We start from the raw sequence: 71,190 nt of genomic DNA, 5'->3' as shown, positions 1-71,190 counted from the left end.
AATGGACAGTAAAAGACCAAGTACATATATAGAATTAGCAGATTGTAGTTGAGCAATACATTGTGTGTGAATCTATAATATATTTGTGACGTAGCATTTTCTATTCCCTTATATCAACCCCTCAAAAAAGGTCACAAAAAATAAAAGTTACTACATCGGAATTTAGTTAATTAAAAGTAGCCTTTTAGTTTGGAGGTTCTATCTGGTTTCTTGGATTTGGATTTTACTCTTTTATTGCAGCCTATATTTCCCACGTTAAAGATTTCTTCTGACTTTGGTACGTCAATTCTATATCGTGTCTCTCTCTCTCTCACTCTATATATATGCACACGCATATAATAGAGGTAGAGATTATCTCTTTTTGAGAAAAAAAATCGAATTATTTTTACTGATCATCAGTATTTCATTATCATTATATTGGGCAAGAAATGGGGCTACGAGACATTGGCGAGACGCTACCACCGGGTTTCAAGTTTTATCCGAGCGACGAGGAGCTCGTTTGTCATTATCTCCACAAAAAGATCACTAATGAGCAAGTTCTAAGAGGCACTTTGGTAGAAATCGATCTCCATGTTTGCGAGCCATGGCAGCTTCCCGGTAGGTTTTCTTTATCGTTCTTTATTTACATTAACAAACCTTAATTCAAAAAAAAAGTTACGTCAACAAAAGTTTGTTGTCTTGTTTCATCATCTAAGAGACAACTGAATTTTTTAATAGACTAACTTCATTGTTGCATATGTGTCTTTTGTTTTAGCTAACCATGCATATTTGTATATATACATTTATTTCTTTTTCTCTTGCAATTCTATTTATAATATTATGTAGAAATCCGATAAGATTTTATCTACAAAATTCACAACCTTATAAAGGGATTTCTCAGGTGCATTCTTTTAGCAAAAGGGAATTGAATTGAATTGAATTGAATACAAGTTTTTCTTTAAGTAGTGTCTAGCTTTAACTACACGTAATACTATATAGATTGTTTTTATAGATTTTTTTTTTCATACTTACTTAGGATTAAATTTTAGTATATCGAAATATATAAAAGTGTGTGTGTGTGTGTGTTTGTGTAGGTGAGGACAAATGTGTGACATAGACTTCTCACCATAGAAGTAACACTCTCATCTATGTAGAAAAGGGTGACACACATTTTCCCATTGCTACACATTAATTCCTAAATCCACAAACATGCCTTGTGAATCTTTGGTGACTTGTAACCAACTTTTTGTCACATAAGCAATATAATGTAAATGATGAGATCCTAATAATCCATTTCATTTTAATTAGTACAATCCCATTAATTTCTTTCGTGGCATATATGTCAAGAACGCGTTAAGAAAGACGTGTAATTATTCCAATATTTATTTCTATTTAACAAGCTATTAATTCCACTTAAATTAACATGACATTATTTTGCAGATGTGGCCAAGTTGAACTCCAAGGAGTGGTACTTCTTTAGCTTCCGGGATCGGAAATATGCGACCGGCTTTAGAACCAACCGTGCCACCACCTCCGGCTATTGGAAGGCTACGGGGAAAGATCGGACAGTGCTCGATCCCCGGACAAAGGGCGTCATCGGGATGAGGAAAACTTTGGTGTTTCACAAAAATAGAGCTCCTAATGGGACCAAAACCGGATGGATTATGCACGAATTTCGCCTTGAAAACCCACATGTCCCACCTAAGGTTGGTTCCTTAATTCGTGTTTACTTGTCCCTTTATTGTGTTAATTTAGTAACTAAAGGGAATAAATATTATGTGTGAAGCTATGTAAAAAAAGGAAATTTCCAGTCACTTCGACTTAAGGTGCCAATCATGTTGTATGAAACTTGAACGAAACTCCTTTGAAATTATTAATTACCTCAAAGATTCTCTCATCATACATATACTACGAACTCTTTTATGCCTTCTCATCATACAAACACACACACACTCATACATTATTTCTAAAAATTTCATCATTTTATTTAGTAAAATATCTTACTGGAAAAAAAAACCATATTCATTAAATATTCTCCCTGGTTGTTGTTCTCTCTCTACGACTCATGAATATGTACTCCCTCACTCCCACTGTGAGTCACATTTTGCAATTTAGGTCCGTCTCATAATAAGAGTCCCATAATAAAAGTCACATTTATTTTTTTTTACCATAAATGGTAAGTAGGTCCACATTCCACTAACTCACTTCACTCATATTTTATTATAAAACCGATATAAAAAAAAGTGGGTCTCATATTCCACTAACTTTTTCAACCTAGTATTCCTTACGTTTCTTAAAACTCGTGTCCACATCAAATGTGACTTATATTGTGGGATGGATGGAGTATAACTTAAACAATAACTATAAAATGTAATGTATTTATCAATATTTTTATATGCTAAGCATTTCAATAGAAGTGGTTGAATATCATATTCCCCATGCACTTAGACACGAGCTTGGTACATGTACACACATAGTATTTGTTAAAAGATGATACGTGATTGATACTAGATTTTGTAAAACCAATATTATATAGTCCAAATTGTCGGAAAAATTACGAAATTAAATTCTGGTCAATCCCACAACTTTAAAAAATAGCTAAATGGAGTATATCACAACTTTTGCATTTTTCTCAATTGCCACAATGATTTAGATTCGGGGGCTCGTATAACATCACTCACGAAAGCCATGGATTTCAATATGAAAAATAAAAGAAATATAAGATTAGGTTAAAGTATTTTGACTTCCAAATTGTACATGATTTTCCTCCAAGTATAAACAAATGAGAAATTTGAGAATATTATCAAGTTATGATATAGCAACCGACTATTTACAAGTTACTGTTATTTTATAAGTTATGAGATTGACCGAAAGTTGACCAAATTTTATGGTTAGTTGCTATGATGATTAAAGAATTGATTTATTTAACTAACCTATGGCCGCCTTTGACAGGAAGATTGGGTACTATGCAGAGTGTTCTACAAATCAAGAAGTGAAAATAACAAGAATCTCATGAGCCAACATAATTTCGAAGACAATTTGACTATTTCCTCCACAAATAATGAGCGTGTCAACTTTACAGCTTCATTGTTCAATCACCATATAGGCAACCCTAAACCTAACCTTAACCCTAACCCTAGCACCTCTCCCGGGCTCGATTTCGACCTATCTTGTGACCATCCCATGAACCACCAGCCTCATTGCTCGAGCTCTCATGAGTCTCATGACTATATCCACAACAAATTGGGTGATCGGTCTACAAGGTGTGAGGATGACTACGGATTCTTGTTCGATTTCGATGGCTCAAACGTGGTGCCATCGAGCCTTGAAGATATGCGGTTTGTTGATGATAGTAGCTTAGTTTTCATCTAATTAGGTTTGTGGGATTTGATGCTCGATCATTAGTGGTATTTACTTATATCTATGTTTGCATATGTGATGTAGCATGTTTAGATTGGAGATTAGTCAGTATGTGTTTGTAGTTAGTGATGTGTGGTAATAATTGTGTTTAATTTGTACATTTGAAAATGAATTGGATATCATGCTTGCAATGGATCTAGGAATCATTCATATCAAATACTATCAATTTGAATAATGAGTTAAAAATTACATTAAATAGCTTGTGTTGTGATTCTTGTTCAACTTCCACTACAAGGATAAAAAGAACTTGAGGATCTTTTCACTAGAAATTTATGTATTAATCTAAGAAACTCACAATTTACAGTAGCAATTATAATTAAAAGAAGAAATTTACAGTTCACAATTACAAACCAAATAAGCAATCAAATAATCAAAGAAATTCACTAATACAATGACAATTCAACACATAACTAAAAAACAATGATGCAGAACTTTATAAATAATTACGAACGATTAACAAAAAAAATTATTTAATTATTTTAATAAACATCTTAAAATGGGATGAGTATTTGATGTACAACTGGAACTATTTTCATACTCCATTTTGGATTTTGTAGTACCATTAGAGATAACGTAAGTCTACCAAGTTGATCTTGACAGCAACATATGCGTACAAGGAAAGGGGTGCACTCTTATCTTTTGTCATAACAAATTACTAGACATTGTATGCATGAGCATCTCCAATGCCGGCTTCAAAATCGCGACGCCGATTTTTCGCCGACGTCGGTTCTGACGCCGAACCATTGGAACCGGCGTCGGCGAAATCGGCGTCAAAATCGGCGTGGCCATGCCGATTCGCGCGATGACGCCGGTTCCGACGCCGATCCTCACGGCGCCATTGTGGGTCCTGGATCGGCGTCAAACCGGAGTCAGATTTTATTTATTTATTTTTTCTTTTGAAAACAATATATATACGCGCTTTGAACGTCATTTTCATTCGCACCACTTGTTTTAACGAGTACTCTCTCTCTACCTTACTTTCTGTACAAGATCAATTTAAGAAATGAGTAATGCCGGTGGTAGTGGTGGGGATGCGGATGAGTACGAGCGTATGATGAACGAAGAGCTAGAAGTCTATACGAGCCGTGAGGTTGATCGATGGATGCAGAGTTATATGCAGCCGGCGGCACCTCGCCCACGACCAGTTGTCCACCATCGACAAGTGGTTGATCGTGATCATGAAGCTGCACATCAGCGCCTGTTCACAGATTACTTCGCAGAGGAGCCGCGTTTTAACGCCAACCATTTCAGGCGTCGTTTTAGGATGAGGCGGGACTTGTTTATGAGTATTGTTAACGCTTTGGAGCAGCGATATCTGTATTTCCGCTTCAGGCACGATGCGGCTGGCAGACCCGGCCACACCCCTATTCAAAAGTGCACTGCGGCAATCAGGCAGTTGGCCTACGGCACCGCGGAAGACATGTGGGACGAATACCTCCACATCGGTGAGACGACTGCCATCGAATGTATGAAGTATTTCTGTCAGGGCGTGATCGAAGTATTCGGTGATCAGTATCTCCGAAAGCCTACCCCCGAAGATTGCCGGAATCTGCTGCGGATGCACGAGGATCAGCATGGGTTCCCGGGAATGTTAGGCAGCATAGATTGTCACGACCACCCACCCCAGGGGTGTTACAAACGAGGCGATCGTGACTAAGGACAAACATTAAGAATAGCATTTAAGGATTTTAGTTCATAAGAAATACTCAATTAGCTTAAAAGAATAATATTTTAGTTCAAAAATATATATATAGCAGCGGAAATAAGGTTTCAAAGAGAGTCAAGGATGACGCCTATGTATGAAGACACAACGCATCCAAATTCCCTATGTCGACTCAACATCCACCGCAACATCCCGCTCAACCTGCACATAGGGAAAACACATGCAGGGCTGAGTACTTGTTGTACTCAATGGGCTCATGTCGAAAACATTTTCATAAAAACAGTTATGTCATCCATACCAGTGATCTCGAGTTTTTATGTAGTTAAGAAATATCACGAGAACACAAAAATATTTCAAAGTCTGGCCAGACAATCAATCTCCCCATTTTCTCATCAATCATTCAATCACATTCTCTTTCCATAGTGCGACGAAAGTGTGGCCACACTATTCGCCCACGAGACCGGCCGACTAGCAAGGACGGCTCACGATCCCACTTGTGTACACAGCCTGATAGGGTTTGCGGCCCTACTCAGACCCGAATTCGTTTCATTCATTCATTACAGCCATATAGCCTAACGGAGCAAGCTCAGACGAACTAGGCATCAGGCAACAATCTCATAAACAAAACATCATGGCATGACATAACACTTTAAACCACCCTTATTTCTCCATAATCATACTTTTGAAAGCGTAAAAGAGTTTAGTAAAAGAAAGCCCACCTCGTTCTCTTAGCAATTCACACCCCAACTTAGCAACTCTCGATCCTCGAGTTCACGAGTACACAACACCCTTGTCAATGACAACACAAGTCAGCCTCACACAACATCATCTTACTATGCATGTCCTATCGCTTCTCTCTCGTCGTTTTCCTCAATTTCCCAAACCCAGCATACGTCACATAGGTGTAAGACACGCGTAACACATTTCAACTGATCACAAGTGATTTCAACATTTAAACACGTTTCTTGGACATACATGCATCATATAACACTTTTAAATCTTGAAACTAGGTGTCATTTTAATAAGGCAGAAAACTGGCAGAATTGCGCGACCGTTTTGTAAAAATTACTATAAAATCACCCAACCTCAAAAGATGCTAAATTTTGGTCACAATACAGATGACACATTCAAGTTCGTCCGTGAAAATTTTCATATCGAAATCACGCCATTTAGTCAGTCATTTCACATATTGAACTCTCTGGTCATATCATATAATTTCTGACAGTATTGCGCAGTAAACTTCAAAAATTCACCAAAAATTCATCCTTTCTCATATGACGCTAAAATTTGGTCACAACACATTAGATACATTCAAGTTCACCCAGTTAAAATTTCACACTGAAATCATATCATTTGGTCAGTCAAAACATTTATGCAACTTTCTGATCGGAACATAAAATTCTAGCAGCACTGCGCAGTTCATTTGAAAAATTCACCGTAAATTCATACGATGTCCAATAAGGCTGAAATTTTTACAAGACTCAGAAGACACTTCAAATTTTCATCTAGTTCAAGAATCACATCGATCGGATGTCATATGGTCGGTCAAACAGATTTCGAAACATTCTGGCCGAGAACACACGTTACTGGCAGAATTGCGCAGTCAACTTCAAACATTTTTTAAAAATTCATTTTTCGACAAAAAGGACTGAAATTTATACGAGACACAGAAAACAACTTGAAGTTTACTCAGTAAAAATTTCATAGAAAAATTCGTTCGTTTGATGGGACAAATACAGATCATAAGTCACTGGTCGTGCATCACAGATTTCTGGTTCAAGTTCGAAAATAGGGTTTTTAAAACTTCCACAACACAAACACCGATTTTTCATGCTCGATAACATATAAACATGCTTACACATTCCTCATACACATATTTGCACATAAACTCATATTATTCACCAAATATTTCAATCCAACACACATGATTTCAATCAACAGCGCAAAATCAAACAAGTTCTTACGAAACACACTTTCCCTCCCGTTAAACTTGCGATCTATCAAACCTACACCCTCTACATGCATGTAGGACTCAAGAACATGGTCAAAACGGGTAGGATGATAGAAAGTGAACAATATACCTTCTTTGACACAAAACGAATCGGTAGAACAAACGTTGACACGATTCGTCCCTCTCCCTTCACCGCTGCCACGAATCCGCCATCGCGGATCCGCCACCATCGGCTCCTCCCTCTCTCTTCTCTCTCTCGGGTTCTCGATTCGTTCGTAGAAGTAAAAGAAATGAAAGAGGAGGGAGGTCATATTTATAGAAAAAAAAATTTCATAAAAGACAAAAATTCACGTCTTTTCGTTGTGATGTGACGAGTAATTAATGCGGCATTGAAAAACGTGCCTGATGTGACGTGGTTCTTATCCACTTGGAAAACGTGCCTGATGTGACGCGATTCTTATCCAACTTTTCGTCTCGATTTGTTGTCGAAAGTGTATTTGATACGTGGTTTATTCTTTCGTGTAGGTAACGATTTAACGGGTCGTTACATTCTACCCACCTTAACAGAAATTTCGTCCCGAAATTTGATCGTCTTACATAAACAACTCGGGGTACTTTTCTTTAATTTCATCTTCTAACTCCCACGTGGCTTCCTTGGAACCATGGTGTTTCCAACACTTTCACGAATGCTATCGACTTGTTTCGCAACTCTTGTATCTTTCGATCTAGGATTGCCTCTGGCCTTTCCTCGTAGCTCATGTCGGGGTTTAGGATCACTTTTTCTTGACGAATCACATGCTTGGGGTCAAACACGTACTTGCGCAACTGCGACACATGGAACACGTTGTGCACATTTCCAAAACTGGGAGGTAACGCCAAACGATACTCTACAGGACATACTTCATCGATAAACTCGTACGGTCCTACAAAGCGCGATTTCAACTTGCCCTTCATTCCAAACCTCACAACTTCTTTCGTAGGGGATACTTTTAAGAACACTTTGTCACCAACGTCGAATTTGATTTCCGTTCGACGCACGTCAGCATACGACTTTTGCCTATCTTGAGCTTCCTTGATCCTTGCACGGATTTGATGCACAATTTCGGTCCTTTCCTTTATAGCGTTGGGTCTTAACATCTTCCTCTCGCCAACTTCATCCCAATATAGTGGGGATTGACACTTCCTGCCATAAAAAGCTTCATACGGAGCCATATCGATCGTCGCTTGGTAGCTATTGTTGTAGGCGAATTCAACCAATGGCAGAACAGTTTCCCAACTTTCCCCTCAATCTAAGACATCGGCTCGTAGCATATCTTCAAGCTTTTGAATCGTCCTCTCTGACTGTCCATCCGATTGCGGGTGATAAGCAGTTCTGAAGTTCAATTGCGTGCCCAAATCTCGTTGCAAACTCATCCAAAACTTTGATGTGAACTTCGTATCGCGGTCGGACACAAAAGTCTTTGGCACTCCATGCAAACGTACAATCTCACTCACGTAGATCTTAGCTAATTTGTCCGATCCATAGGAAATCTTTAATCGGTAAGAAGTGCGCGCTTTTAGTCAGTCGATCGATAATCACCAAAATCGCAGTGTTGCCCTTATGTGACTTTGGCAAACTCATCACGAAGTCCATGGCTATATGCTCCCACTTCCATTCGGGAATTTCGAGTGGTTGCAACTTCCCATATGGCCGCTGGTGTAAGGCATTCACTTGTTGGCACGCTAGACATCATTCCACATGTGACGCTACGTCTCCTTTCATCCCATTCCACCAAAAATGTTGCTTCAAATCTCGATACATCTTCGTACTTCCGGGGTGAGCAGTATAAGGCGTGTCGTGCGCTTCACTTAAAATCTCATCTTTTAGCGCCTCATCGCTCGGTACACCCAATCGTCCATTGTACGTCAAAACATTATCCGCCTCCGCACGATAATGATCGAGCTTCTCGGCTCTCACCTTCACACGTAATTCTTCCAACTTCTCATCACGTCGTTGGGCTTCTATGAGCTTGGTTATCAAGTCTGGCTCGATCACTAGCGTCGTTATTCTTTCTCCTACTGTCTCGGGCTCTTTTACTATTTCCAATCTCATTCTATCGAATTCGCGAATCAACGCTTCCTCTTGCGTTAGGAAATAAGCTATTTGCGGTTGGTTCTTCCTACTCAAAGCATCGGCTACTGCGTTCGCCTTGCCCGGATGATAGTGAATACCACAGTCATAGTCTTTCACGACTTCTAACCAACGTCATTGTCGCATGTTTAGCTCCTTCTGCTCGAGTACTTGAGACTCTTATGATCCGTATAAATCTCACATCACACTCCATAGAGATGGTGTCTCCAAATTTTCAGTGTGTGCACTACTGCTGCTAGTTCCAAATCATGAGTCGGAAAATTCAGCTCATTCGGTCTCAACTGTCGGGAAGCATATGCTATCACCTTCCCATCTTGCAGTAACACGCATCCAAGTCCTACTTTTGATGTATCAGTAGAGACGGCGAAGTCCTTGTTGGCTGCCGGCACCGTTAGAACAAGTGCTGTGGTCAACTTTTATTTCAATCGTTGGAAACTCGCCTCGCATTCCGGCGTCCAAACCTCTTTGATTCCTTTCTTCAACAATTGTGTCATTGGCCTCGCGATTTTAGAGAATCCCTCGATGAAGCATCGGTAGTATCTCGCCAATCCCAAGAAACTGCGGATTTCACTCGGCGTTTTCTGCGATTTCAAATTTTGCACAGTCTAAACCTTTGCGGGGTCTACTTGAATCTCATTTGCCGTCACGATATGACCAAGAAAGTTCACTCGAGTCAACTAAAATTCATATTTACTAAACTTGGCATAAAGCTTCTCCCTTCGTAACGTTTCCAACACAGTTTGCAGATGCCCTCCATGTTCCTCCTCGTTCTTCGAGTATACTAAAACATCGTCGAAGAAGACTAACACTAACTTGTCAAGATACTCGTGGAAAACTCGGTTCATCAAGTCCATGAAGACGGCCGGGGCGTTGGTCAGCCTAAATGGCATCACTACGAATTCATAATGGCCATAACGAGTGCGAAAAGCAGTCTTAAGTACATCCTCTCGTCGGACCTTTAGTTGATGATATCCCGACCTCAAGTCCATTTTTTTTTTAAAATATGCCCGCTCCTCGAAGTTGGTCAAACAAATCATCAATCCTTGGCAGTGGGTACTTATTCTTCAGGTCATCTTGTCGAGCTCACGGTAATCGATGCACATTCTCACCGTTTCATCCTTTTTTCTTTACGAACAACACCGGCGCTCCCCACGGTGTCACACTAGGTCGGATAAAACCCAAGTCTAACAATTCTTGCAACTGAATCTTCAACTCTGCCAGCTCTTTAGGGGCCATTCGGTATGGCGCCTTCGATACTAGCGCAGGCCCTGGTTCCAAATCAATAGTGAACTCTAATTGTCTGTCGGTTGGCGGTCCAGACAAAGCTTCTGTAAAACACATCGAGAAAATCTAGTACTACTGCCACTTCTTCCACTCTCAATTCCTTCCTTTCCTCCCCGTTCAAGTACACAAGATACGCCGGACGCCCTTTCCTTATCATCATGGTTGCTTGCAATGCGGAGATTATAGAGGTTTGTCGATTAAAAGAAATCCCTTACAAAAAATAGTCGGCTCGTCGCCAGGGGTTTGAAAAGAAATTTGCCTCTAGCTGGTGCATCACTTTTACGCATGTCTGAGTATAGAAATTTATTCCCCCGTGTGCATTCGAAAAGCTCAACCCCTCCCTTTTCTCCAAGTCTAGTATCAAGAACTCGAAAATTGATCATGCAGTCTTACTTGGATATGAACTGAATTCAAAATTGTAGCAACACTGCTGAAGGTGTCTTAATCAGAAAGGTTGTAGATTAATCAAGAAAACAAGAACAACACTTCTAGTTCGACTCTTTTAGATCTCATCACCAACTTGCAGAAATTGGTTTGAAAAAATAAGGCAGGGTCTAAGTTTCATTGATCTTGATCATGTTCATTCTGGAAATTAAGGTTTCAAATAAACTCATAATGGTTGAGACTTTACTTCTGACGAGAGCTCGAAAGAATATGAGATAGGCCTTGAAAACAGGATGAAACTGAATCAGGTCTCAAATTACATAGTAGGCTGCCAAATAAGATATTTCAATTGTCAAATCAAATTTGCAAAATCAATGAATGATGGTTCACACATGTCATGACACGAGATGATCAATCGTGGGAGGATTTAGAAGCATAGACAAATGTCATGAGGTAGCACTGATCATGGTTCGACGACTTCATGTTATTGAATAATGATGTCACATCAATGGATTCACAGGGTTGCAACCAACGTGAAGTGAACTTTTTTTTAGGAAGATCGGCTAGATCAACCACGTTAAGGAAAAAGAGACACAATAGCCTTAACTTGGTGTTGCAGAAAGAAAATCATTGAACATGAAACAATATGTGTAGTGAAATTGAGCTAAAAAAAATTTCACTTCTGCAAGGAAGAACTTGCCGCATGCATAGTTACGAAATAAAAAGGTGTACAAAAGTTCCAAGAAGAATATTCCATCCTTTGAAGAAACATGTTTGGGAATGGGATCGTACTGAAAGTCTTAACTGCAAACAACTTTAGAAATGAAGCTCAAAGGCGGAAGTTCATAAAGTCAAAATATTGTCCTTACAAAAGATGAATCAAAGAAGACTACTAATCAAGATGTCCAAAGTTACAAAGACAAGCACAAATTTTCAAGAACTGAAAAATGAGTCATGACATGACATAGGAAAAAAAAATAATGAGCATTACTTGCAAGGTTTGAGTCAAACAGAGTCTTAAATTGAACAGGGCTCCCCGTTAATCGAAAGAACGTATAAAGAATTTCTTAGGATCCAAGTAAGTACTGCTGATTAAAATCATTCATTATAGCCACGAGGGTCACACTCTCTCGTTCATCTTTCTGAGGCCGAACATGGTAACATCGTTCTACGAAATTGCGGATTCCAAGTTGAGATTCATCATGTCGTTACAACTAATAACAGTAGTCGAAAGCCATATCTTCATATATTCCTTGCACGTGATAATCGTCATTTTCTTAAAACGTTGTAGTTGTACTCGCGCTCTCAACATGCTATAACAGTCGTTTTCGCCGCATCGCTACTTTTGACCGAAGATCGGATTTATCTATTAGATCGCAGGTATGATCTCTACATCCGTTGTAGGATCATTTCGCAACTCTTTATCATATGCTACGTCCTTTCGCATTCTCCTTGTTCTCGTCATTCAGGGAAAAACGATTCTGAATTTGTAATCATTCGATAAAGTTCGAGTTCACACCACATATTTCCATTTGTCCTATCACTCGGAAAAGTGATATTGCAGTTGTCAACAACTAAATTCGATATCATTTAATCTAACATACTTCTTAGGCACTCTATGTTCGCATACAAAGTTCATAGCGTCATTCCAAGAAATAGAAAAATTTCATGGTCCACTGGTCTCCATCCTCTATCTCGATACTCTAGTCTCATATCTCGATAATTTGGAAATTTCGCCCCACTTTTCATTCTCGTTCGTTTTCATTGCTCGGGAAAGCAATAGGTGAGTTTTCAAATTAGAACTACGGTCCGCGTGGTCAACTAGGTCTACATCTTCGGCACTCTAAGTTCACGACACATTTCATCATCTCGTAGATAGCAAAATATCACAACAAGTACTATAACACACGACATTTTCACATCTCAAAGCAAAACACTTTCACACTTCTCATTATCATTTAAAACTTTTGAAATAAAATTTTCTTCAGACTCTCACACTTTCATCAAAATTTTCACATCTCACTTTCAACTTTAGAGTAAAAGTTTTGACTCAAAACTCAAAACATACTTGAACATCCACTTTCATCACTCGTATAAAATACTCCATAGAATAACGCTTCATACTTCGCACCTCATAACATATATAACATCACACTTCCATAGCTAAATTTTCCAATCGAAAAGGAATTTTTTTTTTTTTTTTTTTTAAAAAATTTCAAAATTTTTTTTTTTCATTTTTTTTAACAACTTTCCACAACATAAACATTTTTTCCTCAATCAAACTCCACTAGACAACGAGTCATTAATATTACAAAACATCAACCACAAAATCCTTTTTCCATTTTTTTTTTCTACATATCAAACCATGCAAATCTTTCAAAACTCATAGCACATTTGTATTCCAAACAAAACACTCATGCACTTCACATATATGTTTGAAACAACATTCTTAGATTACTCATTTATTTTCTAAAAATTTTAACATTCTCAAAACAACTCATCAACTTTCGTCATTCATGTAAAACACTCCATCATCCTATGTTGACATGCTCACGTCGTAGTACTTTCACACATATAAAACATACTTAGTCATCATACTAGTCTTGCTCATGCTCCATATAATCACATCATAACAATATCATGATCAACATACCACACGTGCTTAGATCATCTTGTCAATCATGCGCATACTTCACATAATCATACTATCACAACATCGTGTTCACATATATAACACGTGCTTAAATTTTCATGTCAATCGTACTCATATTCCACATAATCATATCATCAAAATTCAGCTTCACGTATAACATTCATTCACATGCGTACACTTGCCAAAACATCCCCATCATATCATCATCAATTTCATACATCTATCTCACATTCTTTCAACAACTTAAAACATACCTCACTTTCTTTGGTTGAGCGTGATGCTTTGGATGTTGAGCCTTCATGACACTCCAGTTTAAGGTTTACTATTCTAGACTTAAGGTGAAAGAAGACTCTCGGACCAGAGCGAAAGAACGAAGCTCTGATACCACTTTGTCACGACCACCCACCCCAGGGGTGTTACAAACGAGGCGATCGTGACTAAGGACAAACATTAAGAATAGCATTTAAGGATTTTAGTTCATAAGAAATACTCAATTAGCTTAAAAGAATAATATTTTAGTTCAAAAATATATATATAGCAGCGGAAATAAGGTTTCAAAGAGAGTCAAGGATGACGCCTATGTATGAAGACACAACGCATCCAAATTCCCTATGTCGACTCAACATCCACCGCAACATCCCGCTCAACCTGCACATAGGGAAAACACATGCAGGGCTGAGTACTTGTTGTACTCAATGGGCTCATGTCGAAAACATTTTCATAAAAACAGTTATGTCATCCATACCAGTGATCTCGAGTTTTTATGTAGTTAAGAAATATCACGAGAACACAAATATATTTCAAAGTCTGGCCAGACAATCAATCTCCCCATTTTCTCATCAATCATTCAATCACATTCTCTTTCCATAGTGCGACGAAAGTGTGGCCACACTATTCGCCCACGAGACCGGCCGACTAGCAAGGACGGCTCACGATCCCACTTGTGTACACAGCCTGATAGGGTTTGCGGCCCTACTCAGACCCGAATTCGTTTCATTCATTCATTACAGCCATATAGCCTAACGGAGCAAGCTCAGACGAACTAGGCATCAGACAACAATCTCATAAACAAAACATCATGGCATGACATAACACTTTAAACCACCCTTATTTCTCCATAATCATACTTTTGAAAGCGTAAAAGAGTTTAGTAAAAGAAAGCCCACCTCGTTCTCTTAGCAATTCACACCCCAACTTAGCAACTCTCGATCCTCGAGTTCACGAGTACACAACACCCTTGTCAATGACAACACAAGTCAGCCTCACACAACATCATCTTACTATGCATGTCCTATCGCTTCTCTCTCGTCGTTTTCCTCAATTTCCCAAACCCAGCATACGTCACATAGGTGTAAGACACGCGTAACACATTTCAACTGATCACAAGTGATTTCAATATTTAAACACGTTTCTTGGACATACATGCATCATATAACACTTTTAAATCTTGAAACTAGGTGTCATTTTAATAAGGCAGAAAACTGGCAGAATTGCGCGACCGTTTTGTAAAAATTACTATAAAATCACCCAACCTCAAAAGATGCTAAATTTTGGTCACAATACAGATGACACATTCAAGTTCGTCCGTGAAAATTTTCATATCGAAATCACGCCATTTAGTCAGTCATTTCACATATTGAACTCTCTGGTCATATCATATAATTTCTGACAGCATTGCGCAGTAAACTTCAAAAATTCACCAAAAATTCATCCTTTCTCATATGACGCTAAAATTTGGTCACAACACATTAGACACATTCAAGTTCACCCAGTTAAAATTTCACACTGAAATCATATCATTTGGTCAGTCAAAACATTTATGCAACTTTCTGATCGGAACATAAAATTCTAGCAGCACTGCGCAGTTCATTTGAAAAATTCACCGTAAATTCATACGATGTCCAATAAGGCTGAAATTTTTACAAGACTCAGAAGACACTTCAAATTTTCATCTAGTTCAAGAATCACATCGATCGGATGTCATATGGTCGGTCAAACAGATTTCGAAACATTCTGGCCGAGAACACACGTTACTGGCAGAATTGCGCAGTCAACTTCAAACATTTTTCAAAAATTCATTTTTCGACAAAAAGGACTGAAATTTATACGAGACACAGAAAACAACTTGAAGTTTACTCAGTAAAAATTTCATAGAAAAATTCGTTCGTTTGATGGGACAAATACAGATCATAAGTCACTGGTCGTGCATCACAGATTTCTGGTTCAAGTTCGAAAATAGGGTTTTTAAAACTTCCACAACACAAACACCGATTTTTCATGCTCGATAACATATAAACATGCTTACACATTCCTCATACACATATTTGCACATAAACTCATATTATTCACCAAATATTTCAATCCAACACACATGATTTCAATCAACAGCGCAAAATCAAACAAGTTCTTACGAAACACACTTTCCCTCCCGTTAAACTTGCGATCTATCAAACCTACACCCTCTACATGCATGTAGGACTCAAGAACATGGTCAAAACGGGTAGGATGATAGAAAGTGAACAATATACCTTCTTTGACACAAAACGAATCGGTAGAACAAACGTTGACACGATTCGTCCCTCTCCCTTCACCGCTGCCACGAATCCGCCATCGCGGATCCGCCACCATCGGCTCCTCCCTCTCTCTTCTCTCTCTCGGGTTCTCGATTCGTTCGTAGAAGTAAAAGAAATGAAAGAGGAGGGAGGTCATATTTATAGAAAAAAAAATTTCATAAAAGACAAAAATTCACGTCTTTTCGTTTTGATGTGACGAGTAATTAATGCGGCGTTGAAAAACGTGCCTGATGTGACGTGGTTCTTATCCACTTGGAAAACGTGCCTGATGTGACGCGATTCTTATCCAACTTTTCGTCTCGATTTGTTGTCGAAAGTGTATTTGATACGTGGTTTATTCTTTCGTGTAGGTAACGATTTAACGGGTCGTTACATAGATTGTATGCATTGGGAGTGGAAGTACTGTCCCGCTGCCTGGAAGGAGTTTTACACGACCGGCTACAAGGGAAAAAATCCCACGATGATCCTCGAGGCCGTAGCTGATTAACGGTTGTGGATTTGGCATGCGTATTTTGGGATAGCCGGTTCGAACAACGACCTAAACGTCCTCAACTCGTCGCCCCTTTTCAACGAGCAGTGCCAGGGCGTCGGTCCGGCCATCAGTTTTGTCGCCAACGGTAACCAGCATGATATGGGCTACTACTTGGCGGATGGGATATACCCTAGGTGGCCCGTCTTTGTGAAGACGATCCGGTGCGCATCAGATGCGAAGAAAGCCTACTTTGCGACGCGGCAGGAGTCGGCGCGAAAGGACGTGGAGCGCGCATTTGGTGTGCTTCAGGCTCGATGGGCTGCAGTTAAGGGACCAGCGCATTTGTGGAATGTCGACTGCATTGCTGATATAATGTACGCTTGTATTATCATGCACAACATGATTGTCGAAGATGAAGGTGTACAACTGACTGATTGGGCCAACGACGATAATGAGGCCGGTCCAAGCCACGGCGTCACCACCGCCAACGTACTAGGTGGGGTACCTCAAGATGAAGAAGCCCTCCTCCAAGCACATGCCGACATGCGTCAGACTGAGGCTCATATTCAACTCCAAAAGGATTTAGTTGAAGAGTTGTGGGCGCAGAGGATTGCAAGGCGTTAGTTTTTATGTAAATTTATGTAATTTTTTTAAATGTAATTTTTTTAAATGTATTTTTTTTAAATTATTGTACTTTTTGAAAATTTAATAGTATTATTCAATTTAAATGTATTTGTCTCGTAAATTACATTCCGTATGTTGATACGAGTGTAAATTAAATTATATAATTGTTATTAGTGATGTGGATAGGTAGTGTGAAGGCTATGTGAGGGCTATTTGATGTCCAGTTGATGTGGCAAGTTGATGTGGCAGGAGAATTGTAGTGCTGATGATGTGGCAGTGTGAAGGCTATGTGAGGGCTATTGGACGTCTAGTCTTACTGGAGATGCTCTTATAAACATTTTGCATACAATGTTCATTATAGGAAGTATATACTCACTCTGTCCCAATAAATATGAAACATTTAGTTTTCGGCACGGAATTTTATGCAATGTGTTTTTGTGAGTTATTGAAGAAAGAGTAAAGTAAGAGAGAAGAAAAAAGTAGAGAGGGTGTTGTTTCCTTTTTAAGAAACGTTTCATTTTTAGTGGGACAATCCAAAAATGAAAACGTTTCATTTTAAATGTGACAGAGGGAGTATATAATATGTTCATTACTCCTACATACAGTGTCCATAGTTATTTGTTATGCATATACTACTGTTTTGATTATAATGCACCCCTACAGTTACATATACATATCTATTTAGAAAATAGAGTTTATGTATAGCACTACTCACTTCGTCCCACTATACTCTGAAAAGTGCAATGCGTTCGACGATAAGTGTTGGCATACTTGGAAATCACCAGGGACGGATGTAGCATTAAACTAGATGGGACAAATGCCCCTGCTCATATTCCATTCTTTAGATATATGTATAACTAATTATAGAGATTTTTGTGTAAATCTTCCACTAATTGTCCCTTCTTTAATTTTTAAAATTTCTTCATGTACTCCATTCGTCCCGCACTACTTGCACTTATTTTCTTTCTGGGCGTCCCAAGTTATTTGCACTCTTTCCATTTTTAGCAACAATTTATACATACAGCCGTAATTGTTGACTTTGTCTATCACTCATTCCCTAATCTCCGTGCCCAAAAGGAAAGGTGCGAGTAGTGCGGGACGAAGGAAGTATATTTTTACCCCTTTAGCTAAGAATTCCTAGATCTGTCCCTGCAAATCACTATCAACAAGCCACGACTGAAGGATGTTGACATGGATGCAAATCCTGGACAAATAATCAAGTCAGTGAGTGAGCATGCCTTGGATGACAAGATGCCTACACGGCGCTCCATGTCACACAAGGTGGTCCCTACGTTGAGCTGGAAGGACCGGGCAACGTGTCAACAACACGTGCAAGTGTGCCCGGATGAAGACAAGTTTGTTATAGTATTTTGTCTCTTTGTTTGAGCTGTCATATTGGTGCAGCTAAGGTTTATTAGACTAGCCTCTGTATTAATAGAGTATGATGAAATCTGACACACACTTTGAGCTAAAAAACAATCTTTCTTTATGCTCATTTATGCCTTCTTTCATGAAAGTTTCCTATTTCATAAGCAAGAATTCAGGACACCAGCCAAATGCAATATTATTACTGAATTCGACAGAACTAAAGTTTGGAATTCCACCTTTGTAAGAAGACGTTAAACAAATATGTAGATCTTGATCTCAGTCGACAAGAATCAGCAACATAATTCCACAAAATGAATTTTTTCCTCGTTTCACAAGAAATCTTGTTCCCCCTCTGGAGCTGTAGAAAAAATATTGAAGGGATGCGAAATACTCCCTCTATCACTAAAAAAATAAATAACATTTGAAACGATATACATTTTAATGTATAGTTAGTTCAATCCCTAAAAAAATAGATAACATTCGAAACGATACACGTTTTAATATATAATTAGTAAAGTAAAAGTGAAATATAAAGAAAAAGTGATTGAAATATGATTAATAGAGAATGAACACACCTCGTTCACGGTGTTTGAACCCTGCTTGATACACTAATTAACTTTTTTTTTCTATAAAAAAATAATACAGTTATCAACTTATCATCCGTCAGTTTACGCCTTTGTTGTATATTAATCCGTTACTGGAAATTAGGCATATCATAATTTCACTAGAATTTCCGAGTTAAAGAAAAAGAAAAAGAAAAAGAGAAAAGAAAAAGAGAAAGAAAAAGAGAAAGCAGGGATGTAGCGTGTGTGTCCTTCCATTTGAATGATGATGAACTGAAAAGAGGGATGTTCAGCAATTCATACTCTGATAAACAAATCAACCACTTGTCTTGTCAATGTAAGTTTCTGCATTTCATTTTCAGAAGCAATTTTACTGCGCAGTCATTTTTCCCCCTTTTCCTTGATCTGTAATTTTCAATTCACACACACACACACCACCTCTTTCCCGCGTGTGTTAGGGTAAATGGCGGATGCACGTTCTACAACGTGACCTCTAATTTGTGCTCCTTTTCCGTCTCAATCGGTCGGTGATGGAGAAGACTCTGGAAGGTCTGAGCAAGCGCGCCGCTGTAACTGAGAGAATGGTGGATTTTCTGCAAATACAATGCTCAGAGATTGAGTCGAGGAAGCGGAAATTGGACGCGGCTTGGGACTCGGTGTCGGTGAGGATGCGTGGCGCCGATTTTCGCGAAGCAGCGCTGGATAAACGGGAGCGGGAATTGGAGGAGAGAGAGAGGAGGTTCTTCATGTTCGAAGACGCGAAAATGAGGGAACTGGCCTCTCACGAACAGGAGCTGGAACATCGTCACGCTGCGGTGGTGAAGCGTGTTCGGTTCCTTGATATGGAAAGGGCTGAAGTGGGAGTAGTTAGGCGGCGGGCGGGAGAGAGGTTAGCGAAGATTGAGGCTGATAAACAGAGCTTGATGTTTGAAAGACAAACTTTAGCGGAGGAGGAGGAGAGATTTGATGCGATGATCGATGCGTTGAAGGAGAAAGAGTTGTTCATAGAGGAGAACATGAGAGGAATTGCATTGAAAAAAGAGAATTTGGAGGAGAAGTGGAAAGAGATTGGTGAGGAGCAGGCTAGATTGGCTGATGAAAAGTCTAGGGACCAAAAACTGTTTAAGCATTATTTCATGGAGAGAATTGAGGTGGCAGAAAATAAGCTTGAGCAGGTGAGGTTGAAGATGGATGACAAGTTTGGGGAGATTGAATGTAGGGACAATGCGGGTTGGGAATCATTGGCGTTGAGTATAAAAGAAGCTGATTTGGTTAGGGAATCGGTGGAGAAAAAGTTGGAGGAGTTGGAGTGGATGAGAACAGAATTCATTTCATTCCAAGAGGAGAAAGCTAGAGAGTTGGCTTCGAAAGAGCAGCTACTGGATGCAATGAGTGAAAAGCTTGTCAAGGATGCCGAGTTGATGAATCAAGAATTAATAGAACGAGAGAAGTTGGGGCACTCGCTTTTGGAAAGGCTACAGTTGGCTAAAGAAAATGTGGAGGGGCTAAAGACAAGTGTTGAGAATAGATTCTATGAAGCTGATGAGAAAATGAGGAAGCTGGCTTCAAGAAGTGAAAAGGTCTTTAGGGATGCCGAGTTAATGAATGAAGAGTTGATAGAACGAGAGAAGTTGGGGCGTCAGCTTCTTGAGAGGTTATGTTCGGTAAAGGATTCTGTGGAGGGATTGAAGGCAGCAGCTGATCAGAGATTTATAGAAGTCTCTTTGAAGGAAACTGATTTGGATTCACTTCAAAATTGGGTTGAGAAGAAAATGGATGAGGCTGACTTCAAGAAAAGAGAAGTCGAGGAGCAAGAACGCAGAATTGCAGAAAAGGAAGGGCGTCTGATCGCTAAGGAAAAGGAACTTGAAGATAGACACAAAGTTAGGTTGGAGAAGCTAGATTCAAGAGAGAATTCTCTGAAAGAATTTACGCGTAATTGCTTCAAGGAACATCGTGCTATCAAAAGGGAGTTACGAACTGAGAAAGATTTGGTTGAGAAACGTGCTAGAGATCTTGATGAAAGAGAGCAACGTCTCTACCACACACTAGAGGAGCTTGAAATCAAGGAAAAACAGATGAGGTATAGTTTCAATGTCCTTGAATATAAACACCACCACCCAACTGATGTCTTCATTGCCCCCATTGAGATCGAACCAGATGAGTCTGCAGACTTGAAGTTCATGGTGAGAATGGATGGTAAAACCTTGCAGATGTTTCTAAATGACAGGGAAAATGAGTTTGAATCAATGGTCGATGAAATCTTCAAAGTTCTTCACCTATCTTCTGATCCGGCAAAGTTGGTTCTAGATGCGATGGCGGGGTTTTACCCTCCACGTTTAAGGGAAGAAGACGTGGAGTACAATGTTAGGAGAACCTGTATAATTCTGTTGGGGCAGCTTCTGAAATTGTCTCCTACCATCAAACCTCATGTTAGGGAAGAAGCAATAGAACTTGCTACTTCATGGAAGTCTCAATTGAAAGCTGCTCCTCAAATTGCAAAGTCACAGGAGGTTTTAGGATTCTTGTGCCTGTTGTCTGCATTTGATCTAGCCTCCTATTTTGATGAAGATGATCTTTCTAGTTTCCTGATGGTAGGTCAGCATAAAGAAGCACTTGTCTTGGAGTGAAGGTAGTATTTCTAGCTTATAATCTTTCCCCTTTCTGTCACTGCTAATGTAGTTGTGCTTACTTTCTCTTGGAAGGCTTCCACCTATCATTTTCCTTTTGACAAAATGAAGCCTGTGAATATTAGTATCAAGTAAGTTTCTCTTGCTTGTAATATCTAGTTGATTTGAAGAGGCTAATTTGGATATTGCAGCAAATGAAACTCTCTCCGTCCTATAAGTGTATGCACTTTTAGTTGGACGCCAGTTTTATTCACAATTGGTAAAGTAATAGAGAGATGAAAGAAAAAATAATTAAAGTATAGTTAGGGGAGCATGCGTCCCACCTCTATATAATGAAAAGTTTTTTCAAAATTAGAAAGTGCGTACTCTAGAGGGATGAACTAAAAATGTGCATACTCTTGTATGACGGACTAAAAAGGAAAGAGTTCATATTCATATGGAATGAAGGGAGTGTAATTCAGTTATTAGATAAGGAGTTGTTTGACTAAATTTAATTTAATGAGTTTATTAGATTAAAAAATTTATAAGATGTCTCAAGGAGTTTATAAATATTAATGTCTCGAGAGTTCATGCGTCGTTCAAATATTTGAATATTGAGTATAGGGATGTCAATCGAGCCGGCCCGTCGGGTTTCGGGCCAACCCTATTCGGGTTGCGGGTCAATCGGGTGCGGGCTAATCAGGTTGTGATTTCTTTCGGGTTATAAAAGCTCAGCCCTAACCCTAAAAGCTCGGGTTTCGGGCTAGCCCAGCGAGTTAATCGAGTTGCTACCGATAATATTAACATGCGATAAATTCAATAAATAATGATTAGAATTACTAATATTCATACAAGGTAAAATATTTAATTATGATATATTTGAGATATATGCTTAAACTCAATCATAAACATGATCAAATACTAATATTTGAGATATTTCGTAGAATTTTAATGCATGTTTTCGAAATTAAAATTTTTTTGTGTTGAAGTTTTTAATTTATTTATCAATTATTATATTAATAAAGATTCAATATATAATTTGTATATTTAATATAAAATTGAAAGTTATTTTTTTAGTTAAAATTAATCAATGAAATGTCGAATTAGGAGTAAAAAATAGAATAATAGAAATTTTATCGGGTTTTCGGGCCAGCCCATCGGGTTTTCGGGTCTGGCCCTAATGGATTGCGGGTTAATCGGGCGTGGGCTAATCGGGTTTTGATTTTATCGGGCTACAAATTTCCAACCCTAACCCTATAAATTTGACGGGCTATTCGAGCCAGCCCACGGGTTACGGGCTACATTGACATCCCTAATTGAGTATATGATCTGGGGCGAGAAATGAAATGGGAATGGTATGTGTTAAAAATAATAAATCATGGTAAAATTATTTTTATAATTTGTTGTTTACAAGAATATGAAAAAAAGGGTTTGAAGTACTTCTTCGTCCCCTCTAAAATGATCAAATTTTTTCGAGATGGGATTTGAGAAATTGCTATTTGTTAAGAGATAAAAAAAAGTATGAAATGGATATATAATATCAGTAGAAAAAAAAGCTCATTTATCGCAAAACACAAAATAGCGAGCACTTATTGAGCATAAGAGCATCCACAACTGTGCTCTTGCCAGCGAGCACGATTGTGGGCCCGGCGCCACTATTCATGCATGCTCTCTGGCAAGAGCACAACACTCATAGTTGTGCTCTTCCGCAAGGACGAGCACAATTCAATTTAAAATTCAATTAAACAAAAACATTTCCATAATATTAAAATTCATTAAAAAACCACAATAAATATTACAAATTACAAATAAAATAAAATGACATAATTAAAATCTTAAAAATTAAAAATTACATAATTAAAATACTAAAAATTAAAAATTACATAATTAAACTCCTAAAAATAAAAAATTACATAATTATTGGCTAATATTACCCGAGGAAGACTACTCATCCGGAAGCACTAACCCCAATTGTTTTTGGAGACCCAATATCATGGTCTCGTGCGTTTGAAGTTGCGTGGAGGTCATAGTTGACCTATCGGCCATATTGAGTTGGCCTAAGAGCATCCACAGCGAGTTGTTCGGGGGTGGAGGTGGCGCATAGGGAGCGGGTTCGGGAGCGGAGGCAGATGGGAGAATGAAGATGAGAATTGTGTAGTTTGATGTGAATTTTTGGGTGTGAAAGTGGGGGTATTTATAGATGAAAGTGTATTTTTGGGGAAAAAAATAAAAAAAATTAAAAAGTGGTAAAAAATGGTAATAAACAGATATATTTTTTTTGGGAAGTGAATTTTTTTTTAATCGGTTTTTCAGTGCCAGCGGCGCGGACAGAGGCGGGTTGAGCCACCACCGTTGTGGATGCTAAGTACTAGTTGCTTGCACTAATTTTTCCAAGCACTTCTGGAACAGCACGGTTTGTTATTTTGTATGGATGAAACATTGCGAAAAGATCTTCTGGTGTTTCCACAAATTACTTTAATGTTCCAGAATAGTCACAGCCTATTCAGTCGTCATTTCATGCCATGCATGAATAGTCACGACCTATTCATTCGTCAATTTATTATGAGCAAAATACTATTCACTACTATTCATTACTGTGCAAAGTTTGGCGAATGTTTGAGCCTCCACAACCGTGATCTTGCCAGCGGCTCGGTTGTAGGCCCGACCCCACTTTTTCTACCTGTTCTCTGGCAAGAGCACAACACCCACAATTGTGCTCTTTCGCAAGGACGAGCACAATTAATTTAAAATTCAATTACACAAAAACATTTCCATTATACTAAAATTCATTAAAAAACCACAATAAATATTACAAATTACAAATAAAATAAAAAAAGACATAATTAAAATCCTAAAAATTAAAAATTATATAATTAAAATACTAAAAATTAAAAATTACATAATTAAACTCCTAAAAATTAAAAATTACATGATTATTAGCTAATATTACCCGAGAAAGACTACGCATCCGGCGGCACCAACCCCAATTATATTTTGAGACCCAATATCATGTCCTCGTGCGTTTGAAGTTGCGTGGGGGTCATAGTTGACCTATCGACCATATTGAGTTGGGCCAAAAGGTCCCACAACGAGTTATTCGGGGGTGGAGGTGGATCATAGGGTGCGGGTTCGGGGGCGGGGGCCGATGGAGTCGCGGAGCGCCGGCGGTCGGCCGCCGCCTTCTTCCTTCCTTGCGGTCGGCGTTGGGAACAGCTTGGTCCGGCGTCGGGGCTACCCAAGTTAGCTCCGGCGAGTTGGCTAGCCACTTCTTCGGAGCTGGAGTCGGATAGGGATACCGACCTTGACCGTTTGAAGGAGCCGCTCGAGGAGGATGTTACGCCTCCCATATACCTCGGGTGGAACCGCGTTTCCTGCCAAACGTTGAGGTACTTGAACGACTTACCGTTCAAGGATTGGTAGGTGCTCAGCGCGGCAGTGATGATGTCGACCTCGCTCCGGCCGCTCCCGGCATTCCGCGACTCCTGGAGGAAATAGCCATTGAACTTGCCAATTTCTTCGTTGGCTCGGCCGATGCAGTTGCGCACCATACTATCGTTGCGCTCGATCGTTCCCAGCGGCCGGTTTGCATTGTACCGGCGAGAGACGCACCACCAAAAGTGATCGCCGGATTGGTTCGTGACAACCGCCCATCTTCGGAGATTTCGAAGTACGCCTTGAACAATTTATCCATCTCCGCCGGAGTGTACGGTGTTCGGACACCGCTACGAGTAGGAGCCGGCGGAGTTTGGGAGGGGGCGGTCGGCCTAGGCTCCGATGTCCACCCGTATCGCCCTTCGGAGGCACCTTGGTCGTCTATTGGGTATGGCCGGTAGCCACCCGGAACGGCTGAATCTTGGGTGAGAGGATGGGCCGAATATTCCGTTTCTGGACTAGGAAACGGTTGTGCACCAAACCATTCGGGGTTCCAACCGTGAGAGTGCGGGTTGTCATCGCCTTGGCCGGACATTGTTAGGGTATGAGAGTGTCACGCCCGCATTTCCTAAGGATAGGAAGTACGGTGGACCGCGACTAGGGGAGGAATAAAGAAGCGGGGAAGAAAGGGGAGAACAAGAATACTTGACCCAAAAACGTTTAATTAGAGGAAGTTCACTTCAAAACAATGTACTGTAGCGACATTTCTAAAGTTAAAGTAAACAGAGTTTAAATGAAAACATTGTATCAGATTACAAAGCAGCGGAAAAGACCAAGAGATAGATAATGCCGGGTATGACGACACGACACCATCCAAAAGGCAAAGTAAAAACACAATTTTGACTTTAATTGCTCAACATCCGTCCTCCCCATCGTCGCTCAACCTGCACATTAAGAAAACAACATGCAGGGCTGAGTACTTATTGCACTCAGTGGACACACGCCAAAATCATAGTTTGTCATGCCATAACAGTGTAACCTTGGGGTTTTAAGTGCAAGAAAATAACCCAAGTACACTAAAACATATTTCATAAATTCGACTGCGCAGTCATTTTCCAGAGATTGCCACCCTTATTCCCCCATCATACACTATCTGATTCAACGGGTGACAAGGGGCGTGGCCACACCCCAGGTCAACTAGACCGGCCAACTTGCTCTCAGATGGCTCCCGATCTCGTGTACACTAGCCTGAGGGTTCGCAGCCCAACAGACCCGAATTCGATTAAACATATGTGGTAAACCACTTCAGATAGGTTTCAAAACAAAACAATTGGCAAGACAAACAGTTCACCTCCATAAACATTTCCGGAACAGAGTCCGTATTTGAGATAACCCACAAAATAGTAGGGTAGAAAAGCCCACCTCGATTGCTTAGCTTTTAAACAGTTTCCTTCTTCAACCACAATTTCCTCGTAAAAGATCACCCTTTTGAAAGATAAATAAGTATCATAATTAGAATCAGGAAAGACGGGGTTTAAACGACAATGCATGAATCCTACGTGGATGACTTCGACATCTAGCACGTTACACGTACGCACACTTAACAACATCTTATAAGTCAATCACACAAAAACACACGTCCGAAACACACCACGCACGCACCCGACACGCATACAACGTACTCAAGACGCGCACACGACACACACGCAACACTCATACCCCCGGCATACCCTCACTGTGCAAACGGCTCACTTGGCTCGGAAAAGGTTCGGAAAAAGGATCGGCGTCTCGGCCTGGCTCGGTGTCTCGGCAGCCTGGCTCGGCACCTCGGCCGGCTGTCTCGCCGCCTGGCTCGGTGTCTCGGCCGACCGTCTCGGCTGCCTGGCTCGGCACCTCGGCCGACCGTCTCGGCCGCCTGGCTCGGCACCTCGGCCGACCGTCTCGGCCGCCTGGCTCGGCACCTCTGCCGACCGTCTCGGCCGCCTGGCTCGGCACCTCGGCCGACCGTCTCGGCCGCCTGGCTCGGCACTGGCTCGGCGTCTGTCTCGGCATCTGGCTCGGCACCTGGCGCGGCACCTGTCTCGGCATTGGCTCGGCACCTGTCTCGGCACCTGTCTCGGCATTTACTTAATGGATGATTTTGTGTAATATATGGTGTGGAAAATCTTAATTGATTTATATTATTGTTGTGGATGTGATATTAATTACCTAAGCTTTTTGTAAAGGGGGATAATTAATTAAGTCATGGGTTAAATTACTCCTAATTAATTAATTTCTTTTCCTCTCCCTCTCCCTCTCTCTTTTTCGAAAACCCCTCCCCCTCTCCCACAAATTTCTCAACCTCCCCACTCCCACAACAACCGTTACTCTCTCTTTTCTCTCATCTCTCCCTCTCACTATCGGTTTCTCTCATCTCTCCCTCATAATCGTTTTCTCTCCTCTCTCTCTCGCTATCGTCCTCTCGCCGGTAAGTTCTCCCTCCTTCTCCCTCTCGGTTCTCTTTCCCTCTCACTCCCTCTCATTTATTTCTTGGTTTCGTCAAGGTATCTCTCTCGTACCGAATTTGGAAGCGGAGTAGGGAAAGCTTTTGATCTACGTTTGAACTATCCGGGAAAGGTAACCCAAGACCCTAACTCTTAATAATTTCGAAAAAAACATGCATGTAGGACGTTTTTGGATGGTTTAGATGCTGAATAGGTTTTGTGGCTATGTGTTTGTGTTGAACATGTTTTTGGTGATAACTGACAGTGGGTTCCGACCCCTTTTTGACTGAGCAAACGATCTCTTTTTGATAAGAATTTTTTAACTGTATAAACTTGGATGTGTCTTGGGTGTGGTGTGTAAATTTTAGCTTCTTTGGAGGTCTGGTGATTTTATAATGATTTTTGTAAGTGAACTGCGCTTTTCTGATGGATGTATGTTTTTGGGTGATGTATTTATGTGCAATGGGTGTGAATCTGAGTGTGTGGTCTTTGGGATGTATGTGGGTGTGTTTGGCCAAGAGATGGCTCGGGGAAAACAGCGTTTGGTTCGGGTGGTTTGTGTGTGTTGGCCGAGAGTTTTGGGGTTCGGCCTTGGGCAGTGTTTGTGGGGAGTTTTGAAGGTTTGATCTCATGTTTTCGGGTGTGTTTTGGGTTGTGGAATGTGTGTTGTGATTGTCGTATAAGGTTTGAGAATCGTTGGTTGGGGGAAAGTTTGTGTGCACGTGATCGAGCCAGCGGCCGAGACGCCGAGCCAGATGTCGGGCCAGGTGCCGAGCCAGTGCCGAGACAGGTGCCGCGCCAGGTGCCGAGCCAGATGCCGAGACAGGTGCCGAGCCAATGCCGAGACAGGTGCCGCGCCAGGTGCCGAGCCAGATGCCGAGACAGACGCCGAGCCAGTGCCGAGCCAGGCGGCCGAGACGGTCGGCCGAGGTGCCGAGCCAGGCGGCCGAGACGGTCGGCAGAGGTGCCGAGCCAGGCGGCCGAGACGGTCGGCCGAGGTGCCGAGCCAGGCGGCCGAGACGGTCGGCCGAGGTGCCGAGCCAGGCGGCCGAGACAGTCGGCCGAGGTGCCGAGCCAGGCAGCCGAGACGGTCGGCCGAGACACCGAGCCAGGCGGCGAGACAGCCGGCCGAGGTGCCGAGCCAGGCGGCCGAGACACCGAGCCAGGCCGAGACGCCGATCCTTTTTCCGAACCTTTTCCGAGCCAAGTGAGCCGTTTGCACAGTGAGGGTATGCCGGGGGTATGAGTGTTGCGTGTGTGTCGTGTGCGCGTCTTGAGTACGTTGTATGCGTGTCGGGTGCGTGCGTGGTGTGTTTCGGACGTGTGTTTTTGTGTGATTGACTTATAAGATGTTGTTAAGTGTGCGTACGTGTAACGTGCTAGATGTCGAAGTCATCCACGTAGGATTCATGCATTGTCGTTTAAACCCCGTCTTTCCTGATTCTAATTATGATACTTATTTATCTTTCAAAAGGGTGATCTTTTACGAGGAAATTGTGGTTGAAGAAGGAAACTGTTTAAAAGCTAAGCAATCGAGGTGGGCTTTTCTACCCTACTATTTTGTGGGTTATCTCAAATACGGACTCTGTTCCGGAAATGTTTATGGAGGTGAACTGTTTGTCTTGCCAATTGTTTTGTTTTGAAACCTATCTGAAGTGGTTTACCACATATGTTTAATCGAATTCGGGTCTGTTGGGCTGCGAACCCTCAGGCTAGTGTACACGAGATCGGGAGCCATCTGAGAGCAAGTTGGCCGGTCTAGTTGACCTGGGGTGTGGCCACGCCCCTTGTCACCCGTTGAATCAGATAGTGTATGATGGGGGAATAAGGGTGGCAATCTCTGGAAAATGACTGCGCAGTCGAATTTATGAAATATGTTTTAGTGTACTTGGGTTATTTTCTTGCACTTAAAACCCCAAGGTTACACTGTTATGGCATGACAAACTATGATTTTGGCGTGTGTCCACTGAGTGCAATAAGTACTCAGCCCTGCATGTTGTTTTCTTAATGTGCAGGTTGAGCGACGATGGGGAGGACGGATGTTGAGCAATTAAAGTCAAAATTGTGTTTTTACTTTGCCTTTTGGATGGTGTCGTGTCGTCATACCCGGCATTATCTATCTCTTGGTCTTTTCCGCTGCTTTGTAATCTGATACAATGTTTTCATTTAAACTCTGTTTACTTTAACTTTAGAAATGTCGCTACAGTACATTGTTTTGAAGTGAACTTCCTCTAATTAAACGTTTTCGAGTCAAGTATTCTTGTTCTCCCCTTTCTTCCCCGCTTCTTTATTCCTCCCCTAGTCGCGGTCCACCGTACTTCCTATCCTTAGGAAATGCGGGCGTGACAGAGAGAATGAAGATGAAAATGGATATGGGAGAATGAAGATGAGAATGGATATTGGAGAATGAAGATGAGAATTGTGTAGTTTGATGTGAATTTTTGGGTGTGAAAGTGGGGGTATTTATAGATGAAAGTGTGTCTTTTTGGGGGGGAACCATACCAATCATAACACCCTGTAAAAATGGTAATACCCAGTTATAATTTTTTTGGGAAGTGATTTTTTTTTATATTTTTATCGGTTTTTTAAATTAAAAACCGATTTTAAATTAAAAAAATATATATTTAAAGGCAACGGCTATGCCGTTGCTCAATCGCCGCGCGACACGTCAGCTGCTCGCTGGCGAAGCGGCGAGACACATCCGTTCCAGCAGCGCGGACGGCGGTGGCGACGGCTGCCACCATGGCGGATGCTCTTAAAGAATAAGAAATGGAGCTCCCTAGGGTTGGTGCGCTGGCTATTTGATACTTGTGAGTTAGCTTTGTAATAGAATAGATTCAAAATCAATCATAGCATCCACAACCTCAGTCCGAATTCAGGCCCTAAATCCCCTCCACGTCATCATTCTCCTAAATTTGAGTCTGAGGCCACAACTCCTCTAACTCTGCATGCCCCATCCCATGCCACAACTATTAAATTGCACTATTCACAATTTTAACCTATTTTACTTGTAAATATTGAAAACGTTGAATAATTATAAAATGAGAAATTCATTTGTAATTCAAAAATAATAAGTTATAAACTAAAAAAATTAAAAATTAAAACATAAAAAAATGTAAAAAAATTAAAAATTAAAAAGTCAAAGGGCGAGCTCCGTCGCCCCTCTCCCTCTTCTTCCTCTTCCAAATGCAAAAAAAATCAGAAATTGGGGTGCGGGACCGGCCAGAACCCCCTCCAACGCGGGCCGGGACGCAACGGGTCACAGCCCCAGAAGCTCCATCGCCTGGCCAGGCTGGACCCCTCTCACTTTCATTCCTCCCCACTTTCTCAACTTCTATTGAAATCAAGTGATAATGGATGGGTATTTTGGTCAGCTCATAAATGGAATTAAAAATGGATTTGAAAAGTAGTGTCATCACAACTCAATTCTTTGTCACTAAACACCATGTTTGAGATTCAATTACGTGGACTCATCACTGCCAAATCTAACCTAGAATTATTTATACTCAAGCCACCTCTAACAAATTGAACATGTTCTTAAGACCATGTTTATCGGTGTATTGTGGTCGACTGCCACATCATCCCAATTAAAATAAAAGAAAAATTGAAAGTTGAGGCCTCTCTCTATCCAAAACCAGTCTCTTCCAAGCCAACCTCCAACCACCGGTCTCCACTGCTTTTAATTCATCAGCCAATGAGATTGTGTCAACACAATCTCATTGGTTGATATATATTTTTTAAAATATTTATATATATTTAACATATTATATTAAAAAAATTATATCAAAATTCATATACTTTCATCCTCTATAAATAGTGACCACATTTACTATAATTTTGCATACAAAAAAAATCATCATTTCTCCTCCTATAATCCTTCTGGTTTTATAAATTTTATTGTGCAATAATAAATATTTTATATAATAATAATATTATTAAAAAATAATATAAAAATAAATCATTGATGATATGGAAGATGATGTGGAGGAGATATAAATTTCTCCTCCTATAATCCTTCTGGTTTTATAAACTTCTGGTTAGATGATCATTGATAAATCATAAAAAATGTCGTGGTTGGGTTGGATTAATATTGATGATATGGAAGATGATGTGGAGATATAAATTAATTAAATATTAAAAAAATGGATAATTGTGTTAGATTGAGTAGTTGCCGATAAACATGATCTAAGGTATTTACCATTTATAGAAAAATAACTCTAGTTGCTCTAAATGTACATTTCATATCCATTCAAAGTATAATTATTTCGGGACAATTATTCATAAATTCTTTTATTTTCTTGAACGTCAAAACTTTTTGAGCAAATCAGGGTTTAGGGTATTTGACTATTGATATAAACCCATTATATTGATTGAGATTTACATATATGACAATAGTAAATATACCCATAACACTAATACATTGCAAGTTATGGAAGTTGTATTTTATGAGAGAACAAAATGCAGCTTACTTAGCATGAATTTCTCATCAACGAGCAAGTTTGAGGTTTGAGTCACTTATATGGTTCTTCGTCACATTAGTCATAATACTTTTAAAAATATTATGAATAAATTGTTAAAAATATTAATTGTATTAAACTTTGAAAATGATTTACTAGTACTTTTAGTTTTGTTAAAGAAACGGCATACTTCATCTTTCCTATTAAAAATGAAACATTTTTCTTTTTAAGTTATCCTATTAAAATTGAAATATTTCCTAAAATAGAAAAATACCAGCTTTATTTTTTTCTCTCTCTTACTTTGTTCTCTCTTCATCAAGCCACAAAAACTATTGAGATGGAGGGTGTACTTTTGTATTGTTGATTTAATTTTTTAAATAATATGCAAACATGCAATACAAATATTCATATTGATAATTAGATATTGTTAGCTAGAAAATTTCAACCATATTGACAAATTTTAATGTATAACTATAGATCAAATTTCAATCACTTAAAGAATGAAATTAAAAATATGGAGGTTATTTTTAGCTATTAATTTGATCACTTAAGATCGTTGTAGTTCATACTAGGGGTATGAGTTTGTATGAACTAAACTTTGAATATGCAAAATACTCCTTTTTACTTAATCATCGTTAATACATTCTAATATATTTCTATTTGTCTTTATTATTACTTCAATTATATTATTTTGTCAGCATTATATTATTCAGCTATGGTTTTCTCTATATTTAACATACTATTCCTTATCATCAATCTAATGTGACATTTTCTTAAGGACAAAGTAAGTACTAATGATTGTCCAGAGCCTTTGTCCTAGCGGCAAGGAGCATAGACATTATTGCATGAGGTGCCGAGTTCGAGTCCTCTTGACGTCAGCTGTAATTTCCTCCTATCTATAGTATAAGAGTTTATTTGTAATTTCCTCCCTTATATAAGAGTTAATTTTAGGAAAAAGAGTAAGTACTAATGATTATTTAGGTAATTTTATATTTGTCCATTATTTTATTAAAATTTAAATGATAAATTATGATACTGTAAAATCTATTATCTTATTGGATCAGTAATTTATTTTTATTTTTTAGTTTCTTAGCCTAAAAAAGGCGTTGTTTATTCATTCACATCTTCACATTAATATAAGCTTGAGCCAATATTCAATCGCATAACCAAAAAATTATATATGGGCGCCAACTTCCCTTCTATGCTAAAATAATCATCATGATACAATTGTGAATCTTTAAAACTTCGCAATTAATCATTCAAATTTTGAAAAACATGACACATACTAGAACTATACTAGTACTAAATTTCACAATTTAAAAGTAAATTAACACCATATACCAATATTACTTTTACCCTGATTTTTTTTAAAAGTGAAAGATGCTAATTTTAATATAAAATTCATGAAGTATAGAGATTGTGTGGTTGATATATATATTTTTAAATATTTATATATCTTTAATATATTATAGACTAAAGGCCAATTTTGGTCCTTAACATATTGCGATTTTTTTATTTTGGTCCAAAAAATTATCTTTTGAATTATTCGGTCCCTCACAAATAAAAACGGGTCACATTTGGTCCATTTTGGACGGTTTCGTCAAAAATTTGACGGAAACCCTAAGGTGGAAACCAAATCTCGCAATATGTTGACGTGGTAGACGCCGATGTAGGTGGAATCGACGAGATTCCCCAAATAAACAGCTAGGGTTTGGTTTGTGGAGAGCAGAGAGGAGTACCTCGTGACGTCCTTCTTCACCGTTCAGATAATGCCGGCGGCGGTGCACCTGCAGAGGCCTTCGGCGCCGCCGATTCAGACGCCGAAGATGCGGTCGAATTGCCTGCCCTTGCACGTCGCCGTCCACTCGAGGACGATTTTGGCGGAGCTTGGGGAGGGGCAGTGCGGCGGCGGTGTGTAGGTGGCGAGGACCGGCGGCTGGCCGTAGGTGAAGGAGAAATCGTGCTGGAGAAGGAGGTAAGAGCATGGTGCGGTGGCAGGGAGCTGGATTTGTTTGGTGAGGGAGGAGGAGGACCGAAGGTGATGGTACGGCGGAGATGCTGGAGGGGGAATTTCTGTCAAATTTTTGACGGAACCGTCCAAAATGGACCAAATGTGACCCGTTTTTATTTGTGAGGGACTGAATAATTCAAAAGATAATATTTTGGACCAAAATCAAAAAATCGCAATATGTTAAGGATCAAAATGAGCCTTTAGTCTATATTATATTAAAAAATTATATCAAAATTCATAAACTTTCATCCTCTATAAATAGTGACCACATTTGCTATAGTTTTGCATACAAAAAAATAATCATTTCTCCTCCTATAATCCTTCTGATTTTATAAACTTTATTGTGCAATAATAAATATTTTATATAATAATATTATTATTAAAAATAATATAAAAATAAATATATAATGATGTGGTTAGATGATCATTGATAAATCATAAAATATGTTTTGGCTGAGTTGGATTAATATTGATGATATGGAAGATGATGTGGAGGAGATAAAAATTAATTAAATATTAAAAAATGAATAATTGTGTTGGATTGAGTGGTTGCCAATAAACATGGTCTAAGGTATTTACCAATTTATAGAAAAATAACTCTAGTTGCTCTAAATGGACATTTCATATCCATTCAAACTATAATTATTTCGGGACAATTATTCATAAATTCTTTTATTTTCTTGAACGTCAAAACTTTTTGAGCAAATCAGGGTTTAGGGTATTTGACTATTGATATAAACCCATTATATTGATTGAGATTTACATATATGACAATAGTAAATATACCCATAACACTAATACATTGCAAGTTATGGAAGTTGTATTTTATGAGAGAACAAAATGCAGCTTACTTAGCATGAATTTCTCATCAACGAGCAAGTTTGAGGTTTGAGTCACTTATATGGTTCTTCGTCACATTAGTCATAATACTTTAAAAAATATTATGAATAAATTGTTAAAAATATTAATTGTATTAAACTTTGAAAATAATTTACTAGTACTTTTGGTTTTGTTAAAGAAACGGCATACTTCATCTTTCTTATTAAAAATGAAACATTTTTCTTTTTGGCCATGTTTGGTTGCCAGAATTCTGTCCGAAAAAGTAATCTGATTCCTTAAATTTTAAATTCCTATGTTTGTTTCCGTTTTTAATCAAACTGGGAACGTAATCAAAATCTCGAAACAAGGAAAGTTAGTACAACTTTCCAGGATTCTGAATCCTAACTTTTCTTAGGTATTCTTTTTCCCAGTTTTAGGATTCTTACATATTTAATGCAATATAGTACAGTTTATTATTATTATTATTATTATTATTATTATTATTATTATTATTATTTTCATCATCATCATTATTATTGTTATTATTTATTACAATGTTTTAAAAATAATTTAAAAGTATAAACCATACTTAATTTCAAGATAATAAATAACTATAATTCAAATTATCATAATTATAACTATATTATTAATATTTATTTTTATTTTTAGTATCATAATAATAATAATTTATTAAATAATTAAATATAATTATAATTATATAATAATGTAATAATTATTAATTTATAAATTAGTAATTCACAATAAAACTGTAGTGAAATTTTAAATTATAAAATTTATTCAATTAAAAAATAAGTAAATATAATGATAATAATAATAATCTTATTTATTATTATATTATTATATATTATGATGTATAATCCATGTTTAAAATATCCATCGTAATAATAAATAAAATAATATAATTATTATCATTTGTAATTAACAATTTATTAAATAATATGTATTATTATTTTTTTATAAATAAAAAATGATACGTATATTTTTAGTTTAGTGTTTAAATCAAATATATACTTTCAAATCTTGATATTTTCCAAACATGAGAAAGTAAAATTATTAGAAATCATATTCCCGGGATTCATTTTCCCAGGAATCATTTTCCTTACCAACTTTACTTTCCCGCAACCAAACATGGCCTAACATAGAAATAACACCATCTTTATTTTTTTTTCTCTTTTACTTTGTTCTCTCTTTATTAAGTCACAAAAACTATTGAGACGGAGGGTGTACTTTTGTATTGTTGATTTAATTTTTTAAATAATATGCAAACTTGCAATACAAATATTCATATTGATAATTAGATATTGTTAGCTAGAAAATTTCAAGTACCATATTGACAAATTTTAATGTATAATTAGAGATCAAATTTCAATCACTTAAAGAATGAAATTAAAAATATGGAGGTTATTTTTAGCTACTAATTTGATCACTTAAGATCGTTGTAGTCATACGAGGGGGTATGAGTTTTGTATGAACTAAACCTTGAATATGCAAAATACTCCTTTTTACTTAATCATCATTAATACATTCTAATATATTTCTATTTGTCTTTATTATTACTTCAATTATATTATTTTGTCAGCATTATATTATTCAGCTATGGTTTTCTCTATATTTAACATACTAAACAACATTTCAACAAATTCCATATCATCAATCTAATGACATTTTCTTAAGGACAAAGTAAGTACTAATGATTATCTAGGTAATTTTATATTTGTCCAGTATTTTATTAAAATTTAAATGATAAATTATGATATTGTAAAATCTATTATCTTATTGGATCAGTAATTTATTTTTATTTTTTAGTTTCTTAGCCTAAAAAGGCATTGTTTAATCATTCGCATCTTCACATTAATATAAGTTTGAGCCAGTATTCAATCGCATAACCAAAAAATTATATGTGGGCGCCAACATCCCTTCTATGCTAAAATAATCATCATGATACAGTTGTGAATCTTTAAAAACTTCGCAATTAATCATTCAAATTTTGAAAAACACAACACATACTAGAACTATACTAGTACTAAATTTCACAATTTAAAAGTAAATTAACACCATATACCAATATTACTTTTACCTAGATTTTTTTAATAGTGAAAGATGCTAAAAATTCATGAAGTATAGAGAGAGAAAAATAATTAAACTATTAATAGCGAAAAATAAAACATGCCATATACTAAAAGAAAACCTGTTATAAATACATAATGAATAATTACGGCAGATAAATAAAATAGAAAATATGAATATATATTTTTAATACTAAAAAAACCTCAACCAACTCTATATATTTAATTAATTAACATCCGAATTGGAATCTGAAACGGCCAGCGGAAAAATAGGGTTTCCTAGTTGAAGGCAATATCAATGCTTTGGTGTAAATCTTCTTTAATGAGAGCAATTAATAATTTAATATTAGCAAATCTCGCATAAATAGGTACACAAACATACAGCTATAATTATATATTTGGACTAATTTATTTCCTTTAATTTTCCTTCAGTTTTCGTTTTCATTATATATATGTGAAGTCGGTTCCGAATTTTTCATACAACTGCCGAGTTCCGCCGCTTCAAAAACCACTCCTCCTCGCCAAGGTTTTCACTCCGAAATTGCAGGTGAAATTTTCTCCTCCTGCATATTTATGCATATCTTTGACTACTGTATGTATATGCATTGGTGTATCTGTGCATACATAATCTAAGATTTGTCTTCTTAGTTATACATAGCAATTAGAATTGTGTGTGTGTGTGTTGGCTGCATAATGGAATTCGTTCCGCCGCCTAGAGGCGTTGGGGATCCCAGCGCAATTATTGATAGGGTGCACGAGTGGAAAGTAATGGGCGATAGTGTGGTTAAGGGTTTAGTGGATTGCTTCTCGGAGATTGAATCTCGGGAGGAGAATTTGAGGTCGATTAGAGAGTCGTTTGAGATGCAGATGGCGGAGAAGAGGAGAGAATTGGATTGTTTACACGAAGGGAAAATGGAGGCGTTGAAGTTGAGGGAGGAGGAGTTGAGGTCGTTTGAGATGCAGATGGCGGAGAAGAAGAGAGAATTGGATTGTTTGCACGAAGGGAAAATGGAGGCGTTGAAGTTGAGGGAGGAGGAGTTGAGGTCGCTTAGAGAGTCGTTTGAGATGCATATGGCGGAGAAGAAGAGAGAATTGGATTGTTTGCACGAAGGAAAGGGGGAGGAGTTGAGGTTGAGGGAGGAGGAGTTGAGGTCACTTAGCGAGTCGTTTGAGATGCAGATGGTGGAGAAGAAGAGAGAATTGAATTGTTTACACGAAGGAAAAAGGGAGGCGTTGAAGTTGAGGGAGGAGGAGCTGAGGTTGAGGGAGGAGAAGTTGGATGAGCAGCTGCAGGTGGTTAATGAGCATATCCAACAATTGGAGGTGTCGCAGGCTGAGGTGGATGGTCTGCGGGTGAAGGAGTGCGGGAGGTTGAAGGAGATTGACAAGAGGGAAAGGGAATTGGAGAAACGATTAGGGGAGTTTGAGAAGAGGGAGAAGGAATTTGATGCGTTCTGTGATGGGAAATCGAGAGATCTGGCTTTGAAAGAGGAGATTTTGGGAAAGAAGAAGGCAGAGTTGGTTGAGGAGGTTAGGTTGGCAAATGAGAAACAGACGTTGGGGTATGAGCTTATCGAGAGGTTGCAGGCTGAGGTTGATGGTCAGCGAGTGAAGGAGTGCGAGAGGTTGAAGGAGATTGACAACAGGGAAATGGAACTGGAGAAGCGATTAGGGGAGTTTGAGATGAGGGAGAAGGAATTTGATGCATTTTATGATGGGAAATCAGGAGATCTGGCTTTGAAAGAGGAGATTTTGGAGAAGGAGAAGTCGGAGTTGGTTAAGGAAGTTAGGTTAGCAAATGAGAAAATTAGTGAGAAGCAGAAGTTGGGGTATGTGCTTATCGAGAGGTTGGAGTTGGGAGTGAAAATGCTAGGTGAAATGAAGATGATTATGGCTGAGAAGTTTAAGGAGCTTGAGTCAAGGGAGGAGGCGGCCCATGAATCTCTAACTGCGAGTTTGAATGAGGCTGAGCTAATTCGAGAATCAGTGGAGAAAAGGTTCAAAGAGCTTGAGAGCATTGAGAAAGAGCTTACTTTGTCTCAAGAAGATAAAACAAAAAAGTTGGAGTCGGCAAAGGGGCAACTTGGTTATGTGAGGACGAACGAGGCTGAGTTGAGAAGAGAAAAATCAAATGAGCAGCAGAAGTCGAAGCTTCAAAATAAGCCTGAAGAAAAGAAGCAAGAACATGAATTGCAGCAAGTGAATTTGGTTTCTTGTAAAAAGGAACATGACGATAAAGAGCTCGATTCTGTGGAAAAGAGTTTGAGTTGTATAAGAGAATCCACCACACAATCTTGTGCAAAGGAAAATCTTGCATTAAGTGAGCCAGATCAGCCCCATCAACAATCTGTAGGGACTGATGCTGGGCTAGTTGCAGATAAAGAGCAACATGTGTGCAAGCCGAGAGAAGTAGACGTGAAGGAAAAGCTAAATGATGTTCATTTTAAAGAACAAGGATCAAAACAACAAATGGTAACTGATGCTTGTTTAACTACTAAACAAGATGAAGCAGTAGACTCGAAACTTGCACTGCACAAGAACCATTTAGTAGCATTGATTAGGTTTCCAGAGAAAGATTTGGAATTAATGGGTCGTAACTTTTATAAAATCCTTTCAATATCTCCTGATCCAGCAAAGCTCGTTATAGAAGCACTGCACGGGTTTGAGGAAATCCGTTTGGGGACACTTGATATGGAGAGGAGAGCCACAATTCTTTTGTTAGATCAATTAGCCAAACTGTCACCTAAGATTCAGCCTTGTGTTAAACAAGCAGCAACTAAACTTGCTTGCTTATGGAAGTCGGAAACAAGTAGTGCTGAACGTCCGACAGAGGCGTTAGCATTCTTGCATCTCTTGGCAGTGTATGGTATATCCTCTTCTTTTGACAGAAGTGAGCTATTAAGTTTTCTGAAGTTGGCTGACAAACATAAACATAATCCAAACTTGTGTCGCACCTTGGGTCTCGCCGATAGAGTTCCTGGTATTTTCTCTTCTCCTTTCTTGTGCACATCTCTACATAACTATGATTAGCATATGCACTTGAAATGTTCTCTTTCTCTTGTTTATTTCCAATGTTTCTTCTTTTATTGACACCTTTTGCACCATGTGAATAACTCTGTCATGCTACATACTAAGTATAGTGACTAAAACATCATTTAGATGAATATACAAAATAAATGAACATTTTATATAGTGAAAGGTGATTATGACCTCACAAATGACACATGATATTGCACCAAGTTTTGGTGCTTTTAGTCCGAACATCTGTCATGGAGCAACAAAGTTTAGTGGCCATTGAAAAGTAGGGAAGGTCTTAATGGAAGATGTGGGAGGTGAAGAGAGAAAGAGATGGAGCAATGGTTAGTCAAGAAGTAGCAAATAGAAGATAGGTAGTAGTAAAACATACTACATAGCTAGCACAAATGGAAGGAATCACGACGATCAATTTTTAAATCGTGGATGACTGTTGTAGTGCATTGCATGGGGAGTGTGACATTGATGAAGGATTTTTGTGCAGATCAAAACGAAATGATTAAAAACACCCCTAATACGATTAAAAAAAACGTATGGTAGATAGGCACCCTCTACTTTAAGTGGCACCCTTTACTTTAAGGATCATGATTTTGGATTAAGTTAGGGCTTCGCAACTGATATGCTTATCAATTTTGTCCGGTCTATTTGATCTGGATGGCTTGCGGGGAAATTTGTGGCTAGATGGATTTTCATCGAACATGTGGGCCTAGCTTTAGGTTTGCCACATGTTTGTCGTCTACGTTTCAAAACAAGGATGGTTCGATCGGATCTCACATCGGTTTCACATGAAAATAAAATAGACATATGGATGGGAGCCTATCCTTTTACCTTTGAACATTGATGCATTTTCGACAACATTGGCAACACTGAAAACGTTTTTGTGTCGTAATGACTTGAAATTCACGCGGTGTTGCTAATCGAGCTAAAGAATTAAAGTCATTGCTATGCCATGATGGACAATGGATTTCGGCCATCCGACATCATTTAGGGTTAAATTAGGACCTCCTAAAGGGCTCATCCTAACCAACTAGCTTATTAGGTGAGAGTGTTCATTTGGTTTATATACTGCGTACTAGTTGCTTTACACTACCAATGTGGGACACTAGAGTCCTAACAATCGACCTAAAAAACAAACGAGCTCATCCTAAAATGCTATCTTATTAGGTGAGAGAGTTCATTTGGTTTTTAAACCAAATACCAGTATACAACTGTTGATGTGGGACAGAGTCCGTAACAATCGACCCCCCTTCATGTTCAACTACTGCATTGGTTACAACTGGTTCCTTTGACTATGTGGGCTACTACGTTCATGTCACTACTATGAGTCGTTGGGCCTCTCAACGAGAGCATCAATGTTATAGACCAAATAAGAGAACTCATCTCGAAAGATTAGCCTATCAGGAGAGAATGCTCATTTGGTCTATAAACACCATAGCTTTACAACTTCCAAGTAGGTTTTGCATGCATTTTAGAACATAGTAATTCTAGCCGCGTTTCATGATCTGGATTTGGACTAACCTTTGGTCCCGTTACTAATTAATTTTATTAATAGATAATTGCCCTTGCTGTATCTAGTTGAATCTCTCGGGATATTCATGAATCTCCGTATGTATTAGTAGTTTGTGTTCCTGGTATATAGTAAGATATCTTCTTGTATTAGCATATCATTTCATTAGCTGAAGAGCATTTCTTTCTTGTATCATAGGTTATATTAAGGTATTAATGAATGAGAAGCACTATCTTCTTGCAAGCACATACGTTTTTGAATATCAGCTTCAGCACATGTTTTCACAGTCAGAGATCCTCAATTATTATGCATCACATTCCAAGAAGTCAGCAAATGCCCTATGTAGAAGGGAACATAACACTTCTGCAGCACAGGTACCATACTGCTCCTTAAACCATTTCTCGTCGCTATAAATAGCTAGATGATGACTCAGATTATGATGTGTTTGATATCAGAAGGCGAATGCAGCTGAGATTGCTGCTCTGCGTCTTGGAATCGAACATATTGTCAAGTATGGGCTTGAATCTGACTACTCCCCAATCACCTTCACAGCAAGAATAAAGCAATTAGAAGCGTCTCAAGCTGGCTTGAGACGGAGGATCCCATCACCCTCGGATAGTAGTGAAAAACATGGGAGATGCAATCGATCCCAGGAGACGAGTAAGTGGGCACGACGAAAACGAAAACGTTGCCGCGAGGCCAAAAATTCTGATGCATTCTCAAATAATTGCTCTTCCCCTGACTGGAGACAGCCTCCTCAACATCAGTCAAGCCAAATGAAAACAAGTAATGCTGCTCCTGCATATCCTTGGGAATTTGTGAACTTGGCTCCGTTCCCCCAGTCAGCCGGTCCTCGCAAAAGACCTCGGACGAATACCTGGGTGAAAGAGGGTGGCGCACAGGTAGGGAAGGTTGCTAGCCAATGTTGATTCCTGATGGCAAATTACAGTTTTCTATTATTGTTGATGGGTGAGTTTACCACCTCATTCCATTAATCCTGCTTTTAACTTGAAGCTGTAAATTAGTTGGTCAAAAGCGGGTGGCGACATCTCCAATCTTACTAGGATGACTTCCCAGGCAGTTAGCACCCACCAATCGATGTGTGTTTTTGTTCCTAACTTTGTTATTTTAAGAGATATTGGCGCTTAAATACAAATTTTTGAAGTTATTATGTTTTTTTCTCACAATATCAAGGCTATTCCGGTCTTTCCATGCACTTTGACAGAAGTAAATAAATACTCCCTCCGTCCCATAGTATATGACATACTTGAGAATGACACGAGATTTTAAGAGATATTGTTTTGTGTGTTGATGATGAGAAAAAATATTATATTTACATTTACGTGAGATAACTTTTTCTAAAAAAGAAAATGTGACATCTTTTGAGGAACAAATTAAAAAAGAAAGTGTGACATCTTTTTTGGGCATGGCATATGGAGTACTAACTTTGTAATAATTTTTGCATTAATTTTCTTAAGTTCCCTCTTTGAATTGTAAATTCATTGAGGCTCCGTTCGGTACAATGAAATTGTGGCTATGGAATTGGAATTAGAGCCTTCAATTTCAAATCCGATGTTTGGTACCGCAGAATATCTGGATTGGGAATTGAATTACAACTCAAATTCCTCTCAATTCCAAAGTTTGAATTCCATATCAAAAATAAAGAATTAGAATTTCCAATAGCTATGAAAATGGACACTTATACACACTTCATAAAAAAAGCACACACAACACAGTCACACACACATACATATACAAAGTCACACGCACATTCAGTTACATAGTTTCACACGCACAAAGTTGCACCTCTCAGATAGTTACACACTCACATGCCACAGTCACGCGCGCGCACACACACAATCATACATACTCAGACAATAACATACACACACAGTGACACACACACACAGATGCACACACTCTAGTGATTGGGTGCATAATTTCTATATATTCAATTTCCTATCATTTTTACCAAACAAACTATTTGAAATTGAATTATAATTCAAATCCTTTAAATTCAATTCCGTAGAATTCTAATTCAAATTTAATTCCAATTCCGTGTACTGAATGGACACTATAAATTTAAAACTTATCAAATTAATGTTCACATTCATGTAGCATCATTCTACAAACTACGTTCTTGAATTCGTTCAAGTTGGGTGAACTTCCATCTTGTCTATCCGATCATTATCTTATTACTATCAAATCTTCTACAACACTCCGAAACATTTTTGGATCGAGATGGACGACGTGATAGTGGTCTCTCTTATCACATCTGGGAAGCACACGGCCGCCCTTTAAGGCGCATCTTGACATACATCATCCGCCTTATCCCCAAGCATCTGTAGGTGCACTTGACCTGCATTCACCGAGAAGACAATCAAGCGGCTATCTTCTAGCCAGGGACAGAGGTACCGGGCGTTCCATATAATATATTTTCCCTTTTAATGATTTCAAGGTTTGTAAATGTGTTTTCTCATGTCACTCAATACATAAAATTATAATAATGCAAAGGTTTAAATTTATTTTGAGCTGTACTAAAGCGACTAATAAATCATAATTCAGTTCACAGAAGACAATGACTCTGGTTTTGATATTTTACATATATTCTTTGAATATTAACAAGTCTGGCCCTATTAAGAATCAAATAGAGAAGACAGGCAGGTCCAACTTTAGCAAAGTACCAAGTGAACGAAGAGATCTTGCAACAAAGAAAGCACACCTAACAAGAAAAGAGAGAGCAAAAGCAAAACCTCCATCGTGTCTTTACGTGATCGGTAATCATACTGATCCACCACTCAGCAACTCAATCAGTTCACTCTTTTTCAACTTTGAGAATCCTTTCATGCCACGCGACTTGGCAAGGGCTCTCAATTCAGCCAGCTTCATTCCGTTCAAACTGATGGCCTCGTCCACGTCATCTTCTTTTGCTACATCTTCATTCTCCGTTTCAACAATCCCTGAAGTTTCATCAAAAGCATCTATTTCTGAAGTGAATGGCTCGACTTCAGATTCTGAATCATATTCAACAACCTGGATGTCGTCTTGGGCCTCTGGTTCCGCACGACTCCACTTTCTTTCAGTGTCCACAGTGTCCTCCGAGATAGAGTCTTCGGCATAAACAGGCTGGAATTTGATTTCAGGGACTGGTGATCTTTTCCGGAAGTTTGACTTTGGTCGGGTGAGACGTGGGATTGGGGATTCTTGCGCCTCATGCTTCACGCTACTAGTGGAGTTTGAGTATGAGACGCTTGTGCTTCCTTCCTCTGTCGACGGGGCAGTCTGTTCATCCTGATCCAGGATGAAGTCCCTGCAATTGGCGGTGGTGTAGCTCTTCTTCCCTTGCTGAACTGAGTGTTTCCTCAAAAGCTTGAGTAGAGAATCAACAGTTTCACTCTCTTTGCTTTTTGTCTGAGACTCCTCAATTTTCTTTCCTTCCTTCATTGCTGCTCTTTCACGTAGTTGGGCCTGCACCTTACGGAATAATTCAACAATTTCCTTTTCTCTAGGACCAGTAGTTGCAGTTGCCTGATATTTATGGTTTGATGCAGAAAGAAGTGGTCCGTTTTTGGAAGAGAGAGTTTCGAATTCTTCATGGTCATCACACTCTTCTCTTGTTTCATTTTGCCTATTCCTATTGCGGGAGTATCCATGCCTTCTTTGATTATTAGGGAAATCCGGGTTTCTCCTATAGTTGCTAGAACTTGCATTACACACAGAAGATGTGTACCTAGAAACACATCTCAAAGGAAAAAACTTGACATCTGAAACGAGCTTGTGTTCACGACAAGATCTATGTGATAAGGACAGTGCTTTCCCAGAAATTCCAGAGCAGGGTAGAGGACTGCTATCAGAGGGCCCATATCCTGCAATGAGATTAGGGAAGGATGTCAAAACATCATTAGTTCCTGACTAAGACAATGGAAACATATGATGAAGTTTCCAAAACCAACTTGGACATTGATACTAGCAAGAGTCCTGATACTAGGAGCTTATTGCAAGTAATTTGAGGCAGAATTCACAGATAAATAAGTATTATTCTGGATGGTGGAATAATTATGGCAATAAATTGGCAATGTTGAATATCCAGAATTTGGCAGTGGACGGTGATTAGGAAACATTAATAAGTCTTTTGCCAGTTTTAAACAGTGTCAACTAGAAGATAAGCTCATCAGGAATTCCTCACTCAGAATCACCAGAGCACACAAAAGTTATAACCAATTCATGCACACGAGACTAAAGTGAAAAGAAAAACTGAGAAGCTATATTTTAAACAAATAAGGCTAATAAGCCCAAGAAGCATAAAATAAAACTGTTTCCTTTTATTAACTAGTAAAACAAAACCAGTGTTTGGAATTGGCGAAACCAGTTTCCTTTTTGTGGAGAATTGAGTGTAGATGTTTGCTCAATGGAGAATGAGTGTAGATATTTGCATGATGAGAAAAACAGAGTTAAGAATCAAAGAAATTGTTCATAAACCATTGGTATGTTCACATGGAAGTTGGAAGAATATTATGAAGCCAAGGACTGTTGTGGAGAGTACATTTTGGCTATCAAAGACGGCCCATAATTGCAGGAACAAGAAACTTCCATAAGCAAATTTAGTGCAGTTGAGTTATAAACACAAATAGGTTAGCAAATAGAGCCACTGATTGGATGGCTTGAATTATTATTTCCTCATTCTCCTCTCTGTTTTAGGAGAAATATTATATTCCTGTTTTCTGCAATAGGTCATAATTCAGATATTTCATCTCAATTTTCTAAAGGTCACATTTGTTTGTATTTTAAAAAGGAAAAGAAAAGGGCAAAAGAAAGCATTGCTCTTAAAATAGAGCAAAGGCCAGATGAAAGGTTTTCCTGTCCTTTTGTTCTAGCATCTAAATCAACATACATCATCAATCAAGACCACAGACACTTGTACTGTTTCCTAATCTTCGAGTACAGTGCCAGCACTTAATCTTAATCTCAAGATATGCTTCTTATCTGCAAATTTCAACTTCAGATTAGGTCAGCTGAAAGCAAGCCACCAACCTAAAAAAATGTATCAGCTCTAAGAAACCGAACACATAATTCCACTCGACTCTGAAATTAATAAATTATGCAACCACGCATTTCAGCAAACAGATGGTAGGAGTCTTCAAAACAAGCAAAATCATCCGCAACCAATGCCAAAATTAAACGAAATACTAACTCTTCACCAAAGCCTTGGCGCATGAATGTTTAGAGCGCGCAACTATGCACACATTATGTATGCATAAAGCCATAAAACATACTTACCAGGAATGGTTTTGGAGATGAAATCAATAGAGCGCGACATTGTTGAAAAAGCTTCGATGCAAAATGTTGAATTGAATTGGGGTTTTATAGTATTTCAAATTTTCAATTATGCTTCGCCGGCAATTGGATGAAGATGAATGGATATTTGGGCATAGCAGATTTTACCTTCGAATAAACCCAACCAAGAGCCTTGTATTGTAAAACATCAAACTACTACAAATAGGAGAGTAGAAAATAGAGTCATAATTAAACTAGGTTTAAGTTTCAACACGAAATTGGTTTTATTTTTACATATATGGAGTATATTTTTTTTTCTAACGTTGCAATATTATTGTTGAAAAAACTATTCTTATAACAGTAATACTCTAAAAGGTAAGGCAAATAATGTTGATACAACATGATAATCCGACACAAACATATATGAAATTAATGGGTATGAATTAAGTCTTACTGGATTCGTGTTCTTATTGGATTGACTCGTTAGAAATCCGATTATTTTGGATTAAGTTGGGTTCAAATGATCCATTAAAAATAATATTATTATTTTAATTATTTTTTATTCTTTTTAAAATTGAAAATATTAGTTTTATTCTCTAGGTTCTTGAAAATCAAGTTTTTATCGTAATATAGTTTTAATGATGTAAATCAAGCTCGGGTCATTATCAGATCGTTAACATGTCATGCCAACTCATATTATATCGTATCATTAATGAGTTTGTGTCGTGTCGTGTCGTGTCCGAGTTGGATTTGAATGTAGCAAGTTGAATTTCGTGTTCAAATTGAGAGTTTCCTTAGATATCGGCTTCAGGATAGGTCTTACTCCATCCGCCCATGAAAAGTACTCCCTTCGTCCCATAATAGAAGTCACACTTGACGTGGGCACGAGTTTTAAGAAATGTAAAAATAGTGGGTTGGAAAAGTTAGTAGAATATGTGATCCATTTTTTATATTGTTTTTATAATAAAATGTTAGCGAAGTGAGTTAGTGAAGTGTGACTCTTATTGTGGGACGGACCGAAATGACAAACTGAGTATGAACTATTTCCTTTTTAGTCCGTTCATGAAAAGTATGAACTTTCTGATTTTGGAAACTCTTTTCTCTCTAATGAGGTAGGACACATTCTCCACTGACAATACTTTAATTACTTTTTCTTTCTATCTTATTCTTATTTTGCCAATTATGCATTAAAACTCGTGTCGAACCAAATTTTCATACTTTTCAGGGACTAGGGGAAGTATTAGATTTGATCGTAATCAAGTTGACCAATAACGACCAACCTACACAATTTGTCACCCAAAAGGTGACATTCAACTAGTGATGTAAAATCCACGACAATGTTATGTTAAAAATTCGCTAACCCCAAAATCATTGTACGCATAGGGTCACTTGATCAAATTCGATGTGAAAGATTATGTTAAATTTGGTAATCCCTCCATCCCTAAAAAATATAAACTATTTTCTTAATAGTTCGTTCATAAAAAATATGAACTTTTTACTTTTGGAATAGTTAAACGATATACTCCCTTCGACCATGAAAAATAGAGCACATTTGCATTTTTGGTTATCCACAAAAAATAGAGCACATTTAAAAAAGAAAAGTTTTCAACAACTTTTCTCTTACTTTTTCCCTTCTCTCTTACTAATAATATGACCCCCCCTATTTTTTTTCTTCTCTCTTACTAATAATATAGACCCACATTCCACTAACACTACTACTCTCTTACTTTTTTCTTTTCTCTCTTACTTTACCAATTCTACGTTAAAACTCGTGTTATTCATAATGTGTCCTATTTTTCATGGACGGAGAGAGCATCATTTAATTTACAATTTATATCAATACACTACACTACTAATGATGTAGAGACCATTGTCCGCTAACAATACTTACACATTCCTTATCTCTCTCTTTCTTACTTATGAATTATACGTTAAAGCTCGTGCTAAATCAAATGTACTATTGCAATTGAGAAGTGAGATCCGACGCTTGCGCGTCATGGATAAAACATCAAGCAAAACGGAATATCAAGCATTTACTTTTCATTCTTCTTTACTCCACTTCAATAGAATTATCATCGAGAATTTTAGATACCATTTCTAGGATGAGAATTTAGATGCATTGTCAAAAATAAATTTCACGCACATTCCAGAACCAAATAATATGATAACCTGAGCAGAAACGAGGAAATTATTGGACAAAAAGCAATCCAAATTATTGAAATATGAAGAGCAGTGGCAATGACGGAACCAAAGTTGAAAGCTGCTACAAAATCAAAACAATAATCTCATAGCAACAAATACTCAATATGTATTTGGCAAACCAACTTCCATCAGTCTATTGATTAGCAGCATTTCTTTCACAACTGAATGAAGATGCTTTCATGCTCCATACTCGTGTGCATCGCACAACAGCTTGAACGAAACAAGAGCATAGCACAACTTTTCTGCAGGGTTTCTATGCTTTATGGTTCTTAAGCATCTCATCAACATCTAGTTCCACTTCTAGAACAGGCGAATCTGTTGTCGTGCTATATTCACTGCAAAAAAGGATGGATTATCCCCATTATACGATTACAACTGGACTTTCAGTAACAGTCGTGTAGCACAACAGCCGTAAACACATTACCTATTCTTGACAGGTCCATGATCCACAGCATTCCTTAGACAATAAATGGCCCGACCAACTATGTTCGACATGGTAACCGGACCAAAAATTCGACTATCATAGGCTTCCTGTCATATGTTAACGATCATTGTATAAATTATTAATCAACCATGCTGCCTTTTTTATACATGAAAACACACAATAAATATGGATTATCCAAACAAACTAATCTACGTGAAGAAGACGAAATTGAACTTAAAAAACACTAAGGTGGAAAAAACAAAGCTAAGATAATGCTCCACTAAAAATAGGAACTTTTGAAACGACACGGATTATAATGCAAAATTGGTAAAGTAAGAGAGCGATAGAAAGAAAAGTGTGTTAGTGGAAAATGAGTCCCACCTGGTGGAGAGAGAAAGAAATTTCCTAAATCAGAAAGTTTCTATTTTTAGGGGACGGACCAAAAAGGAAAGAGTTTCTATTTTTAGAGGACGGAGGGAGTATTACTGATGTAGATATAATAGAGCATGCAAATTCACTGATCTCTGAGCTTCGTTTCTTTCACAGTTGACAAAAAAGAAAACCTTCAATCAATCAAATGCCGCAAAACCACATAACTGGTGGTGATGTATGACCATTCAAGAAAATCTCACGACGGAATTTGTAATGACGTACAAGATTTGTAATGACGTACAAGCATAGAAACTATTCGAACTACTTTTATTAAAAAGCATAACCAACCACTTTGAACTGCCAACTAGATAAGCACATTTATCTGACAAAACTTATCTAGTAAAGTATAAAATAAGGATGGGAAGAAAGTTTAACCAAAAGAATAATATTTGGCATAGATTCCATATTGAGCATGCAGCTAGAGAAATGAAATAGTTGTACTTGTCTGAAAACAAACCAATTTCTAATACTTCCTGAAAGGGACCTACTTTCATTGTAGCTTTATGTGAATAATGTTGGGCCATGTGGTAAGATTGTAAAAAGGGTGAGAAAGTGGAGATAAAAAAATGACTGTGGTGGTGTAGTGTCCAAAAGTGGAAAGTGTGCACTTTTGTTGGAGTACCAAAATGCCAAAAACTGCACTCTTTCATGGGGACAGAGGGAGTACTAAAGAAAAGAATTTTATTTAAGAAATATTCAAATATCTCACAACGGGAGTAGGGCCAAATCATGCATGGAATTTTTTGTTGTTGTTCCAAGTTCCATAACAATGGTATGATACTATTCTATCTGTAGAGCATCCCAGCTGAGAAATGTAGTTAGCAGCAAGTAATTCATACCCTCCCTTTAGGCAAGTAATTCATATTAAAGAAGATATACCGATTTAAAGCATGGAGAAGTATACCTTTGGTTTCAATTTTTCATTGTCAGCTAATACCCAACATTGATCTTTATCAAGGACAAAAGGTTCATCTTCCGCATCTTTAGATGCCATTTCATATCCTTCGACTGCAGCTAACCTCCTTATGAGATAATTGGCCGAGTCTTCAGGATCCTTCATTACTACCACATCTCCAACATGCACGCTCCTAGAACAAACAGAGAGAATAGATCAGCTTTTGAAAGACACAGGAAACAAAAGAATCAGAGATTTGATGCAACAGATAAATAGATGCTAAATTTAAATATTAAAAAAACAATCAGGTTACGATTTGGCAATGGTTCAGAACACCATACTATAATGTGCTTAGATGGAAATTTGTGATGCTTGCAAGTTGCAACAGTGTTTGCTACTTAGTTTTCAAGCTGAGTATACAATCATTATGTAAAGCTTACAGTGAATTGACTAATACAAAGTTACTTTAATGAAGGGTATCCCATATCAGAGTTTAATAAGCTTAACTGTGGGGGTAGATGGGGAACCATTATGATCCTCTTTAAAGAAAAAAGAAAGGATAGTGATCCACTTATACTGTCCAAGTTCAGAAATGAAAGCTTATCAATTCCCTAATTTCATGCAAAATTTCACAGAGGAGAAGAGAAACGAAATGCACTGAATCCAAAGGACATACAATCATCAGATCATATAATGGGTAAAGAATATCAAAAAAGACAAGATACATTAACAACAGTCAATAGATATAAATAGCATAGACCTAACTAGCATTTAAATTAGAATAAAGCTATGCGGCCACATTATGGCCAGCCATAAATTAATTAAATAATAAAAAAAATTAATTTTTTTCAAATTTTTAGTTTAATACTACTTGATTTTATTTTTATATCATATTCATTATATGTTGCTCAACATGTTAGTGTTGCTCTTTCGTAGTTTTAGCTCAACTTATTAATACTGTCATTTCTTGATTGTTGCTCAACGTATACAGTAATTCGTGATATTAATGTGTTTTACGTAATGGAATTCAAAGATAAGTATCAACTCACAAGCCCATTCACACACATATAAGTTTATATCGGTAATTCTAATTTTTTTATACATGTAAATGGACTAAATTAACTCTTTATGGCCGGCCACATTATGGCCATTTAGCATCACCCTTTAAATTAATACTATCAGATATATTTTTCTTGTGGAAACCTTACACAGGATTTGGAGCAGGAAGTTTCCGAACAAGAAGAGTTCCACCCTGAGTCCCAATTACTGGGTCCATCTCTTCTCCTTTATTCCAATGCAAGAATGTCAACCTTCCATTGGAAAAGTTCTTCCATATGGTATCAAGTATTTCCTTGTCAGCAATTTGACCTTGTAGATAGGACTGCATCAAATATAATATTCTCAGGGACTGACCATGATCCCTGTACATCCAGTACAATCGTGGACAATGTAACGAATAATGGTATCATGTAAAAAGTTTCAGAATATAACCAGGCAAGTTGACATAAACAGTAACCAAAAAAACCCTCTTACACAAAAAATCAAGTAGAACGGTAGAAACAATTCCTCAAGTCTTAAATTATTGAATTCAGAAAATGCATCTTGATACCATAGAAAAATCCTAACAAAGGTAACAGTATGTAAGACCCTTCTTATTTGATGACTGATGTGTTTCAACGAGAATGATAAATTAAACGATAGATAGAGTTCCAAAATGAGAGTTCGCAGTGTAGTCCATACGAACAACTTTACAAACAACAGACAAGACTGACTAATATAAAAGATCCTCAGGCACATTATGTGTCTAAAATAAACAGCACATTATGTGTCTAAAATAAACAGCACATCACAGAAGCAGAACAATAACTAAATAAACACAGAGATGACCTCCTAAATGCATGCTGTCACTCAATACAGAAACTTGTTACATGAAATTTCAATACTATTTACAAAAATAAAACCATCCACTGAAGTTTCTTTAGACAATCCTGATTGCAGCACAAAAGTTTTTACATCAGAGGCAAATATGCAATGTTGAAGGTATCTAACCAGTACCACCTGTAAGCATACTTCTGCTAGGTGACACACATACTAAGCTACAACACCCACAAATTTATTCTACCTCATATTATACAATCTTCCAAGCAAGCAGACAATGTAACTGGAGGATATTTGTTGCTGAAATGTGAGAATAGGAATGGAAATACGAATGATGTTGCTGTACATGAGAAGGTCAAATGGAAGTTTTGCATCTGAAAGATGTGCAACGATGAGTCGATGAAGACGATAAATCCTTATGTCATCTTTAGGTGTCAACATTAATGTAAAGAACAATCCACATTTAAATCCAACAAACCCCCAACCATTTGATTACTGTCCTTTTCGTCTCTCTATATTCACAAATCCCTTAATAAGATAAACATTTTGACTAAGAACTAAGGTGTCCAACGCAAATACTGATATAGCGCATTATATTGAAGAACACAATCCACAAACCTTATTGAAAACCACTATTCAAACGTGTGAAAAAGTGTAGTAACGAATTATATCGACCCAAAAGTATGAAAAAAAATCAATGAAAATCCACCAAGTGAATCCTAAAATGGAAAATTTCAAGTTTCAACAAGCAATTATTGTCAATAATAAACCTTTCTTCACATCTAAACTTAATAGTCTAATTTTGTGGGCAATGACGAATAAAGGTGGAATATATCTTTTAAAATAATGCACTTCCAATTTCCATCCGTAATTGTTCTTTAATAAATTCTGAGTGAACGATGTCTAGCATTCCACAGTCCTGAATAAAACAAAGAATCTAGAGCCTCCTCGAGTAAAATCGGATGTAAATAAACACCAACCAAAGCCACAAAACCTTCCCGATACAAATTAGGGGTTTTCACTCCAACCAAAAGGGAAAAAAGGAATCAATTGGAGAAATCAACAAATCCGCACACAGGAAAAAGACGCTTACCATCCGCGCGACGGAGACAGAATAATCAAATTTGGTTCCAATGTAGCGGAGCCATGTTGATACCCCAACCATTGCTAATGCTGAATTTTGTTGTAGCCTGCAATTTCCTTAAACCCTCTTATGCTATGCCTCTATTTTCTAATTTAACAATTTATAGAGTGATGATTTTCGATGTGTTATAATTTAGCTGCGTGTATCTGAGCTTGATCACACAATTTTTATTTATACAAGTACAATTGACGACATTCATCGCATTCTAACTTTTTAATTCAATTGTAACTCCTTTGTCCCATTTTAGTTACGAAATTTCTTTTTAACATATAAATTAAAAACTAAATATTTAGAAATTAATAATAAACAGAATATGAATACTAAAAGAATATAATAAAAAGGTTAAAGTAGAGGATAAAATAAAGTTTGATAAAAAAAGACTCAATTATCATAAAACGAACTTTAAAATAAGAATATAGCTCAACTATTTTGAGAGGGTAAAATGGAGAATAAATTAGATGAGGAAAGAGAGGTTAAGAATAAAGTAAAAGAAAATTTATCTTATAATTTGTAAAAAAACAAAAAAATTGATTTACTTTAAGTGGAAGGTTCCAAATAAGAGGAAATATCATCTAGAGTTTTATTTAATTTTCTATAGTATTTTACTCTAAATATCTATCCTTTTTCTATTCTCCAATCAACTAATTTTACTAATTGTTTTCTATTCCCAAACCAACCAATATTGGATTTTGCTTTATTATATATTACTTCCATTCATAATAAAAGTCATATTTTTTATATTTTAATCGTTTGGATAGAAATAAATGTGGGTGGTCCCACCTAGCCATATAAAAATGCTGTTGTTTGGTGATACCGAAATGGATTTCCCTTGACACTAGAAATCCACGCAGATAACAAAATAGGCCTCACTTTAGTTTCAAAATTCCACCCGCTATCCCCATGGTTTAGCAAAATCCAAATACAATTTCATCTTCTTCTCCCTTTTTCCATGAATTGATCAATTCAGCCAAATTCTCTGAACAAATACAATATCATCTACTTCTCCCTTTTCCCTTTTTACCATGAATTGATCAATTGAATCATAGTTACTTACAGAGAAGAGCTTAAGCAAGGGGCAAAGAAAAGACAAGAAGCTAGTTGAGGGGCCACCGCCGTCATTATCGCGAGCTCCTTTTTTCTTGAGAACTTTGGGCTTCTGCATCTTGATTGGAGGAATTTCTTACACAAAATCTATTTCTTTTGCAAGGAACGACATTTTTATGACAATTTTACGAGAAACTGCGACCTTGAATTTAACGAGGATTAAGGTGGGAATTGAGCTCTAGCAAAAGTGTGTATGCTTTTGATGTGAATTTCTCCACCGACTGGAGTTGGATTTGGGGATGAAATTGGTGAGGAATGCATTTGAAGATTGTGGTGGTTATGGTCGTTGCTGGTTCCATAAAGGGGATCTGCGGCGGCGGGGGAGAGCTCATGGCCAAGTGGAGCTCCGGCTTGGAGCCAGCTTCGAGAGTTTGAAATAGAAGACGCTAATCCGCCGACAAATGTGTGGGTAATCGCTACTTTCACCTCAAGAGCTCCGTGAAGTACAGTGTAGAGTGAGAAAGTATTTACCAAATGTACAACTCCAAATGAAGTCTGAATTTGGTAATGGGGGAAACAAAATAAGCCCTCACCAAATAGCTTCTCTCGCCTCTGCACCGCCACCATCGTCACTCTCCCACTCCCTCACTCTTCCATCTCGATCTCACTCTCTGCAAATTGGATGAAACTTGCTGCGTTTCAGCTTTCCATTTTCCTGGCAACAGAAGAGAAAATGTACAACTCCAATTGAACACGGAATGCGGAGATGGGGAAACCAAAAAATTCAGGGTCATTTCGGTAATCAATTTCTTCATCACTGTGGCGGAACATATTTCAAATATCAAGTGGCATACGTGAATCATTTCATGCAAAAGTCAAGAAGCACAGTGCGGGCCCAGGGGTTTTTTGAGGGCCGTGCCATTTATTCTATGGAACACTGAACCGGCTTTATTACACTGATTTAACCCGAATTTGGGTCAATTAATGATCACCGAACGGGTCCTAAGAGTCATTTCACTTTTACCATAAATAATAAGTATGCCCCGTACTCCACCAACTTATTCCACTCACATTTTATTATAAAACCAATATATAAGTGGGACTCTTAGTACACTAACTTATTCAACTCACTATTCTTTACTTTTCTTAAAATCTGTGCTCACACCAAAAATGACTCTTATTGTGGGACGGAGGTAGTATTTTTCTGGTTTCTAGTACATTTTGGTAGTTTAATTTATCATGCATTTTATACTGTATTCGTAGATTATATTTTGGGAACTAACACCGTTCACAATAAGACTCCAAAATCAACTGGTTGGGGCGCTATTATATAGAGATTTTGGAATATGAGTCTTAATTCACTGACCTTTCGATATTAGGCATTAAATTCGTTGACCATTCATAAAATGTGTTTCAGGCATGCGAATTTTCAGAATAAGGTTTTTTACCTTTTTATATTTTATCTCTCATTTTTCTTATTATTTTTCTCCTAAAAATTATGAATTGACTAAACTACCCTTTTGATTCAATTTCTCAAAAATTCAATATGCTCTCGGATTAGAGGGACTTCTCCAGTTAAATTGTGTGCGAGTTTAAAAAAATGTAAAGAGAAGGTGAAAAAAGATAGTGGAATGTAGTATCCATTTTAAAACTTTTATATGCGAGTGAATGGAGTTAGTGAAGTGGGGTCTATTAGCATTTGTAAAAGATTCTTATTGTGACTGCTAAACTGGGACGGAATATTATTTACAAAGTCAAATAATTTTTAAAATTCGTACCGATCAAATATGAGACGATTAACGAAAAAAGAAGGAATATATCTTTTTCTTTTAGGTTTTATATGACGATAATTTTGGTGGTGACAAAAGTAGTCTTAGGACTAAAAAGAAAATCTTCCCAATTTCATAATTCATACTAATATACTCATCTCAACACAACTCACAATTGGCGGCAAACCACCGGTAGCACCAACAGAACTCCACCATTTCACTTGTCTCTCATATGAAAAACATGAAGAGAGATAGAGAGAGAATAGAGGGACATAACATAACGTAACAAAAACGGTCTTCCTTCATCGGCTGGTGAATCATTGCCGGCCGGAGAGCTCGGAAGACAGACAAAACACCAATCCAAAACAAAAGGGCCAAAAATGATCATCGAGGGAAAGCCCATCACCATGGCCACACCCGGCCCCGAGAGCAGCGACGGCGACACGAAGCGGACGACCACTTCCTCGACGCCCGCTCCCGCAGCAAATCCCTCGCCGAGTTCCGCTTCCGCGCCGAGGAAGCCATCAAAGGAAACTACCTATTCAGCACCAACCGCAAGTCCCCGGACGACGACGACGACGGGCCCACCTGCTGTGGGGCGTGGAGGCGACCGACGCCGCCGTCCTCGGCAAGTTCCTCAAGGTCAAGCGCTACAAGGTGCACGATGCCTTCACCGCGCTGCGCAGGACGCTGCGGTGGCGCACCGACTTCCGCCCGGTCGACGAGGACCTGGCGCCGCCTCTCGACAACGCCTGGTTCGCGAGCGGCGTGGACAAGGAGGGGAGACCCCTCTGCTGCAGCGTGTTGGGGAGGGAGTATCAGAGGAATCTGATGAGCATGGGGCAGCAGGGCTGCCATAAGTATCTGAGGTGGAGGCTGCTCTGCGTCGAGAAAGGGATCCGCCGTCTCAATTTCTGGCCGGGAGGCGTCGACTCCATCGTCCAGATCGTTGACATGAGGCACGCGGGCGGGCCGACTACGAAGGAGATGAAGCTCGTTGGGAAGAAGATGATCGCGTTGCTCCACGATCACTATCCCGGCATCGTCCACAAGAATGTCAGTTCATTTAGGGTCGCGTTAAAATAAGACTAATTTCTAATCTGGAAGGCAGAACTTTCAATACAGCATATTAAAATTATCAACACAAATACATAATTATATAAGCAGGTATATAAGCAGTCGTTTGTTGATCGAGTAATGATCTAGGGAACCATTACTTAAATGCATAACTAGAGAACATGAATTAAGTTCACGATGAGAGTGATTTAGTTCACTACGCGGAGGAGTGAACCAAAACGCCATTACAGGGAACTAAATCCTTCACGGAGTAAATACTTCACTATAATGGTTGGTTCACTCCTTGATTTTAAATTCATAATGTGAACTAAAACACTCATATAGTGAATTAAATCGTTTTGATCTAATGACTGTGATTTGTTCTCTAGTTATGCACTTAATATTAGTTATACTTTGATCATTTTCCTGTGTTGATATATTTATGTCATTTTATTGATAATTTTAATATATAAAATTGAAATAGCTCAGGTTCTTAATTGAAAATTAACTAGCATCTTATTACTGCCCTATATATATAATGTGGCTGTGGATATATGCAGCTGATCATAAACGAGCCATCGTGGTATCTGACGTTGAAGGCTTTGAAGCTGCGGTTGGTGACGAAGAGGAGCAAGAACAAGTTCATATTTGTGAAGCAATCAAGAGTTACAGAGACACTTGTCAAGTAGTTAATCAAAACATTAGTAGTATTTACTAGTAATTCCCCCCTCAAAAAATATACTACAAATAGATTGGCTCTTGCTTGGTCCATCCAAAATGCAGCTACGCCAGCATAGAGAACATACTGGTTCAATACGGCGGGCTGAGGAGAGAGAACGACACGGAATTCACAACCGAAGACAAAGTTCTCGAAGCTTATATCAGAGCAAATGGCACTGAACTCATACAAATACCCGTCGAGGTAATACATATTGTTAGGGTTCAAACCATCTCATATCAGAGAATTAGAAAACGTTATTGTGAGAATATGAGCTCCAATATGTTGGCAAGGAAAGAAATCAAAATCAAAGTCGATATCAAGAAATCCTAAATCTTTTATTGTAGGGAGTTGGAAAAAGTTTGAAATTTTAAAATGTTATTAATCTCTTATTGTTGGTATCAAACATTGGCAAGTAGCACAAGCCGGTAGTACATTATTATTGCTCTGATAAGGACTGAGACTTAATTTACATTTATTTATAGAGAGAAGCATAGCATTTGATTTGATCAAGCAGAAGCAGAGAGGGGTGCGTTAAAAATGAGAGTCTCCTGGCGCGAAAACTTGATCCTCTGTGCCTCCTCCCTCGACACTTGGTATGCGTTAGCAACGACATCGACTGGCAATCCCCTGATGGCGGATGTGCGGCCGCTCAAGGTGTTGATGGCCGCATTCTCGTTGGTGCTGAATGCAACCCACTCGAATCCCTGCTCTGAAGCCTGCTTAATGACTGCGAAGTTTTGGGGCACGACGAGCACCTGTCCCTCTCTAACCTGGCCGTCGAACACTGCCTGGCCGCGGTGGTTGACTATCTGGACCCGTGAGGCGCCGTGGGTGGCGTAGATGAGGGTGTGGGCGTTGGTGTACCAGTGTGGTGAGAATATGGCATTCTATGTATAATGATAATAATACTCCATTAGTTAGTAGTAGTAAATTAGAATTAGTAGTAACCAAGTAGTAATAATAATATTGGAGTAGTAATTAATTATTACCCTGTGGAGGACTCCTCTGGAGGCGCTGAGTTGAAGGAAGCTGAGGATGGGAAGGTTGAAGCTGTTGAGGGTGGAGAATCTTCCGGCGCGTGGGTTGTAGAAGTCGGCACGTGATGCTCTGTCGAGATTCTCCTTGACTCTGGCGCTGCAGAAGGTCTCCTCGAGGCCGTTGTGTTGACGTGCTTGTTCTTGGCGGCTGCGGTCGGGCTGGATCAATTGGATGCTCTTCTCTGCCCTTATGATGTGGCCTCTTTCGTCGTTTTGGCCCCTCAGCTTTCTCGCGGTCTCTACCTCAACGTTGAATGCCTCTGCCAACAACTCGTCGTCCAAACCACTGAAGACGTTGCCTAATTCGGATTGGGCTTCTTGGCCGCGCTTGCTTCCGTGCAATCTCCTGTATTGCTCCTCCTCTTGCTCGTTGCCCGGGTTTCCAGCCAGGAAGAAGGACTACAAATTTTGAATAATTAGTTGGATGAATTTGAAATAAAGCATATATTTATAGGGATGTATTCAAGTTCAACATGTAAATATTGTCCAAACATTCAACTGAATTTCAACCCCCCCCGATTTTGTCATCTAACGGTCAGATTAATGCCACGTGTCATTTAATAATGTAGATTTTCATTCTAATAAAGTACACTGACTAATAATGTTGCATTATAGTCTAATAATGTAGATTTTCATTCTAATAATGTACACCAACTAATAATATAGATTTTTCATCAAATAATGTAGCTCGGCTATTTTGATCACAACCATCCAATCCAAGGATCCAACGGTTGTCATCTGTTTGAAGCTTAACACCAAATATCTGTGAGGACCCTAATACACCCTTTTATTTATATAAGTATGTATATTAGCATATATTACCCACGTACCCTTGGGTTTTGGTCGAGTTGGTTGGCGTAGTTGGAGTTGTGGTGGAAAACAACAACGACAAGCTCTTGATCGCCGTCGTTGTAAACCCAGTGAGCATCACCGGCCCTGATGGCGATGACGTCTCCCTTCTGGAATTCCTCAACCTTCTGATGCTTGTCGTCTCTGAATCTCTGGCTTCTTTCCTCCTGAGAAAATTGTTGTTGTTGGCCTGATTCGAATGTTTCGGCGCAGCCAGAGGTCAGAACTCCATAAGTTCCCCTTCCTGCATAATAATTGCACAATTAAATTCATAGAATAGAAATATACTCCAAAATTATTACTCAATCCGTCCCATAATAGATGACGCGCTTGGTAATGACTCGAGATTTTAGGAGATGTTATTCTGTGTGTTAAGTGAAGAGAGAAAATACTATATTTATATTATTGTGAGAGAAAAATGTGACATCTTTTATGAAACAAATTAAAAAGAAAAGTGTGACATCTATTATGGGATGAGATGGGATGGAGGGAGTAATATAAATTAACTGACCTTGGACGACGTAGACGAGAACGGGGGCGTTGTGGTAGACAGGCAGAAGGAGGCCTCTCTGCTGGATGATGTGGCGGCGGATGGAAACGCCGGCACATCGGAACTCGTTGTTGTGGTTATCCCAGAACTCGGTCTGTCCGCCCTCGGATCTGACGGTGTAGGACGGCTCCCGAGCGTCGATGTTGCTGAGCTGGCATTCTCCCTGCTGCTGCTCTCTAAAGGCGTAACCAAACCCTAGAAGCACAAGAAAGCTTAGAAGTGAGAGGGAGAGCTTGGCCATGGCTGTGCTGTGTTGTATGCTGATGATGAGAAGTGGCGAAGCGGAAGCGTTGCTATTTATACACCATTTTGCATGCAAATTGCATGGCTGCATGGCTTCCACCTATGATTTTGTGAGACTGCAATGCTACAAAATTCATATCACATGATGTCAAACTTCGCCTCTCACTTATCCATCATACTATGCATTTGGATGCAAACAAGGTCACATACGTCTACTACCCTCTTCTATTTCTATATCACTCACCTTTATGGATAATATTCATAGTACTACGTTTTTTCTACTGTTCCAACCCATATTTCATCAAATCTTCTCAAAATAAAATATACTACCAATTTGTTTATTGGGGTATATTATAATGCTAATTTTTCTTAAATTGATAACCTACTAACTCATCAACGCAGTATATTAAAAATGTCCGATCACATTAAAATGTCAACACAAATTTGTGTTGACATTTTAATATAACTATTTTAAATATTGATGTCAACACAGTGCGTTAAAATATCAACTAAGTTTATGTTGACATTTTAATGTGATCATGTTGACATTTTTAATACACTACGTTAATGAGTTATCAGAGTTAGGAACTTAAAAAAGTTAACAACGGATTACACCTCTTTGATTATGTCTTCAAATTATGTGTCCAATAATGTCTAATCATATACTAGTATATTAATTTCATTGCATTGCACTAACCAAGATGATCATAAATCGTAAAAAAAACAACTCATTTATTTATTACTACATGCATGATTGTATCATGTTAATTTCATTAATTATGTGATAAAGCGGCTGAATTTGAAATTTGATTTTTTTTTCTTCCAATTTTACTCCTATAAATACCCTACTTCCCCATCATTTTTACTCACCCCATTCTTGTGAGGATTTCCTTCTCTCAATCTCAATTTCTCTATTCTCTCTTCATTCTCTCTAATTGCTCATGTTGTTTACTAGTTACTACTTACTACTATATTTGTTGTTGTGTTCGTAATTTACCATTTATTCAATACTCCATATTCCATACTACTTTCATTTTGCACTATGTCTTCTTCTCGTGGTGGACCGGGATGTGGTGATCGGGGCAAAGGAATTGCCCAAGATCAAAGTAGTCGTCCCTCAAAATCAAGGCGACCTAGTCGTCGAGAAGTTATGGAAGAGGTTTCCCGAGTGGCGGCTGAACGCATGCAAGTAAGTTCTAAAAAAATTATTTTTACAATTCATAATTTCAGAAGATTGAGTTTTTTTAATTTTTTTTGTGTTCCTAATTAAACTTCAACTTATATAATATTTATAGATAGAAGAAGATCATAGGACCGCCATACTACTCGCTGAAATGCATCAAGGTGGGGGCGGGGGCGGTGGTTCCCAACAAGATGACGAGTACGACGTGTCTATATCGTCGGACTCGGACAACAATGATGATAGATCTCATTCTCGTATTCCGTCTAGCACCGGCGGAAATGAGGACATGCCTCCTCCCCCTCCACCCACTAACACTACAAAAGCTTTGAAATCTGATATTTTTGTTAAACACTACAAGAAGGTCCCGATGGTGATTCCAAGTCCTCATGATCCGCACTCTCAAGAAGAGACATCGACGTTTCATGCATATTGTAACTATTGTAATAAAGTCTACAAATTTGTGAGTGGTGGGGGATATGGCACCCTCCGTCGTCATTTGGTGACAAAGCATCCGGTAGAATGTGGCACTACCTCTACCCAAACCCAACTAAACTTCCAACCCGATGGCTCAGGTTCGTCAGGTACGCCTCTTTTTAAATATGATCAAAATTTTTTTGCTGACGTTATGACTAGATGGGTTGCAATGAAGCATTTTCCTTTTAATGTGTATGATGACAAAAAATTTGAGGTTACTATGCAAAGTGGTTTGAACGTAGCTATCAAAAGAGTAGGTCGAATGACCATTCAACGATCTACCGTTAGACAATGTTTAGAGAAAAAAGTTGAATTATCACGTTATTTACTAAACTTAGGACACAAAGTGAACATTTGCTCAGATGTATGGACTGATTGTTTTATTCGACAATCATACATGGGCGTTACGGTTCACTTTGTGGACAATAGTTGGAATTTGAACAAACGTTTAATTGGTTTTAGAGAATTTGATACACCACACACTGCACCTGAAATTGCTTCTTTAATTATTCAAGTTTTGAATGAATTTCAATTATGCAATAAGATATTTTCTGTTGTTTTGATAATGCAACTGCTAACACTGCAAGTATTAATGACTTGATTGCGGCTTGTGCTCCGGTTATTGGAGGTATGTATTTTCATCAAAGATGCATATGTCATATTTTGAATTTATGTGTACAAGATGCGCTTGAATGATGACAAAAGCATGTTAGTCCTATTAGAACTGCAGTTAGATTAATCCATCAAAAGCCACATATTGGCAAAGCTTGGAAGAAGTATTGCCATCAAAAGAATGTAAGATATACGAATTTTACCATGGATGTGTCTCATAGATGGAATTCGACATATGATTGTCTGAATTTTACTTTGACGCATAAAGATTCTTTGTGTGATTTTTTTAGAACCTATCCCGTTTCTGATTTATATCTTCCGCATAGTTGTTGGGATCATAGCGTGGCTTTATTTAAATTGTTCAAATATTTCAAAAATGCAACTGTTGAATTATCAGGTGTTTATTATTGCATTGTTGTTCGTGTTTTAGAGCATTGCATGTATATATCACTTGGTTTTAAAACTACGATGAAAAATGCTTACTCTTCACCTGAATTGATGTGTGTTTTATATTACTCCCTCCGTCCCACTACAAGTGAGGCGCTCCAAATCGGACATTGTTTTGCAAAAATGATAATAAACAGTTAGAGTAGAGATAAAGTAAAGTAAGTAAAATAATAATGTATGAACGACTCTCTTCTATATTATTTTCTCTCTTACTTCATTTTCTCTTCACTTTAACTATTTATTATCATCTTCGCAAAACAACGGCCAAAAAGAAATGCCTCACTTGTAGTGGGACAGAAGGAGTATATAATTGAGAAATGACTTAAGTTTTTCAGTGAGATTCCAGCGGTGTTTTTGATTGCAAAGGTCTTGGATCCAAAATGGAAATTAGCCGGCACCTCTAGGATTTTAGATTTTTATTATAACAATTTGAGTTCTATTGATCTTGGTCCACTTAATGCATTGCAATCGAATACCAGTGATGAATTCGGAGTAGACCTCTCAGAAACATTTCAAATAAACCTCCCGGACCGGTCAATTATCCAACAAACCTTTGAGTTTAACTCATGTACTCTCTACACCGAATATGAAACCAAGTAAAACAGTACCCACCAAGTCAGAAGACCTCCTCTCCTCAACAACATAACTTTGGCTTCGCATTTCAAGCCGATTATGATGACCCCGACGCGCAATCCCAATTAGCCGACCTATACAGCTATAGCAGCGGCAGAAGGTCGACCTCAGGTATGGTAAGTGAGTTAGATTTATATTTCGATTCACTCTTTTCCTCTGGTGATGAAGGTCCGACTTCTCCTACCCAAATCGACGTCCTCGATTGGTGGGGAACACACGAGAAAGATTTTCTCATACTTGCGTCAATGGCCAAGGAGATTTTTTATGTTTCGGCTTCCACTGTCGCCGTCGAGTCCGCTTTTAGTGTTGGCTCACGTGTGTTGGATGAATCAAGAAGTAAGGTCTCCACGAAAAATATGGAAGCCGTGATGTTACTTGATGATTGGGCCAAAGCTGACGTCAGAGAATAAGAAAATGATTGGGATGATCGTCAGGAGGGATCACAAGAAGAATTCACCGGGGATGAATCGTAGGCCAACCGTCAACCGCCGGCCAAGCTAAATATGTAAGTAAGGTAAGAAAACTATGTGGGCTTTGACTCCCTAATGCAAATGAGCATCGGGGATACGTAGGCACCTCAACTTAAATTTTAAATTTAAGTTAAGCTCAAGTCTTTTTTCCTTTGTTTTTTTTCCCATTTGTTTCTAGTTTAAAAATATACAAATATATAATTGTATTTGTATATACTCTAGTCGATGAAGTAGATTTCTCTATAAGGCTAAATTCGGAAAACTTTTGACAATTCTACTATAATTGTTGATTGTTAAACTAAACTCAACATTTAAGGTTGAATTGTTAACAAAAATATCAGTTTTCAAAGCTTTTGTAGTGTTAGTGGGTGAAGGGGGAGGAGGCATCTCCTCATTTCCGCCGGTGCTAGACGGAATACGAGAATGAGATCTATCATCATTGTTATCCGAGTCAGACGATATAGACACACCGCCACCGTCATTGAGGAAACCTTTAGCAATTCAACCTTAAATGTTGAGTTTAGTTTAACAATCAACAATTATAGTAGAATTGTCAAAAGTTTTCCGAATTTAGCCTTATAGAGAAATCTACTTCATCGACTAGAGTATATACAAATACAATTATATATTTGCATATTTTTAAACTAGAAACAAATGGGAAAAAAATAAAGGAAAAAAGACTTGAGCTTAACTTAAATTTAAAATTTAAGTTGAGGTGCCTACGTATCCCCGATGCTCATTTGCATTAGGGAGTCAAAGCCCACATAGTTTTCTTACCTTACTTACATATTTAGCTTGGCCGGCGGTTGACGGTTGGCCTACGATTCATCCCCGGTGAATTTTTCTTGTGATCCCTCCTGACGATCATCCCAATCATTTTCTTATTCTCTGACGTCAGCTTTGGCCCAATCATCAAGTAACATCACGGATTCCATATTTTTCGTGGAGACCTTACTTCTTGATTCATCCAACACACGTGAGCCAACACTAAAAGCGGAATCGACGGCGACAGTGGAAGCCGGAACATAAAAAATCTCCTTGGCCATTGACGTAAGTATGAGAAAATCTTTCTCGTGTGTTCCCCACCAATCGAGGACGTCGATTTGGGTAGGAGAAGTAGGACCTTCATCACCAGAGGAAAATAGTGAATCGAAATATAAATCTAACTCACTTACCATACCTAAGGTCGACCATCTGCCGCTGCTGTAGCTGTATAGGTCGGCTAATTGGGATTGCGCGTCGGGGTCATCATAATCGGCTTGAAATGCGAAGCCAAAGTTATGTTGTTGAGGAGAGGAGGTCTTCTGACTTGGTGGGTACTGTTTTACTTGGTTTCATATTCGGTGTAGAGAGTACATGAGTTAAACTCAAAGGTTTGTTGGATAATTGACCGGTCCGGGAGGTTTATTTGAAATGTTTCTGAGAGGTCTACTAAGAATTCATCACTGGTATTCGATTGCAATGCATTAAGTGGACCAAGATCAATAGAACTCAAATTGTTATAATAAAAATCTAAAATCCTAGAGGTGCCGGCTAATTTCCATTTTGGATCCAAGACCTTTGCAATCAAAAACACCGCTGGAATCTCACTGAAATACTTAAGTCATTTCTCAATTATATACTCCTTCTGTCCCACTACAAGTGAGGCATTTCTTTTTGGCCGTTGTTTTGCGAAGATGATAATAAATAGTTAAAGTGAAGAGAAAATGAAGTAAGAGAGAAAATAATATAGAAGAGAGTCGTTCATACATTATTATTTTACTTACTTTACTTTATCTCTACTGTAACTGTTTATTATCATTTTTGCAAAACAATGTCCGATTTGGAGCGCCTACTTGTAGTGGGACGGAGGGAGTAATATAAAACACACATCAATTCAGGTGAAGAGTAAGCATTTTTCATCGTAGTTTTAAAACCAAGTGATATATACATGCAATGCTCTAAAACACGAACAACAATGCAATAATAAACACCTGATAATTCAACAGTTGCATTTTTGAAATATTTGAACAATTTAAATAAAGCCACGCTATGATCCCAACAACTATGCGGAAGATATAAATCAGAAACGGGATAGGTTCTAAAAAAATCACACAAAGAATCTTTATGCGTCAAAGTAAAATTCAGACAATCATATGTCGAATTCCATCTATGAGACACATCCATGGTAAAATTCGTATATCTTACATTCTTTTGATGGCAATACTTCTTCCAAGCTTTGCCAATATGTGGCTTTTGATGGATTAATCTAACTGCAGTTCTAATAGGACTAACATGCTTTTGTCATCATTCAAGCGCATCTTGTACACATAAATTCAAAATATGACATATGCATCTTTGATGAAAATACATACCTCCAATAACCGGAGCACAAGCCGCAATCAAGTCATTAATACTTGCAGTGTTAGCAGTTGCATTATCAAAACAACAGAAAATATCTTATTGCATAATTGAAATTCATTCAAAACTTGAATAATTAAAGAAGCAATTTCAGGTGCAGTGTGTGGTGTATCAAATTCTCTAAAACCAATTAAACGTTTGTTCAAATTCCAACTATTGTCCACAAAGTGAACCGTAACGCCCATGTATGAATGTCGAATAAAACAATCAGTCCATACATCTGAGCAAATGTTCACTTTGTGTCCTAAGTTTAGTAAATAACGTGATAATTCAACTTTTTTCTCTAAACATTGTCTAACGGTAGATCGTTGAATGGTCATTCGACCTACTCTTTTGATAGCTACGTTCAAACTACTTTGCATAGTAACCTCAAATTTTTTTGTCATCATACACATTAAAAGGAAAATGCTTCATTGCAACCCATCTAGTCATAACGTCAGCAAAAAAATTTTGATCATATTTAAAAAGAGGCGTACCTGACGAACCTGAGCCATCGGGTTGGAAGTTTAGTTGGGTTTGGGTAGAGGTAGTGCCACATTCTACCGGATGCTTTGTCACCAAATGACGACGGAGGGTTCCATATCCCCCACCACTCACAAATTTGTAGACTTTATTACAATAGTTACAATATGCATGAAACGTCGATGTCTCTTCTTGAGAGTGCGGATCATGAGGACTTGGAATCACCATCGGGACCTTCTTGTAGTGTTTAACATCAGATTTCAAAGCTTTTGTAGTGTTAGTGGGTGGAGGGGGAGGAGGCATGTCCTCATTTCCGCCGGTGCTAGACGGAATACGAGAATGAGATCTATCATCATTGTTGTCCGAGTCCGACGATATAGACACGTCGTACTCGTCATCTTGTTGGGAACCACCGCCCCCGCCCCCACCTTGATGCATTTCAGCGAGTAGTATGGCGGTCCTATGATCTTCTTCTATCTATAAATATTATATAAGTTGAAGTTTAATTAGGAACACAAAAAAAATTAAAAAAACTCAATCTTCTGAAATTATGAATTGTAAAAATAATTTTTTTTAGAACTTACTTGCATGCGTTCAGCCGCCACTCGGGAAACCTCTTCCATAACTTCTCGACGACTAGGTCGCCTTGATTTTGAGGGACGACTACTTTGATCTTGGGCAATTCCTTTGCCCCGATCACCACATCCCGGTCCACCACGAGAAGAAGACATGGTGCAAAATGAAAGTAGTATGGAATATGGAGTATTGAATAAATGGTAAATTACGAACACAACAACAAATATAGTAGTAAGTAGTAACTAGTAAACAACATGAGCAATTAGAGAGAATGAAGAGAGAATAGAGAAATTGAGATTGAGAGAAGGAAATCCTTGTTAACACAAGAATGGGGTGAGTAAAAATGATGGGGAAGTAGGGTATTTATAGGAGTAAAATTGAAAGAAAAAAAAATCAAATTTCAAATTCAGCCGCTTTATCACATAATTAATGAAATTAACATGATACAATCATGCATGTAGTAATAAATAAATGAGTTGTTTTTTTTACGATTTATGATCATCTTGGTTAGTGCAATGCAATGAAATTAATATACTAGTATATGATTAGACATTATTGGACACATAATTTGAAGACATAATCAAAGAGGTGTAATCCGTTGTTAACTTTTTTAAGTTCCTAACTCTGATAACTCATTAACATGGACGGACCTAGGCATGGGCCAAGCCACCGCTCTAGCGGGGGCTTGGCCGGTGCCGGTGCTGGTCCAATACTTCCACCATGGTTGTCTGTATCTGCACGTTGCACCTTTTACATTTTTTACAGAAAGATGAAAGGATGAAGGGGAGGAGAAAGGGAAAAGAAGACGAAAGAGAGAAGGGAGAGAAATAGAAAGTAATAATGAATCCAGCTATGTGGGGTCCACAATCTATTCATATACTACTACTTCTACTGTTTTTTTATATTATAAACTCCTACAACTATAAATCCTTGTTTCTAGATATTTGAGAATAGTAGATATAATGATATAATCAAGTTTGCTTCTTTTTATTTATATGTGGAGTACAATATGCTAATCTTCTTTTTATTTATAGTATAATACTATGAGTTGTACGTAACAAATTATTTTACACATCTCCATAATGTCACAATTTATGTGTATCCATGTTAGTATATAAAATGTTAGTAAAAAATTAATCTAGTTAATTATTTAAAAGTAGAATATAAAATCATGATTTTTAAATTTTTATTAGACTATATACTTTTTCTTCTTTTTTTTGGTTTTTTTTTCTTATTTTAATAAAAGACCATCGTTTAACTTTTAAATGTTTTCAAAAGACAACATTTTATAATTGGATGATATAATGGTGGAAATTTGAAAGTTTACAATTTAATATTATAATTTTAAATATAATGAAATGACTGGCCAAAATTTACTAAAATTTTTAATTTGAATGAATATTATTTCTTATAAAAATATATATGAAATTTTGTATTTGAAATTCTCAAATTTTGTTTTCATCATTTTATAAATTTTTAAAATAAATAAAGGAGGTAAGAATAAGAAATTATATTTAAAGTATATATATACTTTATTTTTTATAATTTTAGCACCGGCTTATCGAAAAATCTGGTTCCGTCCCTGCTCATTAACGTAGTGTATTAAAAATGTCAACATGATCACATTAAAATGTCAACATAAACTTAGTTGATATTTTAACGCACTGTGTTGACATCAATATTTAAAATAGTTATATTAAAATGTCAACACAAATTTGTGTTGACATTTTAATGTGATCGGACATTTTTAATATACTGCGTTGATGAGTTAGTAGGTTATCAATTTAAGAAAAATTAGCATTATAATATACCCCAATAAACAAATTGGTAGTATATTTTATTTTGAGAAGATTTGATGAAATATGGGTTGGAACAGTAGAAAAAACGTAGTACTATGAATATTATCCATAAAGGTGAGTGATATAGAAATAGAAGAGGGTAGTAGACGTATGTGACCTTGTTTGCATCCAAATGCATAGTATGATGGATAAGTGAGAGGCGAAGTTTGACATCATGTGATATGAATTTTGTAGCATTGCAGTCTCACAAAATCATAGGTGGAAGCCATGCAGCCATGCAATTTGCATGCAAAATGGTGTATAAATAGCAACGCTTCCGCTTCGCCACTTCTCATCATCAGCATACAACACAGCACAGCCATGGCCAAGCTCTCCCTCTCACTTCTAAGCTTTCTTGTGCTTCTAGGGTTTGGTTACGCCTTTAGAGAGCAGCAGCAGGGAGAATGCCAGCTCAGCAACATCGACGCTCGGGAGCCGTCCTACACCGTCAGATCCGAGGGCGGACAGACCGAGTTCTGGGATAACCACAACAACGAGTTCCGATGTGCCGGCGTTTCCATCCGCCGCCACATCATCCAGCAGAGAGGCCTCCTTCTGCCTGTCTACCACAACGCCCCCGTTCTCGTCTACGTCGTCCAAGGTCAGTTAATTTATATTACTCCCTCCATCCCATCTCATCCCATAATAGATGTCACACTTTTCTTTTTAATTTGTTTCATAAAAGATGTCACATTTTTCTCTCACAATAATATAAATATAGTATTTTCTCTCTTCACTTAACACACAGAATAACATCTCCTAAAATCTCGAGTCATTACCAAGCGCGTCATCTATTATGGGACGGATTGAGTAATAATTTTGGAGTATATTTCTATTCTATGAATTTAATTGTGCAATTATTATGCAGGAAGGGGAACTTATGGAGTTCTGACCTCTGGCTGCGCCGAAACATTCGAATCAGGCCAACAACAACAATTTTCTCAGGAGGAAAGAAGCCAGAGATTCAGAGACGACAAGCATCAGAAGGTTGAGGAATTCCAGAAGGGAGACGTCATCGCCATCAGGGCCGGTGATGCTCACTGGGTTTACAACGACGGCGATCAAGAGCTTGTCGTTGTTGTTTTCCACCACAACTCCAACTACGCCAACCAACTCGACCAAAACCCAAGGGTA

The 71,190-nt window shown here is 38.1% G+C and overlaps 7 protein-coding genes and 1 pseudogene across 12 annotated transcripts in view; 5 read left to right on the top strand and 3 right to left on the bottom strand.

Annotated features, from left to right (window-relative positions):
• Positions 1-251: 251 nt before the first annotated feature.
• On the top strand, positions 252-3,556 carry LOC121764601 (protein CUP-SHAPED COTYLEDON 3-like). Its single transcript, XM_042160611.1, has 4 exons — positions 252-277; positions 427-597; positions 1,420-1,685; positions 2,932-3,556. The coding sequence occupies exons 2-4, from the start codon at positions 429-431 to the stop codon at positions 3,349-3,351; spliced, it is 855 nt and encodes a 284-aa protein (XP_042016545.1). The 5' UTR covers positions 252-277; positions 427-428; the 3' UTR covers positions 3,352-3,556.
• A 15,667-nt stretch (positions 3,557-19,223) lies between these two features.
• On the top strand, positions 19,224-21,890 carry LOC121763399 (myosin-7B-like). 2 transcript variants are annotated; one of them, XM_042159411.1, is made up of 2 exons: positions 19,224-19,402; positions 19,605-21,890. In XM_042159411.1, the coding sequence occupies exon 2, from the start codon at positions 19,647-19,649 to the stop codon at positions 21,693-21,695; it is 2,049 nt and encodes a 682-aa protein (XP_042015345.1). In that variant the 5' UTR covers positions 19,224-19,402; positions 19,605-19,646; the 3' UTR covers positions 21,696-21,890. The 2 variants fall into 2 exon arrangements, with proteins under 2 accessions (XP_042015345.1, XP_042015344.1); XM_042159410.1 differs by having other exon boundaries at positions 19,524-21,890.
• Positions 21,891-37,171: 15,281 nt separating this feature from the next.
• LOC121765523 (FRIGIDA-like protein 5) lies at positions 37,172-42,614 on the top strand. 2 transcript variants are annotated; one of them, XM_042161706.1, is made up of 3 exons: positions 37,172-39,883; positions 41,642-41,817; positions 41,902-42,614. In XM_042161706.1, exons 1-3 carry the CDS (start codon positions 37,597-37,599, stop codon positions 42,370-42,372), a joined length of 2,934 nt encoding a protein of 977 aa, XP_042017640.1. In that variant the 5' UTR covers positions 37,172-37,596; the 3' UTR covers positions 42,373-42,614. The 2 variants fall into 2 exon arrangements, with proteins under 2 accessions (XP_042017640.1, XP_042017639.1); XM_042161705.1 differs by having other exon boundaries at positions 41,899-42,614.
• An 860-nt stretch (positions 42,615-43,474) lies between these two features.
• On the bottom strand, positions 43,475-46,983 carry LOC121764788 (rho-N domain-containing protein 1, chloroplastic-like). Of its 3 annotated transcripts, none has more exons than XR_006042623.1 (3): positions 46,721-46,983; positions 44,166-45,309; positions 43,475-43,802 (listed from the first exon to the last, which is right to left on the bottom strand). XR_006042623.1 is itself a non-coding variant. In XM_042160813.1 (3 exons), exons 1-2 carry the CDS (start codon positions 46,758-46,760, stop codon positions 44,225-44,227), a joined length of 1,125 nt encoding a protein of 374 aa, XP_042016747.1. In that variant the 5' UTR covers positions 46,761-46,983; the 3' UTR covers positions 43,475-43,802; positions 44,197-44,224. The 3 variants fall into 3 exon arrangements, 2 of the variants coding, with proteins under 2 accessions (XP_042016747.1, XP_042016746.1); XM_042160813.1 differs by having other exon boundaries at positions 44,197-45,309; XM_042160812.1 differs by lacking the exon at positions 43,475-43,802 and having other exon boundaries at positions 43,965-45,309.
• A 1,922-nt stretch (positions 46,984-48,905) lies between these two features.
• On the bottom strand, positions 48,906-53,889 carry LOC121764930. Of its 2 annotated transcripts, none has more exons than XM_042160963.1 (5): positions 53,642-53,889; positions 51,879-52,091; positions 50,680-50,863; positions 49,344-49,450; positions 48,906-49,254 (listed from the first exon to the last, which is right to left on the bottom strand). In XM_042160963.1, the coding sequence occupies exons 2-5, from the start codon at positions 52,055-52,057 to the stop codon at positions 49,173-49,175; spliced, it is 552 nt and encodes a 183-aa protein (XP_042016897.1). In that variant the 5' UTR covers positions 52,058-52,091; positions 53,642-53,889; the 3' UTR covers positions 48,906-49,172. The 2 variants fall into 2 exon arrangements, with proteins under 2 accessions (XP_042016897.1, XP_042016895.1); XM_042160961.1 differs by having other exon boundaries at positions 51,879-52,051; positions 53,642-53,887.
• A 1,162-nt stretch (positions 53,890-55,051) lies between these two features.
• On the top strand, positions 55,052-58,612 carry LOC121764131 (annotated as a pseudogene).
• A 176-nt stretch (positions 58,613-58,788) lies between these two features.
• On the bottom strand, positions 58,789-60,959 carry LOC121764130 (11S globulin seed storage protein Jug r 4-like). Its single transcript, XM_042160196.1, has 4 exons — positions 60,680-60,959; positions 60,150-60,412; positions 59,272-59,718; positions 58,789-59,169 (listed from the first exon to the last, which is right to left on the bottom strand). Exons 1-4 carry the CDS (start codon positions 60,957-60,959, stop codon positions 58,789-58,791), a joined length of 1,371 nt encoding a protein of 456 aa, XP_042016130.1.
• Positions 60,960-70,377: 9,418 nt separating this feature from the next.
• LOC121764128 (11S globulin seed storage protein Jug r 4-like) overlaps positions 70,378-71,190 on the top strand; it is a 2,171-nt gene continuing 1,358 nt past the window's right edge. The window contains exons 1-2 of the mRNA XM_042160195.1: positions 70,378-70,657; positions 70,925-71,187. Coding sequence (XP_042016129.1) covers positions 70,378-70,657; positions 70,925-71,187 — 543 coding nt within the window. The remainder of the gene's footprint in view (positions 70,658-70,924; positions 71,188-71,190) is intronic.

This window comes from Salvia splendens, chromosome 14, assembly GCF_004379255.2.
Source record: "Salvia splendens isolate huo1 chromosome 14, SspV2, whole genome shotgun sequence".
NCBI lineage: Eukaryota > Viridiplantae > Streptophyta > Magnoliopsida > Lamiales > Lamiaceae > Salvia > Salvia splendens.
Note: the sequence above shows the minus strand (reverse complement) of the source record. Positions and strands in the feature narration are given on the sequence as shown.

Bases quoted from the DNA above. Each gene is read 5' to 3' on its own strand.
- LOC121764130 (XM_042160196.1), bottom strand. From the start codon at position 60,959: ATGGCCAAGCTCTCCCTCTCACTTCTAAGCTTTCTTGTGCTTCTAGGG. The intron at 60,413-60,679 runs GTCAGTTAATTT...ATTATTATGCAG, and splicing joins TCTCGTCTACGTCGTCCAAG to GAAGGGGAACTTATGGAGTT. The intron at 59,719-60,149 runs GTACGTGGGTAA...CAAAATTTGTAG, and splicing joins AACTCGACCAAAACCCAAGG to TCCTTCTTCCTGGCTGGAAA.
- LOC121764601 (XM_042160611.1), top strand. From the start codon at position 429: ATGGGGCTACGAGACATTGGCGAGACGCTACCACCGGGTTTCAAGTTT. The intron at 598-1,419 runs GTAGGTTTTCTT...ATTATTTTGCAG, and splicing joins CGAGCCATGGCAGCTTCCCG to ATGTGGCCAAGTTGAACTCC. The intron at 1,686-2,931 runs GTTGGTTCCTTA...CGCCTTTGACAG, and splicing joins ACCCACATGTCCCACCTAAG to GAAGATTGGGTACTATGCAG.
- LOC121764930 (XM_042160961.1), bottom strand. From the start codon at position 53,713: ATGGTTGGGGTATCAACATGGCTCCGCTACATTGGAACCAAATTTGAT. The intron at 52,052-53,641 runs GTAAGCGTCTTT...TATTTGATGCAG, and splicing joins CTGTCTCCGTCGCGCGGATG to TCCTATCTACAAGGTCAAAT. The intron at 49,255-49,343 runs GTAATGTGTTTA...CCTTTTTTGCAG, and splicing joins CATGGACCTGTCAAGAATAG to TGAATATAGCACGACAACAG.
- LOC121763399 (XM_042159410.1), top strand. From the start codon at position 19,596: ATGGAGAAGACTCTGGAAGGTCTGAGCAAGCGCGCCGCTGTAACTGAG.
- LOC121765523 (XM_042161705.1), top strand. From the start codon at position 37,597: ATGGAATTCGTTCCGCCGCCTAGAGGCGTTGGGGATCCCAGCGCAATT. The intron at 39,884-41,641 runs GTATTTTCTCTT...CTTGTATCATAG, and splicing joins TCTCGCCGATAGAGTTCCTG to GTTATATTAAGGTATTAATG. The intron at 41,818-41,898 runs GTACCATACTGC...GTTTGATATCAG, and splicing joins ATAACACTTCTGCAGCACAG to AAGGCGAATGCAGCTGAGAT.
- LOC121764788 (XM_042160813.1), bottom strand. From the start codon at position 46,760: ATGTCGCGCTCTATTGATTTCATCTCCAAAACCATTCCTG. The intron at 45,310-46,720 runs GTAAGTATGTTT...ATCTCATTGCAG, and splicing joins CATCTCCAAAACCATTCCTG to GATATGGGCCCTCTGATAGC.